This window comes from Psittacula echo (assembly GCF_963264785.1).
Source record: "Psittacula echo genome assembly, chromosome: 1".
Classification (NCBI taxonomy): Eukaryota; Metazoa; Chordata; class Aves; order Psittaciformes; family Psittacidae; genus Psittacula; species Psittacula echo.
Window position 1 is genome coordinate 46,891,047 of NC_137735.1, and position 72,089 is coordinate 46,963,135.

Sequence of the window (72,089 nt, forward strand, 5' to 3'; positions counted from 1 at the left end):
AATAACTTCTGAAGCTACTAAGCTTATCAAAAAATTTGCTTTTGTTAATCTTATGTATATGTTTGAGATGCCTGCCAAAAGAAGCACATCGGATGCACTGCATAAACAGATCTGTTAAAAGCCAGCTATTAAGCCCAACCTGCAGGGACAATTCAACAGCATCCTTTAAAACAATGGCCAAGACACCACAAGCATAGAAGGCAGGAGCTGATAATTTAATTGCATCTATCAGCTGGATTTTGGGTACCAAAAGGGTACCCAAGGGGAAAATTGCCACCCAACAAGAGTCCTTTTGGAAAATTAGGGATAAAGGGACACTTCATCTATCTCTGGCCCAGGAAGGGCCAACCTTGAGGATGGATGAGGCTCCAGGAGCTGCCTGAGCCTCAGATCTCAAAGACTTCTCTTTGATCATATTCACATTTCAGAGGAAATGAGCAGGAATGATTTCTCAACCTCACGCTCCTAGTTTCTCTCTTTTATATGGAATCCTCAGCTGGGGACAAAGTCTTAACTCCATTAAACATTAACAATATTTTCAAACTCAGTGTACATCTGATAGCACTAAATTCATATCACATTAGCCAAACCTTAGCAGAGGTTGCTATTATTGTATAAAATTGCTATTATTATTATTATTCATTTACACTGGATTTTTAAATCAACTGAATACTGCTCTGACAACTGTGAAATTATTATCTCTGTAAAATAAGGTGAAGATAACAGTAATCCCATGTCATGCCATACATACACTTTCAGGGATTAGAAAAGATTTCCTAACAGTCCTGTCCTTCTCTTACTTGGTCCTGAAACTGATTTCTTGTGCACAGTGGCAGGGCTAGAATTGTACCACTGCCTGTGTGGAGCAAATAAAACTGGGACAAGTTCATCATACTGTTCAGTCTACTTTAAACATGGATTTGTGACACTACCACAAGCAAGTAGTTAAACCACAAGAACACTCACCTGCATTGATTCTTGCAGGCTTTTTCCTTAGTAGTATTTTATTATTATTTATTATTATTGTTTATTTATTGCAAGAGGCAAGAAAACACTAATGTTTAAAAACAAATCAACAAAGACATTAAACCTTTAGGTGGTCTCACTCATTTTATGTGTGATACAAAGCTATACAGAAAAATTGTATGTATCAACCAGACTTATTAAACTCTGTAAAACCCCAGCAATACAATTTTCTGAGTTTTTAGTTTCTACATATTCCAGTATTTATTAGTCTGTGGCACCAGTAGCCTATAGGTTATATATAGCACTTCTTATCTTCAGAGAAAGAAGAAGTCTAAATTGTCAATTCACAGACATTTCTTTTCAAGTTTTACATACTTTTCTGACACATGATTATTCTGTGATATATTAAAATGTAAGTCCCTCCTCTTTTGCTTTTCTATAATTTAAATAATTACCTGAATAAAGCATGTGAATTATGGCTTTCACGTTTCCCAGTTCAATCATGCTAATTTATCTTCTGGCAGAGAACTTCAAACAAAATTACTGTCTCGTTGTGAGACATTACATTAATAAAAGATATTAATTACTTCTTAGAAGGCATTTTTCTTTATCCAGACCACAAATTTAAAAAAGGGGCTTGCCTGAAAAGAACAAACTCTGCTTTAGTTCTCCCTCCTGTGACAAGCATAGAATTTCTCTCAATCACTTATACAAAAAAAGCCCCTTTTTCTTGTTCTCGTTGAAAACCTTTCCACCTATTTCTTCTGTATTCTTACTGACCACTAGTGCCATCACTTTCTTTAATGTCATTTATGATACATTCACTTTGAAAACTCATCTTCCCAGCTTTGAAAATGTACATGAAGATCTCCAGTGTCTAATCAAAGCAAATGGAGAGTACAGACTATATTTTATGCTATTTTCCTCTCCACAAGAAAGGGTAGCCTATCTTGTTCAATTTTATATGCTGTACCCTGCTGATAAACCAGGCAATTTTAACTGAAATTTTTATAGAAAAAGGTCACAAAAGAAAAAACGAATGAGCAAAGGTGCTGAATGCATGTCAGAGGTTTTACACAGCATGAATTGTTCAGCATTTAGGAAGAAGATGTCTTAGATTTAGTTATCTGTTGATATGTCTGAGAAAACACGGCTGGATCAGTTTTGAAAAGTTAAATGTAAATACAAAACACTTGATGAGGTTTGCAAACCTGTTTCTTCTTTTCTATTGGGGGTGTGGAGGAGAGTTGTGATATTTTTAGGATTATTTAGCTTCGTGTCACAAAATTTTCTACATGTTAACTTGGAATCTTAATGTAAAACTGTCCTTTCACAACTTCTAAAGGGTGTTCACTGCAGGTACGGAAAAGAATTTTTGAAACTTGTAGATAGGAAATGCGTTTTCATTCGAGGCAAGCAAGTTTATGTTTCCATCAGTAATACTGTAATGACAGAAAAGGCACGTTAATGTTCCAGGTTTGGGACTACCCTCTCATAAGGAATTTGTGGGGGTATGTCCATTTAATAATGTGTATAATAATGTGTAGGAACATTATTTACTCTAACCAGAACTATTATAATCTTCATCTAAGGGATAAAGATAATTCCTTTTTTTTTTTATTCCACCACATGGAAAAAAAAAAAAAAAGAATAAAAAATGTAAGCTTTCAATGCTGCCCCAATGTTCTTCCCTAATTTTATAATGGAGACAAAAAATCTTTTTTTAAATTGATATTGAGACAATTGGCGGTGGAAGACACAGGGTTAACAGCTATTATTTTTTAACTCTCCATTCAGTGAGACATAAGCAATAGACTATTATGGATACAGAAACTGCAGCAATGCATGATGATTTATCATGGACTGGTTCTCTCACAATAAACCACAAAGACAGAAGGAAACTAATTTACCTTTTCAAATAACGTGGCCCAGAGATGCAAAGCAAGTAGCAGAGATAAATATGTTGTGTTTTCAATTTATGCCGGAGCAACTTATATTAGAAAAGAAATTAGAAGGACCAGATGCTAAAAATATGATGATCCCTCATTTTCTCTTCACTGTTACCCAACATTAAAGCATGATCTCTTGTCCTCTGGTTTGGTTGGGCACCATTTAATCTCTGCATTTCACTTATTCATACTCCTTCCAAGGAAAGCAGGCACTGGACAATACAGAAGCTTCCATTTATGTTGCCTGTATTTGTGCCAGTTTTACCTTTCTTCACAATCTATCACTGTACTTCTGCCCACAGGCAGCAAAAGTCGATGTGTTTCCTACATTGTCTTTCATCTTTGAGAAGAGTTTCACTTAACATTCTGTACTTAGGTTGAGTATGAATTCAAAGTATAAATGCTAATTGTGTTAGTATTCTACCAGCTTTGTGTATTAATTCTAGACATAACTTGCATTTCTCACAGAGTGAGAGCTGTCTTCTCCTGGCTGTGCCATGGACACTGCAATAAATGCACATTTCCTTCTAGACTAGGATCGTTAGGTCCTGGAACTTAACACTGGGCCTGTTCCTGCACTGAATAGTAAGACCAGAGTTAAGAAGAATTGGATAAAGTCATATTATCGTACTTTATCCTGAGATCAATCCAACTGAGGAAAATAGAAGCATGCAGAGTTCTTCTCCAGTGTAAGCTCATGTGAAGCTTATTTGATCTTCATGTTAATTATAATTTTCATTTAAATTCTTTAAGTTGATTTTAATTCCTTTCTACTTTCTGAATTCTTGTTCAAAAGTCACTTGTAACAGAAAGGTTACCCTGCATGTTTAATCAGTACATAGAAATAAAGGCCCATGCACCTATCTATATACAAGAAAACAGATGCCGAGAGGAAGGCAGAAGCAGACTTCACTAATACCATTTTGTGTTAACAAAATTTTAGTAACAGGAAAAGGGGAAATGGCTTTAAGCTGAAAGAGGGGAGATTTAAATTAGATACTAGGAAGTTCTTCACTATGAGGGTGGTGAGACACTGGCACAGGTTGCCCAGAGAAGTTGTGGCTGCCCCATCCCTGGAAGTGTTCAAGGCCAGGTTGGATGAGGATTGAAGCAACCTGGGTCTTGTGGAAGGTGTTCCATGGTTGGAACTAGATGATCTTTCAGGTCTCTTCCAGCCCAAACCATTCTATGATTTTGTGATTCTATGATTTTGGCAGAAACTTAAGATGAGGTTTTATTAAGCTCAAATCAACTAAAAATGTTTATTTTAGAGGGCTTGTAATCCAAAGGCTGAACTTGCATAAGTGAGAAATAATTTTCAAAAGGCCAAAATTTTGCTCAGATTTTTTTTTTTTTTTAAGACACCTCAGAATCATGCATAGGAACACTCAAAAAATGTGAGAGAATGATCCAGTGGAAGAACGTCATCCATTAATTGACCCAAGCATCACGTAACCAGGCAATGCAAGAGAAGATGTTAACAGCCTTAGGCAATCTCCAGAGAAGTGGAGTCAACACCTTATATGTACTAGAAAAGTAAGTATTTTAAAGTAAGGAATAACTTCCAATGATGAGTGTGCTGTGTGTTAGATGTGTCACTGGTGAAGATACAAACCTGTGAGATTAACACAAGATCACATAGCCTATAAAGTGAAATAGCCTTTTAAAACGAATCAGTGTTAGATCTATTTTAAATCTTCCTTCTGACCACATTTTGTAAATATGCTAAAAGACAGTACAGAGGAATGGAAGAAAAAAAAACCCAACCCTACACACAGCAGTGATCTAATCAGAAAAGATTCTGAATGATCCCCAAACCCCAGAGCAGGCTGAGAAAACAACTAACTATTCTAATCTTTAACTCACTAGCGTCTCCAGTGGGGCTGAGGCCAAAATTTAAAGACTTACTTAGTCCTTTTGGATCTCTGGGCTTTCACCTTTTTCTCCATGGAAGTCATTCCTCTTTATTCATCTGGTAACACATGGTACAGTGTTTTGATACCTCTTTTAGCTTTTTATTCCCATTCCTGTGTCTGGAGTGTCCATGTACTGTAAAACTCTAAGAAGTTTTTCATTTTTAATTCACATTCAGAATATTGCTCTACATTTCCTACAGAAGCACCTTTCTACCCCACAGTGCAAATTCCAAATGGGAAGCCATGTTAATATCATCCAAATATACCATTCTGCTTTCTTACTGCCAGGGCTTCCAGCATTATCATGGAAGTTAACCAAAAATTCAGCCTTTTATCCCCGGTACTGGGTACAAGCAGGTGTAGGTGCTAAGGACCAAATCAGTAAAAGCCTCATCCTGATATTATGTAAATATGGATTAACTCCATTGTTATGGATTTGCTCCATGGTTTGTATGGATTTGCTCCATTAGCATAACTGAAACAGTATATTCACAATAACTATTTTTTCATATATTCATTTCCATTTCCATTGTCGGTCATCAAGATGAAATGTTATAACTCTGAAATCAGCCTGTCACTTATATAATTTGAAAACCTACTTACTATAGAGCTTGCAAGCATACTACTCCCACACACATGCACTCCTAGTCAAATTAACCTTCAAGTCAATGAATATTTAATTTTTACATTATTTTCAGCATCTCATCTCTCCACAGTAAAAGTGTACTGGATAATAACATAGCTGATACAGTGCTAAATTCTTTGAGGCACAAAGATGAAGTAAAAAAGGCTGCAGACCAGCAACTACTGTTTTGAATTCAGAAAGCACAAGTGCAAAGATAAAAAGACTTTGTCAAGTGGTAAAATGCAGGCAGAAGGTAAGGACAGAGAATCTCAGCAAAGACATAAAACATTATTTCCTGCCTTGACAGCAGCACTAAAAGTGGGCTAGTAAAGAAATTAAAGCAGTGGAGGCCACTACGATACATTATAAACAGATCAATAGCATAAAATGCCACCTGTATCTTCTTTACGACATTTTAAATAACTAAACACTGACCTTTATAAAGAGGTACAGAGCTGTGAGAAATAATCTGATTCATTTTGGCTAATGCTATAAACCTAAAAGCAACAAAGGGAAAAGTCAAGCCAAGAGATATTACTTACATTTTAAATGAGCTAAAGGCTTTCCTTTACTAAAAACGCTGTCTTTTTAGAAGAGTATTAGACTCCTACATTCTACATTGAGCAGTTCAAAGTTTTAATACTATCTTTACTTTGAGGGAAAAAAAAACCAGAATCAACCCAAAATACCAAAACCAGACAGAAAAATGTCTGTGTCAAAATTACTGTTCCAGCAATATCAAAGCATTTTATGAAAGCCTATTAGCCTGATAAAAATTTCACTTGTACACTTCCTCACCTTACATTCAGGTTCAAGTTTTGACCAGAACATGTGCCAGCCCTTAGGCTAACCCAGAATGTTCCTATGAAGTTCAAATTATTTCTTTGTGTCAGGCAGAGGAGTGGTTTGAGACTATCTCATTTGTAAACTGACTGGCCCACCCATCTCGTTGTCATACTGAATTGGGGCTTAGTCCTCTTCCTCCATGACCTCCAAATTGAGCCCCCTCTTCCCCCCCCCCCCTCGTTTAAAAACCTCAGAATTTTTCCATGATCCAATGATTTTTATTTTCTATGCATCCCACTGCTACTGTAAGTTATAGGCTTGAGTACCATGAGTAAATTGCTAGTATAAATGCAAACCAGTGTTTCCACTAGTTTGATGTAAAAATATATAAGAGAAACTAAATCCACTGATAACTACAGCAAGGAGCAATAGGATGTTCCAGCAATGTTGGGATTAGTGGTGTCTCATATTAATTGCCATACTGACAGTATTCACTGTGTTTCTCTAAAAGACTACGAACCACAGTAGGCAAGTGAGAAGAAAAAAGAAGTACCTCTTTGTTTCTACCTGATTGCAATGGTTGACTCATGTAGCTCTTTAAGAAAAGCATGTCTTGCAAACAGCTGGCGTATTTAAAGGATTTCTAAAAGGATTTAGAAAACTAATTTGAATCAAGCACATTCCAGCTAGATTTTGCATTTGCTTTTATGTCTGCTTATGGAGGAGGGTTATTTATACTAGGTTTTTTTTTTAATCTATTATTCCTGTATTAGCTGTCCATGTAATGAATAGCATCCCAGGGAAGAGCTGATCCTGGGTCTAAAGAAGATGTACAAAGCTAGATATCCATCTGTGCAGAAATCTGATTGTTGAAATTTATCATCATAGCATCTTTACTAAATGCTTTCTGTCAGGCTCTAATTCCATATGTTATTGCAAAGGACACAAGAGAAAACCTTTAAAGTACAGAAATCAACATAGAGCAGCTGTGAAAAATAGCAGCAATTATAGCCAAAGCAGTAGCTGGCTCAAGGCAAACTGTTCTTTTGTGCATCCACACATAACCCAAGGCTGAAATCCAGCTTAATTATTTCTAGGAAAATTATTACAGGGAAAAAAAAAATAAAATTAAAGAACAGTAGAAGGAATGTGTCCTAAGAAGGCTGCAGTTTGCTCTCTGTTGTAATGCTTCAAATAGTTTTACTTTTCTTCAGAGATGTACATTGCCTACCCAGGAGGCAACAGTATATGCTGGACAGGTTATTATCTGATGTTATAGCTTACATAAAAGGAAAATGTTCTCTCTTTCCATTCCTCTTCTAGCTAGCCAGGACAGCCACATATTTTATGGGTGTCAAACAGGAATACTGAATGCGTGGTAGAGACACGCTTCTGAATTTCAACAGAAAATTTTCTGAACTGTGAAAGAGCTGTAGAGAGAAAGTAATACCCAATATTATCTTAAGATCAATATATTCCTTTCAGTGGGAAAATGGAAAGCCATCATTTTACATGAAATTCCCTAAATAGCCTTGCTGATGATGTTTTTTCCTGTATTTTTTTAAGTGGAATTTCAGTTCTATGTGCCAGAGGAGATGGTTTGCTGATTAGTTGTTTGATCACGCACCAGAAGACCAAAGACCTCCCACTGTCTGCTCTAACTGCTCTCTCACTTTCTCAAATGCATGTCTTTACTATTTTGACTTCATGTGTAGCCTTGTGTAATAAAGATGAAGTAATTTGTCTGGTATGTATTTATATCACTATGATACCAGCCCTCTGTTTTCACAAATTGATTTTCACTGTGTCATTTCCATGTATGTTACCCTATTGCACATTCCAAAGTTACCCCAAAATAATTACGATGAGATGCTCATCCTAATATAGAGCTGAAACTACATTCCTAAGATGAAGCTGCTTTTCAGCATGCATTCCATGACAACTTTCTTTGAAAACAGTAATAGTGTGATGTACTTGGCTGGTACTTTTCTAATACTACACACAACATCTGTCCAAAAGAAAAATTCATGTCAAAATAGTTAACAATACATGTCATAGCTCATTAGCATCAGCACATGAGACTATTGCTGCTGGCAACACAAGTGACACACACAAGCCAGCTAGTGGCAAAGGCGTGTCAATCTCTCTAATCACAGGAGAGGAGAACATGAGATCTCTGCTGATCACAACGTACGTTCTCAGTTTAAATTTAGTACTCATGTTGATTAAAAGGTTTTCCACTTTAATCTTACTTCATCAGATACAAAGACTTGGTGCCATATGTATGAGGCAGAATCTATGAGTCATGGTAAACTGCTGCTTAGCAGAATAATGGAGAATACTGTTGTTCTCACACAAAAGGGAGGAAATTATGTTTGTAACTACACCATTCCTTGAAAAACAGCAAGGTTCGTAATAAACTATGTAATGAAATGGTATCATATCTTTTTATTGTACATAATAAAGGTAGTGTGAACATGTGATATCTTTTAATAAATGACCACAGTGTTACTGAAGACAAAAACTGTCTCTCTCTTCAGGAGGCAAATTAAGAGAGATAAAAAGGTAAATGTATCTTCCTCCAAAATTGCAGAATACTGTGCAAGAAAGCATGATTATAATGCCTATAGTTTAATTATAGTTTATGCACAGTTCTCAGGACTGTATGAACAGTCAGCTCACCATCAGACTGGTTACTCAGCCTCACAGCAGTCATGCCTGTTATGGATGCAAGAGAGATGTTAAATGTTTGCATACATAGTTTTGTCGCACAAATATTAGCCTGGGTTTCTTGTTGTAGAGGACTGAGGTCATGTCTATACCAGAAAGTTTTTCTGGCAGGACTTTGGGTTGATTACAGCTTGTACACATTGCACTGGAAGGACAGTTACACACTTGCTGAACTGCCTTCACTATTGCCAAGTGTCCTTGCCTTACAAGTCCATTTTGGCAAAAGACACAGTATGCACACTTTCTATCAACCCTAGCAACTCTGCTGAGCACAGTTCCTCAGGGACATCATGAAGTATGTTGTGGGATACCAAAAGGAGCTCAGGTTCGAATTCTTGTAACTCCTTTCCTTCCAGCCCACTATGCTTTTGCCATTCTTCGACATTCACATTCCTAGTTCAGATTTTTCAGGATGCTTTTTCATCTTTCTGCTTAATCTCTTAATGAGAAAAAGGGCCCTAGAGAGACAAGTAGCATAGCAGAGCCTGCTCACGGACAAAATCTCCTGGCAGACTCTACTCCCAAGATGACTAATGGAGCTGTGGTAGACACCAGGTGGAGTGGCTGATGATAGCAGTGCATGAAAAGGGCAAAATGTAGTAGACTTTTGATGATCAGCACTGAACAACAGAGCAGCAGGAAAAAAGCATTAAAGAATGTGCCATGTTATACTGCAGTACAAACTTAGGAAAATCATCAGTGACCCTGAGTTTCACAAAGGTTAAAGCGTCCTCTGGCATAGAAGCAGTGGTGGCAACAGATGGAGATTGTTCATTTGCCAACTCTCAGCCCAGATGTCGATTCACTAGGGACAAGAAGGGCTAGGGAGCTTATGGTGGGTATAATCCCTCCCTTAGCACTGTCACATTGGCTCAATCTGCTCTGGCATAGCACAATATCCTCACAGCCGTATGGATGCACAACCCAATACCCTCACAGCTGTATGGATGCACAGCCTTCCTCTTTTTTCATATCCAGAATTTGGCCCTGTCTGGCCAAGATACTTACCAAAGATTAATGAGGCTCGGGCTGGAAAGCCCAGCATAGGAACAGATTGTCATTCAGGTGTGCCAGGACTGTGGCAGATTTGAAATCACAAGACACCTGGATTTTGGAAGATGCAAAAGTGTGGTGTGTAAGCCAGTTTGACTGACTGCATTGTGCCTCTGAGTATAAAGGGACAGATGAACAGCTACACTGGCTCACACAAAAGGTCTAACTAGCCTCCTGCTTCTACTCTCACAGTAGCCAGCAACAGATCCTGAGAGAAAAGAGGAGACCAGGCAAGCAGTGACACTTCTCCAGAACACCCTTCCAGCCTCAGGACTTCCTACGTCAGATGATTTCGCATTGCATTTCAGAGTCTTTGATTAATTCCTTTTACAGTAATTTGTGCTGTTGCTTTTTGAAACCCTATAAAATTCTAGTATCCACAACAAATTGTGGTAAGAAGTTCTACAAGTTTTTGGGAAGTTGCCTATGGAACTACATTGATGAGTTTGCTTTGAATGGGTATCTAATTTAGTCTGATGCTCACTATATTTTATACTGAAGGAGACACAAGAAATTGCTTATTATTTCCTATTTCATGGCCATGTAGGACGTCATAGTCTTCTACGATAGCAAACAGACTTATGCAATATGGATGTCTATGAACAGCATTCACTAAGTGGGGAAGGTATGTGATGCTGCAGACTTATAAAATCTTTTACAGCAAACCCAATAGGAATACAATGCTGGGACCTACATTTGTGTATGTAAAGATCCAGTGCTGATTTTAGATGGCCATTAGCTTCCTATTTCAACTGAGAACCGTTTGCTTTTTTTCTAAATGGGGACAACAAAACTGTTGAATGTGTACCAAACAGCCTGAAGAATCCTGGCAGTGACTCACAGCTAGCCTGAACTGTAATGGCTAAGTGTTCTTATTGCTGCTACTGTATGTTATGTTATATATGTTATAATATTTGTAGAGTGAAAACTAGCTGGATGGAGGAATGAAGTGTAAGGACTGATGATTTCGAATAACTTGGCATACTTAGAAGAGCTCAACAAGGCTGTAAAGATCCCTTTAACAGTCAGAATTGCATAGCATGATGCTTTTGTATAGTTGTTTGCATAGTTGGCTTGGATTTGGTTTTTCATAACTTGCAAATGCCTGTTATGAATAGGATACAGAGGATGTTAGAGCCTGTAAATACATATAAATAGGAATGTCATACTCATTCATGATTTGAAAACAAAGTCATATCAAATTGTGATAAACGATGTGCAAACAGCAATGCACTTCAGAGCTCATGAACTTGAACATTAATCCTTTGTCTTAGAAAAAACTTAGTCACACTAAGATGTATGTCAAGTGTTTCTGACACATGATGTATTGTTTCCCACAGCCCAGTGCTTGTTTCCTCCTAGCTATTTGTCTTATCCATGGAAGCCCTGTTACACACTTCCTAGACCTCCCACAGCTTTCACCATTCTTCTAATACTTGTTTTGTGCTTTCTGCTTTTCTTTAGCCACATTGTGCATTAACCCTTTGTGCTTCTGCATGGACTCAAGCATCCTCAGCCATTTTATCATGCACTCCCACTGATCCCTACTGACTTCGAAAAAAGCAAATCTGCACATTGAATAAAGTGTCAAGTGAGGAAAAATAAAGCTATCATGGTGAACATTTAAGAAGGGTTAGATTTGCTTCAGGACTGTTCCACAGTCTGAGTCATCACAAATATGAAGGCACTCTTGAGAGCCTTTGTGAGAGGTGCCTGTGGCAAAAGAGAGGACTCATACGGTTACCAGAGGCACACTGGCACCAGACTACTAAAACCGAACTGGGTGTTGATGAACACTGACTGCTGCCTCTGCCTCTTCATGGCTAGAGTGTGGGTTTTTGCCATGAATTCTCTGCTGCATTGTCCATCCGATCTAGTGTTTTGAATTCCTCCTGGTTATCTGAAGGGCTAATGTCCCCTTCCTCTCCTGAATAAATGCAATCATTACAGGGTGCTGCCAGGAATCCTTCCGGGAGGTCAGAAAGAGCGTGTTCTCTCACTTGTGGTAGCAAGGATCCAAATATGGCTGGAAGTTTTGTGGTAACCAGAAAGAGTAAGTTTTGAACAGAAGCACCAGATTATTCTTTGCCCTTCTTTATCTAACAGGGCAACTGAAACAGCTGTCGCTCTTGTCCTTGCTGGATAAAGAATTACATTGCTTGCTGAGGTAATTTTACTTTGGAGATGGAAAGCTGGTTTAACCAGCAAAAACCTTACAGTGGAAGCTAAGGCTGAGAAATTGTTATAAAAATTGCTGCGAAAAATCACAGTCTTGAAGTACAATCACAATATTGAACGATTTACCATGCTGCAGATCACAACTGATCCTCTAACGGTGTGCTTTGTATTAGAAAGGGATTTTGTGTTATGAACACATGAATATTTCAAGTGTTTCTTGATTTTGCTTTTGTGGAAACTGGGTACGATAGAAAAACAATCACATCAACACTGATCTCCCAAGGTTTAGAAGCTGTGCAGTAAATATTGTAAACAATTAGCAAATCAACATTTTTGTTTACCTGCTAATGCCCACAACTGAATGTGCCAGTTTGGGAATGTTGTTCAGAAAACACTTGAGGGAGGAATCCTGCCAATGATAGCTGTACCAACAAGCAGCAACAATAACATATGCTTTCACATAATTAAGGTAATTGGCTTTATTCCTTAAAACATAGTTTTGTTCTTATGGATTAATTGACAGAGTAAAAATTTGTGTTATGTTATATTACACAACCCTTATTAATCTGAATGCATCGTCTCAGTTTTCACCAACTATATAAATGTCTACCACAACCTCACTGAAGTAGGTGCCAAATTGAGCCTTTGTTAATCTGAGTCCTTTTCTTTTCAGCTTCTACAATCCTTTCGATTTCCTGGTGTACTCCATTGCCTTCTTGTGTTTTCAAATGCAGTGATCCACTGCTTGGCCTTCTGCTTCTGTTTTGGTTCCTGCTTGCTGATGCAGTGATTCACTGCCATGTATAATCTTTGTCTGCTCCCCTGTAGGGATTGGTGCATGGACGGGAAGCTGCTAGGAGGGACAGGAACCAGCTGACCCTGGGGAGGTGCTTGGGCGGCAAATATAAGGAATTCTAACTGCACAATAAATCGTTGTTGACCCGCATTCCGTGAATGCTCTATGTCTCAGCCCTAGTTCGGAGGGAACTAGTGCTTCCGTCCCTCACCACACGAGTAGCGAGAAACTACAAGTGGTGACCTCGACGTGATAGCGATGGATGTGAGCCACGTGGTACAGGTACTGGAGGCCCTCGTGCAGCAAGCTGGGTTGCCGAAGGCGATAAACTCGGAGCCAGCGGGCCACTGCATCCAATGGATGTGAGGCCGAGGGGCGGTGGAGGCCCCCGTGGACGTATTAGATACCTCCCGATGGGGACGGATCTGCCAAGAGCTTTTGGAAGCGGCCTTGGCGGGGGAAAAGAAAGCAGGAGATCTAGGGGAGACGTGGGGTGCCATCGAGAAAGTTATCTCCAGGAGAGGAGCTGCTGGAGCGGCTGTGGGACACGGAGGCGCTGCGGGTGGAGGAGCCGCGGGTGCAAGCGCGGGAGCTGTGGAGGAAAGTGCCCCGGGAGGCACGGCTGGAGCCCCCGGGCCGCGCGGCCGAGCGGGCAGCGCCGGAGCTGCAGCACAACTGCCAGAAACCGCGGCCACGGCAACAGCAAAAAACCGGGAAGCGGAGTGTTGTGAGCCCTGGCAACACTCCCCTTTGCGCGACAGGGCAGGGGACAGGGGGGTTCCCCACAACGAGCGACAACAACCCTCAAAGCCTACCCTGGGGGAATCCTCCCTACTAACAACATTGTCTTTACCCTTGGCTACCAGGCCGGAGTGTTCAGTTTGGTTTTGATTTTCTAAAAAAAAAAAAAAAAAAAAGAGGTACCCTTATAGCCTTTTGAACACGTTGTGTGAGTGCCGTGGTGGGCTGTGGACTTGAAACCCCCTATACAACTCGTTTGATAGTCTCTTTGTTATCCACATGTACTAGAAGTTGGCAAATATATATCCATGTATATCCATGTTTCTGTTAGCCCTTGGAGAATTTTTATGGATATTGCTGACCACTTCTTCCCATGTAGGCTGGCCACCTGCATCGGAATGAGCGTGCATTTTGGTCAGTGTAAAAGCCCAAGGCTCGTGCAATGTGGGGGGGGCAGAGCCTCTGCGGGGACGCCTGCTGAAGTTGAGCCTGCAGCCTCACACTGCAGTGATGCTGCTTGGAGCTGATTTTTGATTGTCTTCACAGGGTCCTTATGCTACGTTCTGTATGAGGGACCATATAGCGGGAATAATGATTGTCTAGGTTTTGTGTTTCAAATATTGTAATTGTATGGAGTGTGCTTGTGGGATCCCATGCGTGTGTGTGTGTGTGTGTGTGTGTTGAGGGCGGACAGTGCTCTATGTATTTTTTGTTGTTGGGTTTGTGTAAAAGTTTGAATGGGTAGCAGATTAACATTTTGGACAAGAAAGGGTTAATGCAAAGTGCCGTTGCTGGCAGGTATTTACTGCTGCTGATAAGCAGGCAGGCAGCTGTAGCTTCACATTTCTTTCCCATCAGAATGCCTTTGAATCACTTTAACGGGCCTCCTTCTCAAGAGCTGATCATGTGGGAGAGGGGGTATGTTTGTGTTCTCCTACCTACAGGTCCATGGCAGCTGCCTGCAAAGTTTGCAAAGCCTTGCCATGAGCTGGACAGACAAGTGGAGGAACCCAATGCCTCAGCTACAGGAGCTGACAGTGAATACCCCGAGCAGAATGAGATAGAGGAGAAGAAAAATAAATGATTGCAGGACATCACTTGAGGGCAACTGAAAAGTAACAACTTGAATATGTGTGCTTGTAATGTAGCTGTTATTAGAGGCTGTGATTTTGTGTATAAAACCCACTTGTATTTACTAGCCAGTTGCTAATGAGAAACTATACCTTGTATTGTGTGCATTTGTTACTTGTAAAAGATGTTAGACCATGCAAATTTGCAGCAGCTGCTAGAAAATGCTAAGACAAAAGCTAGAAAGATTCTAATACGATGGTAGTGTTATAAAGCAGGTAATGGAACAAATTAAGAGGGTGGAAGAACTCCACTGGTAAGAAAATTCTTTGGCTGGTTTCTTGCTGCCATCAGCATCTTCAACATACTGTTGTAACCTGTAGTAGTTACTCTGGTAATGTAAATCTGTGTGTGCTTTGCCACAATAGCAACTCGTTACTGGATGAAGCAGGTGAAACTCTGCATTGACAACGAGGTACAAGAACTGAGGTTGACCAAATGCCTGCTGCCACAGTCAAGGGCAAGGCTGGGTTGGCCTCTGTGTTTGCCACCAAGAAGAACCTTTAGCTCTGCTGTTGGCTGCAACCCGACAGGTGTGGAGCGGTGGGGACACATGCCATGCCAGACCTTGATGTGAGGGGATGGCCTCCCCTGTTATCAGAGAGCCATCCAGGAGAAAAAGGGCAGACCCAGCAGCCTGTGATTGGCCTATGTTGAAGAAATATGGAAACATGCTAAGATCTTACACATGGTGTACGAGGATGGGCAAGCCTTTTGGCTGAACAATTTGTTAGGTGAATGGGGACTGACAGGTTGGCTGGTTGCTCTAGTAAAAGGTGGACTAATGGTGTTTATTGTCATTTTAACGATTTTGATTTTGTTGCTGTGTATCTTTAATGTATCCAACGAATGATTATGAGTGCTACAGAGCGTGTTTGGCTTGTATACAAAGAAAAAGGCGGAGATGTGGATGACTTTCTGGCAAAGAACAGCCATGTACCCAGATCAGCAAGTGCCTACGTGGAGTCAGACATGAACCAAGGGACAACAAAAGCTGAAGGAATCCCAGCAAGATAAGAAGGAACTGACAGATGCTACTATGCTTGCACTAAGTGGGCTCTTGACTGGTGTTGATAGTGTTCGTCATGCCACCTTACAAATAGGGCAGCAATCGACTTTTTATTGTTGGCACAGGGGCATGGTTGTGCTGAATTTGAGGGGATGTGCTGCATGAATTTGTCAGATCATTTGGAATCCATTTATAAGAGTATACAACAATTGAGAGGGGGTTAAACGGCTAACGAAAGATGATGGATGGGGTAACTATATTATGTGTGTTAGTTTTATTTGTATTAGTAGCAAGTTATATGTTGTGGTGTGTGATATCTATGGTTAAGAAAAATGTAACATCCGTCTGGTTTGCTCAAAGCCAAAAAGAGAGAATTGTGGAGTGGCTGAGGGACGGTGGACATTTCGTGACCAACTCAGATGTCAGCTTTAGGAGATGATGGTTATGAAGAATACAGCTGAACAATGGACGTGAGCAATCCCAGCTGTTTGGTTTTAGCCAAACTCTGAATTAAGTTGCAAGGTCTGAATTCAAGTTACTCAGGCTGTGAGGCCTAGCCTTAGGTTACTAAAGGACAGTCATGTGCAGTAGAATAAGGAACTTGGCATTTGCTCAAGGCTAACAAGATGTGGGAGCAGGATGGTGAAACTGCAAGTTATGTGAGAAAGGTAGCGAATGGATAATTTTAGCTTGTTATCCGCTTCAAAATGTGTGGACTGCACTTCTGAGCCAATCACAATCTATATTGGTTACGTCTAGCCAATAGCAGTTCAATTTCTGGAAGCATATACTGTAGCTACTGTAGCTACTGTGCTACGACAGTGGTCTGTGGACCCCATTGGCCATTGAGGCTACGATGGAGTGTGCGCAAGTCCTTTTTCAGGCTTTGTCTGAGCAAGCTGCTGAAATTTGCCCGAAACACTGGTGATAGTCATTCGCACATCCCTGGACTCCTGACTGAAGGTAACAATAGTGCAGACCGTGTTGCACAAGGTCTGCCAGTCCCTGACTGTTGTGCTCCAGTTTTTATGCGCTATTTACATGTCACGGTTGATACCTGTAGCAGTGTCATTTTGGCTACGGCACAACGCAAGCAAGACGCCAAAGCAGCCATTTTGCATTGGCGCGACGTCATGGCGATTTTGGGAGTCCCTAGCCAGATCAAGACTGACAATGGCCCAGCATATTCAAGTCAACTGGTGGCTTTGTTTTACAACAGTGGGACATTGAACATAAGACCGGTTGTCCTCATAACAGCACTGGCCAAGCTATCGTCGAACGCACGCACCAGACTCTGAAAGCTCGCCTCGTGTGTCTTGAGGCGGGGGAGACCGTACCCAGAGGAGCTCCTGCAGTCCGTGTGCGCTGACTTTTACTTTCTGCTCTGACTAGTTTAAATCAATTCTCGCGTGGATCAAGTGAACAATCCCTGATGAGCTCGCACTTTGCTCCACCTCTAGACAAACCCCCGTATCCACAGGTACAGGTGAAAGATCTGGAAAAGGGCAAGATAGGTCCATTTGCCCTACATGCTCACAGGTGGGGCTATGCCTGTGTGGAGGGGGAGACTGGGCTAAGCTGGGCACCGGCAAAATGGTTATTGCTGTATTTGTAGTTGTGTCTGTAAGTTTGTATTTGAGCTATATTTCACAGGTGGTGATTGGCGCTCGGCTGTATCTGGGAGAGAGTGATGGAAAGAGGTGTGAAATGACATCCATGGTCCTTATGTGTCCAGATGACTTCGCTCACGGATCCAGTCACGATGTGCCTTACGAACTTTGTGGCCGGCTGTTGAATACGACATCACTCAGGCCGGAAACACCTGCGTCTAGGTCCCTTTAGGCTGACGCTCTGTGTTTATTAGTATTAGGATGTTTGTTTCCTTCTTGTTTGATTATGTAATGCGCACTGTGTTTGAATACTTAGTGGCACAAACCTTTCTTACTTAGTCAATAAGAGTTATAAGTTGCTTATCTGGAATAGCTGTTAAAACCCTGAGTTTTCTAGTCTTGAGGCGGGGGAGATGTAGGGATTGGTGCATGGACGGGAAGCTGCTAGGAGGGACAGGAACCAGCTGACCCTGGGGAGGTGCTTGGGCAGCAAATATAAGGAATTCTAACTGCGCAATAAATCGTTGATGACCCGCATTCCGTGAATGCTCTATGTCTCAGCCCTAGTTCGGAGGGAACTAGTGCTTCCGTCCCTCACCACACGAGTAGCGAGAAACTACACTCCCCCACAGCCAAGGAGATGAGGCAGTGAAAAGGACTTCACGGGGGAACTAACTGAACTTGGAATGTACCTATCTTTAGAAAATGGTGAAAAGTATCTTCATCTCTATCATCCCAAAGAGTTTTTATGGCAGTAGTTTATCCTTCTATGTGCCCTCCTACCTCTCTTAAGAAAAAGCCAACAAAACCAAATCAACTGTAAAAATGAATACAAGCAAAATTATGAAGTCAATAAACTTACCAGAAGAAGTCACCAGAAGAATATCACTTGACTTCAAGCAGAACTGGGCATTCCAAGAAAGAAGAGAAGCTCATTAAACTCATTAGGAATTTTGCAATTAAGAAGTGGTTTTACATGGAAGTTGCCCCTCAGTACACTACAAGATCCAAAGATATGATAGGTAGAGAGAGGGAGATGCATGGACATGAGATTTTAAAGCAGAACCAAGAAGCTGGCAGGCAGAAGAAAAAATGTCAAAGCTTTCTGTAAATATTCTGGGCCTGATATAGGTATCAGTATAAATCAGTCTTACTCCCTTGAATTTAGTGGAACTATATTATTTACAACAGTTTAGTGTGAGCCCATCTGCCCTTTTTGCTGTAACTGGATGGCTAAGAAAAGAATACGGGGGCTGTTTATTGATAAAATTAAACATGAGCTATATTTTCTAGGAAAAGTTATATGGGACAATATATGTGTCATTTCCCTGTGTGGCTGTATGTCCAGCCTTCCTTTGGATTGCAAGTGGCATGATTGTCTTTGCAAAGCTGCTTCTGCCAGTGCATGATGTAATGAGATTTAATCACAGGAAAAGGAAGACTTTTAATATCCTTCAGATGCACACAGGCATGCACACACATACAATTTTTAACAAAACATTGTACAATCTACTTTTGGATCAAAACATCTCTAGGTTTTCTAAAAAGTCTCTAACTACAAGGGCACCTACACTATTTTCATACCTATCACATACCTATGCTCTATTTTTTCATTCTTGTTAACCATTAGGCTGTGACAGGGAGCTACAGCAACTGACAGAGCTTGGTTTTTTTTTCTTTTCAGAATTTGTATTTGGAACTTATACTAAGAAGAGGGACTTGGTTTCACTTATTAGCTTTGTAATTTTGACTGACAAGTAGGGTGTCTTTATGATCCTCAGCACCTGCATGTATATCACCTATTATGCATCAGTACAGTTAAGTGATCATCAAAACTCAGCCATTTACAGTTCCTCCTTCTTCTCCATACAAAATACTACCTGTTTATATGTTCTCTGCCTTCCACAATGAGATAAAGCGGCTTAATCTCCTCCTGGGCTCTGGATGATCTTCTTTTATCTCCTTAGTTGTGTTCCATATAATGAAAGTGACATCACAGGGTGGCTTTTTTTGCTTCCTTCTGCATTACTTTAAAATTAATTAATGTCCTGAGTTTAGAATGTTTAGAAGGATTTTGTTATTTACTGAGCAATTTTAGTTTGCATACACCATTTTTATTTTTTTCTTGGGATGTATATTTTTAGATCAGTGACCTTTTGGATGCATGATTCATGCTGATTTAATTTTTTCCAGCTGGTACATTTTCACTTAAGCTGATGCGAATGCGGTGAAACTGATATTTTTGCAATGAAACCAGCTATCACACACCTGTGCTCTCAATTTTTTTTATTGGAAATAAATAGATATTCTTTCTTTTTTCCTTTCTCATATTTTCTATTTTTATTCACTATTTCTCATGTGTGCAATAACTTTCAGGAAAAAAAGGAATTAAAAAAAAAAAAGCAATACAAAAAAAAACCCCCTCAAGCACCTGTACGCTAATGCTACCTGTCACAGACCAGGAGCTATTCCAAATCAGATATCATTATTTAATTTATCATGGAACTATTAAAAGTTAAGCACACCTTCTCTTTCTTAATGCAAATAACTGAGCAGATTAAATATTTTGTGCATCCACCAGACTGCGAAAAGCTCTCCACAAAAGCTTTTGTGATTCCTTGGATTGTAATCTACACACATTGTGGTTCTTTGACACACTCTCAAGAAGCAAGTCCATCAGCAGCTGAGCATTCGAAAAAATAAATGTAGCATGTTATTTGTCCATCAAGGAGCAGACCTGAATTTTTAATGGGTTTCTTCCACAGATGCTATACATAGCATGTGGGAGCAAAGAGCACTTCCAGTATCTGAAGGGGGGCGATATGGATGCTGGGGGCGGACTCTTCATTAGGGACTGTAATGATAGGACAAGGGGTAATGGGTTAAAACTTAAACAGGGAAGTTTAGATTGGATATAAGGAAGAAATTCTTTACCGCAAGGGTGGTGAGGCACTGGAATGGGTTGCTCAAGGAAGTTGTGAATGCTCCATCCCTGGTGGTGTTCAAGGCCAGGCTGGACGAAGCCTTGGGTGACATGGTTTAGTGTGAGGTGTCCCTGCCCATGGCAGGGGGGTTGGAACTTGATGATCTTAAGGTCCTTTCCAACCCTAACTATTCTATGATTCTATTACATAGCCAGGCATGTTGTGTAAGCGTGTAAACATGAGTCCTTTCTGCAATCTTATTTTGTCATTAGCAAAGAGTAGCCTTACCAGCCTCCAGCCCTGTCCCCCCCCCCCCCCCCGAAATTCTCATCTTTCCCTACAAAAAAACCCACACAGGCACACATACTCACTCACAGTTTGAGAATTTGATTCGCCATTAACCTTCGGAGGAAGGACAGGCTTCACTTTCATATTACTTCTATACTCAGAAAGACACCTTTCTACTCCTACTTTTTCTGTATAAAAGGAGAAATATAAATAGTAGCCTGAAAATAAAATAAAAGAAAAGAAATAAAACTGTAACAGGACCCTGAAAATGAAGGCCTTGGAAAAAAAAACATGGGGCCTCCTGGTTCCAGTACAAAGGCAACATCAAATAATCATTTCACAGTCATATTGCATGCAAAATTGTAGGGGACAAAAGCAGATGAGAAAGATTTGAATCTTTGGCTCTCATTGCTGCCTTAGTGTAACCTGCAGTAAGTAGCAAAATTTGTAAGAAAGCAGCAAGTCAAGGTACAAGTCAAAAAAAGGCTCAGATACTGTTGATACAAACAGATCTTGGAAACTGGCACTTAAATGTTCTTTAAAAATGTTTCTTTGCAATTACATTAACAGTATTCTATACAATGGATATTTTTTTAATGCTCTTTCAAGTGAGTGCAATGTTCTTAGTTGTTTTGTGTTTCTCATAAACTGTTGCTGTCTGACATGCTTAGATTGATCCATTATTCTGTGTCATCCATAAACCAACAAAAAGATTTAAGTATGGGCACCCATTGCAGCCATGACATAAATTGTGTCTCTTTTCAGAGAACAACAGTGTTAAATAAAGAGTTCCAGATGTTGTACTCATTGGGCTGAGTCTAAATGCACAAAGAAGTGTTGATATTATTTTCTATGAAATGCTAGTGAGATTGCTTCAAGAGCAGGTCACACAAATCAAAAGGTAATCAGGAAACACTCCTGTAAATGAAAACAAAGCAATTAGTTAGTTATTGGGAAGACACTATTATTTGTGGTCGGTTGGTGAAATAATTCTGAAAATGTTACACACTGACTCAGATTTTACAAGTATTATCAGGATAATGTTAATTCTGGAAGTATTTAGTTACTTGTTAATATCTAACTTCCACCATTAGCTACAATAGTAGAGAATATATAAAGGCATTCTTCTTGGGAGCAGAATCCGTCCCCTCTTATTTGAGTGACGACCCACAGTGAGCATCCAACATGACTAGTTTGCTAACTGTCTACAGTCTGAATTTTTCTGAAAAACAAATCAATAAGTACTTACTAATAATGGTTACACATGTAGAAAACAGAATTAGTTTGCACATATTTATACATTAAAAAGAACTATAATTTCAAGAAGCCGTTGGGCCACATTCCCCTGTCATTCTTTTTTACGTTCGTGTTCATTTCTTCTACAGATTTTTTTTCTCACATCTGTGGGATCACCTTCAAAGTGAACAGATAAAAGAAATGGCTTCATTTTTTAGCAGAAAAGTTAGTGAAGAAAAAGGAGCAATCTTTTGTCGTGCTAATAATAATTGCTTCCAACTTTGACTTTGAGCTCACACTACTCTGCATCATGTAAAGCCTTAATGATATCAATGTCATCATATTAATGCAAAGTCAAAACAGGTAACAGAATACAATAATTTAGACTAGAAAGGACTTCCAGAGGTTATATAGTTGAAACACCTGCTCAAAACAGGATCCAACTTCAGAGTTAGGCTAGATTGATGCTGGATCAGGTCAGAATAGAAAATAACCTGGTGACCATAGTCGTGATTGTCTTCTGATACTTTGAAGTTATATCAATTACTAAACACTCTTCCAAATACTGTTTATAGCATATTACAGTGTTCATTTTAGTAATTTAAACTTTTGCAGCTTGCTTTTATCACATTTCTCATGACTGATCAATCATTGGCCATTCTCATGCAGGACAGATAATATTTCATGTTGGTTCTCAACTTTTAACACTTAAAAACCCCTCAAAGTTTAACTGCTAAATGTGTTCAAGAAGGCTTTGGTATAGACAAGGCCAAGCAACTTAACAGGAGCATTGCCTAATACAAGAGAAGGGCTTAAGCCTACAGTAAATACTACAGCTATGTCTTGGACTCTTAACACTAACCTTTCAGATTCATATCCTAGACACTTGTAAGCATTTCAGCAGTAACATTAAACTAAAATATTGGAGTGGATAGATATCACCACTGTGCAAACGTAGCATCATAGTAGTGGTAGCACCCTGACACTGGTGCTGACTAGAGCTATATTTGCTGTATAACTTCTTTATAAAAGAAAAATGGAAATGGAACTCTAGAAATAAGTGAACTACAGTAAAACACATCAGCCAACTAAAAAGTGATAACAACATCAGTATGAATGATACAGATTGTTGGTGAAACAGCTAACAAGAAAAACTTTCTAATATAACATTTTTAAGATAGTAATACAGACACCAGATATTTTATATTTGCATTTATATTCTCAAATTCCATGCATTTTATTAACTGATGCTCTCTGAATTATAAGATTAATTTTATAAATCAGAATCTCTGCCACAAATTCTAAGCTGGAGACTGAATTTTGCTGAGCTAGATCATTCCAAATTAATTAATCAGTAGCCCTACAATTAACGATTCTAATTAACAGATTAGACCACAAAGGGATTACTGCCTTACCAGCCACTTCCGCGATTGTTTGCTGCACATTGGGCAAAAGGGCTCTGCGGCATTGTTTCAGATCCCCTGCACAGATGGACAGGAGGAGGTGAAAGAGTTTGAGACTGAGTGCAAGGGAGCATTTTCCTCCTAGCAAAAGGTAGAAGAGCCTCCAGCAAGTGAAAATAAAATATCAGCATTTGTCACTACTGTGATTTAGTGATTTGCTTCTGATCAGGGATTAGAAATGCTCAGGCAGGCAGGATCTCACAGCCATTAGAGCTTCATCTCCCTTCATTCCATGTGAGATGGTTTAGATGCTATTATTCAGATATTAAAACAAAATATGTTCACAGATCACAGCTGAGGAAGAGAAATATGCAACTTCCTATAAGTGGAGTAAATAGAGGAATTTATGTCTGGAAAGAGAAACATTTCTGTTACTCATGTTTTATGCAATCTTATATTGCTCCCCTAAACCTTGCATCGTGGCTTCCTCCACTCCCAGTACTAATGGACTCTGTGTAAATAGCAACATTCAAAAGACCAATGAGGAGGTCTAGTGCAAAAGTCACCCCACAGATCACTAGAAGAACCCACTAAGGGCTATTAAATATAAAGAGCCACTAGCCATAACTCCGGAATCTTCTGACCTACACACTGCTATAAAGTGAGAAAATTTTCTGAAGAAATACCACTAAATGCTTGCCATGTTCTTTTGGTGTTATCAGTGACTGAGAATGGATGTTGAAGTAGATGGACCTTTGCTATACTCTGATATTCATACAATTTTATAACCTCAAGTGAAGTAAATGGTACGTAGAGTGGCAGAATGGGCAACTAGTGAAATACTAGAATTTACAAGAGTACCTGGATCACAGTAGAAGTCTGTTGCCCCTTACCGTACAAGCCTACTGCAAAGACCAAAATTGAAAAACAGTCCAAGATCCAATATTTAGGTTTGCCAGTATTAATAGATTGGAGTTAAACAATATTCACATTGTTAAAGAGACAGAACAAGTGGTTCTATTCCTCACACTCTAAATTCAGAAAGATAGGGGGTTTTCCCTATAAGGATGTTTTTGAAATACTGATGTGCTTCTTCCTTCAAAGCCCAGAATGTATTTCTCAAGAAGGACATTCTGGAGAGAAATAGAGGTTATAAATATACTGCATGGTGATTACCTGAGTAACAGGTGGACAGAAAACCAATTACCATATGAAAAGGGTTTTTTTTTGTGCGTGTTTCATTAATAGAAGAGCTGTAAAAAGTGCTGAGGGTTTTGATTTTTTTTAAAACCAAATACCAGTTAAAAAACTTATCACGAATTTGGAAAGGCAGCAGTGTCTAGTCAAACGTCTGATTAATTCTACAAATGCGTAACCTCTGTAACCTCTCTCTGAAGTTCAGTTCCAAGCAGAAAAGCAGAACTCCACAGCAAAATCTTTGTAATCTTTGTAAGAAAAAAATGGCTGGCTGAAAGACCTAAAGCCCTGAGTGGAAAGTGTTGCTTGCAGAGGCAAATGCTCTGCTCTCAGGTTCACATGATCTCAGGCATCTGCTCCTATAGCTCACTCTGACTTCATGAGCTATAGGAGCAGATGCCTAAACTTGCCAAAAGGAAGCATGACAACACATTTCCAGTCCTTGCTGATTAATAAGAACTGTCTTATTTAATGTAGGTAAAGTTCCTGTGCATCAGCTGCACTTCCTCTTCCAGAGGGATTGCAGTTCTGATCCACAGTCCCTATTTAAAACAGAAAACCCTGAAGCAATTATAACTTGCATAAACATGGTTTCTCCATAGACCACAGCCAATTGCCAGTAATGTTATAGTCAGCAGAGAGGATGTACCTGTCAGTGCCTTCTTTTACTACAAGTCATTTGAAAAACTGATTAAAAGATCCCTCTATTTTGTTTTAAGTGCTCACCACTCTCATAACTTCATTGTCTTAAGAAATGTGACAAAACACTGCTCAGTGCTCAGGGGTTTCTTCCAGTAACTGAGAACTTGGCTTTCTGGGAGTACCTTTAGAAACACTCTGTTGTCATGGTCAGTGAACAAAAGAATGTTTGCCCATAACCTGGGTATGTTTTTATAGTAGTTGTATAACACTAAATGGTCCTTCTCATGCACAGGACCAAGGTTTTATGGTTTAGTTCTTTCCCTAATTTAAATGCCACCTTCGACCTAGAAAACAGAAGTATTATACTTTATTCAAAGATTTCATCCTGGATGCAATCAGAGTGTTTATCTGGGCATTTTCATAAGATTAAGGATACCAGGATCCACATAATTTAAAATTGATTCTTTTCAGCCTATGACAGTATTTATGTCTGCCAAAAACTTGAATCTTAGAAGTGTGTATATTTGACCAGTCATCCTTAATAGTCTGTACATTTCATCATTGCCTCAATATAACTTTAGAGACTGCAGAAATCACAAGAACCTTTGGCACATTATCCTATCTTTTCTCACTCCATTAAAAGAAAGGAGAAAGAATCTGCATATCTGAAACCTGGTTTCTAAGTACAAATCTCTACCCTTAAAAAATGCATTCTACCACTGCAAATCTTTTTAAGTAAGTGAGAATTACAAAGAAATAAAGGGCATATGAGAAAAATGAAATTAAAAGGGATTTAAGTACTACATCTGAGTTCAACACACTTGGATGATTCCCCATGGAACATGTTATGGTTTTTGTCCCATGTGAAAGGAAGCCAAAGCTTATTATAGAACATAGCACTGGGCAAGCAAATAAATCAAGCTTTGCACTGCTGCATGCTCACATCTGCAGATTAACAACTATGGGTCTGTTAGTAGACTCTAACAACAAAATGATACCAAATCTAAGCATAATTGCTTATCTTAGGACAAGCAGATGTAACTCAAAAAGTCCACTTCACAGAATTCATAACTGTGGGCTAAATCAGCACACATCAAAGTCTACCTTAGAAGGAGAGCATCAGCTCAGTATATAACACTGCAAAAGCCAACTTGCAGTATCTGTGTAGAATTTGTGCATGCAGTATATGATTTTAGCACCAGAAATAAAATCTCAAATACTGAGGCTGACTTATTATTACATCCTCTGTATTATACATGTAGTATAATATACATACATATGGATCATATAAAAAATGATATATAAGGATACATATGATTAAATTTGTGCATATGTGTGTGGGAGAGAGAAAGAAACAAAGATGGGGGAAAAACATGCAAATAGTCTTCCAAACAGAAACTCCACAGAAGTTAACATTAAAATTCCCATGTAATTGAAACTGTGAAAAGAGCCTATACACCTATTGCACACTTAAGAACCTGTAGCACAGAAATGGTGCAGTCCCCTCCATATCTGCAAGCCAAGCTGAACATTCAAATTAAAAGATTAGTTTAAGCAATCACACTGGTTGTGAGCTTGCATGGTTCACTCACTTGGAAAAATTGGTGTCAAATTAAATTCTTGCCTTTTTGCCAGCAGTAAGAATTTTTGGGAAGAAATGGGAAAACACTACTACAACATAAAAAAACCCCAAACATTCAAACCTGCATGGAGACTGTTTTTGAGGCTAAGTATTGTGCTATGCAGTATATATTTAAATGTTCATTGCAGGAGTCTGCTGTAAGGTTAATTTTCCCTAAATTAAAAGGCAGGTAATATTTACTTGCTGCTAATTCACTTGGCTGTTTGTATCATTCATGAATGGCAATATAACACTTTGAATCATGTGAAACCCTCTATAATGTTACCAGCACCATTATTACAGGGAGGAAGAACCACTTCCTTAAATAAAATTGGGTCCAGTTGCTTTTTCTCTCCCCTCTTTGAAGAACTGGAGCTCCTATATAATTTCAACTCCTTCTATTTTCTTCTATAGCTTTGTTTCTGCCTACCTGGCTATCATCTCTTGGATGTAAGTAGGGTGGCATCATAACCTTGAGAGATGATTCTCATTACAGGACATTGCAGGATTACTCCAACTTTTTTCAAACCAGTGCATTTAGCCCCAAGCCATAAGAAAAAACACAACCACCCTACCCTGTCAGTCACAATCATACTCAGGTGCTTTGCTCCATTGATTTAAATGTCTAAATACCTTTCCAGAGTTTTTTTTTTCCTACATGTTGCATTTGACCTCCAAGAAAGATAGCTTTCTCTAGCCAGCTAGCTTTTAGCAAAGCAGAGATGAATTGCTAAATACATATGCAGAGTTATCAACAGGATTTGTATAACACATAGGGAAGTCTCTGCAGTCCTGATTCAATCAGTCTTTTTATCCGTATTAGGCAAGATTAAAGCTAGCTAAGATAGCTAGCAGAGGAGGTGTTGAGTCGTGTAAGGGCACCATTTGACTTGGGAGAGCCTTTCTGTGCTCACTTCACAACGGCTAAAGCCATTCATTACACAACACTAAGCCACAGATAAATGACACGAACTCAATACCTGAAGAGTGTGTTCTCGCTGACATAATACAGCCATAAAGAATTACAAAAACCCTCAGCATTGCCCAAGCTCTGCCCCTTCACAGATTATTCTAGTCCTCCTACTAAAACCAGCAGCGCAGAATTAGGTCACCACTGAACACTTCAAATATCTCAAATGCACGGATTAGCATATATGAAAGCCACTGCCTTTTATTGCTCTGAATCCAGATTGCTTAAACATGTATCATGAACATTGTATCTCTGGAGATCTTCCTCTCTTTTTCTATGAGCTACACACTGACTGGATTGTATCAAAAAGAGGAAAAAATCCCAGGAGTTTATTTTCAGCAGCTGGCCACACAAATTGGAACAAGAACTTAGAAGTAAATAGGTTGGTTTGGTAGATCTCCACTGATTTCCAAGGATCCCTTGGTGATTTTGGAGAGAAAATTGGAAACCAAAAGTAAGTAGATAGTACTAAAGAAAATCCCCTTAGATCTGTAATAGGTACTCTTGTGCATTAAGCCATCAGCATCTGTCAAGGCTGCTGTTGCTCAAAAGTGGGAAGTGAACTGTGCTTCCTATTAGCAATGCCTGAGTTGCATGGTATTTCCCTAGATGACGTGGAAATAAAGTTGACATATTTTATTTGAATTATGAGGTAAATAACTGTGTTTGGAAAAAACAAACATAAGAGAAAAAGAACCACCAATCTTGTATAAGAAAAGCACTGCACAATGCATTTTAGCAATTACTGCATTGTAAATGGATCTCACATTATTAGCAAAAAGAGGTTTTATGAAATGTTTCAACTTTGAAACACTGCATGAAAAGATCAGCATGAGATCAGTAGCTCATCCTGATCTGCTTTCCATTATTCTTCTACAGGAAAAAAGATGTTTTGAAACAAGACAAAATGCAGTTCCCAGCTGTATTTTGTCATCAAATGGCTTTCATAGCTCACAGCTCTCAGCAGCTGGGTAAATACATTCTGCTTTATGGATGCTGCCTGTTAATTTCGCATCTAAAGCTTGTCAATGTAATAGAACTATAAAGCTTCAGAAAATACCATTGGTGGGAAGTTCAGTTGCTATACTATGGATAATTCATAGCTGACAGATGAAAAGGATCATGCTGGCTCCTCTCATGAAGTATCCCAGGATCTGTTCTCAACACAGAGAGCCCATTGATGAAGTAGTTAGGTAGGTAGTCAGATGCTTAGACTGTTATTGTACTATAAATGTGAGTGCATATATATATAGACTTACTGCCAGTTTTCAAGTATGTTTTAAACCGTTTGTTTTAAATAAGTTTTAACCTCAGGAAAGAGTAGCTTTAGCATCAGCTTCCACCCCCTAAAAAGGCACCAGTATTGAAACTAAAAAAGAAATTAAAATTTATAATGGAACTTCATGTTACAAATGTTCTTACAGATATGGTTTTAAAATATGATTTTCAAGTATTAATCTTTGTAAAGCTACAGTGCATTGGGTTTATACCTGGAAATGTTTCCATGCATCTCAAACATTTAGAACATATCTTCATGGCGTAAGGTGTTGCTGGCAAGTGATACCAGCATTACTGCTCACTGAATTTACTTCAGGTATGGAAACAGTGCAGCTGTTAGCATGATCCTGCAGTACTGAAGCTAAACAGCTCTCCTTCCCACTTTCCCAAACAGCCTGGGTGGACCTATGTAACTGAAAATGCAACTTACATCAGCTAATCTGAATCTATGCATACATGAAAATATACTTAGAGGAGGCACCATCCCTTTCCTGAAGTGCACACAGTCAAAAATACTCTGATACAAAGAGCTCAGTTATCCCTTTCCACCTCTTCGTGCTGTGTCCTCCCCACTATGTCCGGTCCAGCTCCCTTTTGTACTAAGATACCACTTCTTTCTCCCTTAGTCCCTTGCAAGAGAGGTTTGGCACTCTGATCTTCTCCCACACTCCATGGGTTTCTGGCATACCCATTAGCTTCCATTCAGGATTTTCCTCTGACAAAAAAAGGCTGAAGAGCCCTGGCACAAAGAACCAGTCTTGGGGCAGCTTTAGATAATCTCCTGAACTAATGACTAATAACTGATGACTAATCAGTTTGAAAAAGAAATAGTAAATGGAAAGAAAGATCACCTGCAGCACAGATTTGGACTGATGCCATTTGCTGTCAAACCTAAACTAAGTAATCCTAGCATCTGCAAAATTTCAAACCAGTTGCAGGGGCTATAAACTAAGTCACAGGACGGAAGGAAGGAAACATAGAGAACAAGGCAAGATGAACTGTTAAGCTTCTTTTGCAAACACAGAGTTTGATTTAATGTTCCACATTACTAACTTGGATTATTTGATATCAAGTGCTGGGGTTAATCAGCGTTTTCTCTTAACAAGTTTGAATGAAATGTTCTTTCCATAGCCCTTGTAGAGATGACATAAAAGTACACAACAATACTAATAATAGTGAAAGTCAATATAATTCTTCATCCACAAGAAAAATATCATAAAGTAGTTTGGTCTCTACAGGAACTACACAAAATCTGAAGCTTGTATTTTGCAGTTCTCTCTGGTATTGCCATTGCAGAGCTCAGCCTGCAGCCACAGACATGACCAATGGACATGTATTGGTTGGCCTAGAGAAGGGAAAAGGGTATGTAAGTGTCCTCCCTTGAAATGGCTTTATTTTAAAGGAGCAGTTGAGTACAGTGCCTCTGAAGCTAAGGGAAACCAGGGTTCCAATCTACTAGAAAATCAGTGACGTACCGATTTATATGCTAAATAGAAAATAGGAAATTACTTATTTGCTATTATCTATTTCTTCAGAAGCAGGTCTGATGTAGTTTTCTCTACTATGTTATCATAGATACATGCCTTGTCTGTTGTATATGCAGAAAAATGCCATTCAACAGCTTTTCTACTAAAAAAAATAAAACCACCACAAAGGGCAGCTGGTAGCAAGTGCTTAAAATTTTTATCAAGCACTGAAATACCATGTATGTTCTTCATCAAATCCTTCTGTTTCTTGTGCAGCACTGCCCCTGATGGGTACCAGCTCTCATGATATCCGAATTTTCTTCACTGGTTAAAGGCATAAATTAATGAAAGACAGGCATATTAGAAATCCTCCAAAGTTACAACATCACAGAATTTTTGCATGCTTTTGTGTTACTAGCACAGCTTCTAAGTGTTATCTCGACATATTCTAAATAGAAATAATAATTCCTTCTCTCAGCAGTGTGGCAGGGAAAACTGATAACTCCCTTGCAGACTAGGAAGTCTTCAGATATTGTAGCAGCAAGGATCTTATAGGCATACTGATAGACAAACCAACACATTTAAAAAAGACAAAAAATACCACCTTATAAGGGTCAATTATAAATTAAAAAAGATTCATTAATATAGTCAGTGTGCTTTCAACAGGCTTTAGTTTTGCTACACTTACTCGAGCAAAGTAATCATACATCTTCACTTGCTGAGGCTACTTGCACTGTAAAGTTCTATCTTCATAAGGGTAACGATAGCAAAACTGGACCTGGCAGCTCTATTTTCCTTTAAATCTTCCTGCCCTATCATAACTAGAATAGCACTGAAAATTAAAAGGAGACAAGGGAGGAATACAGACGTAAAGAGCAGGAGCAAACATTATTATTGTCAGTGAGAATTAGCCAATCAATCTTTCTGACCACAAAGCAATTTAATTTGGCCTTTTACTGCATCCATTTTCTCTGATTAATTTTAATGATGTCAGACTTCTTGTCCCTTGGGGCTGGAAGTCTGTGGGACATTGTCCAAGTCTTTAACCCAGCTCCTGTGTCTGCGTCTCTGGTGATCCTGCAGGTGGAAGCAGCTGGAGTCCTGACACTTCTCAAACACCCAGGTGATAATCTGACAAGCCTCTTCCTCTCTCTGTGAAATGTGCCATAGCATTAAAGGTCTGAGTTACTGCTCAGCATTCAACAGCTGCTGGCTCTTCCTGACAGCATTAATACAAGATTAGACATAGAGATGTTCTGCAAGTGATACATGTTTAATGAAACTGCAAGTCTGTGAGGTTTCTATCAAAGGAAATTTCTATTCAACCAGAGCTCATATCTGCAAGAATTTAAAAGAAGAATTTATCTATATATAAAGATACCAGTAGCTTGAGTCATTTGCACACAAAATGACTCCACTTGATGTGAAAATGTTTGCATTTTCTGACTCCTCTTATGGGCAGTCTAATCTGCTGTCATCAACATATAACAAGCTTTGTCTGCTTGAAAAGTTCATTGTCTGTTACTATGACCAAGCACAACAGCTGTGCCTCATTCCTGTGTGTTCCAATGCTTTTCCTTAAAATCACATCAAGAACTATTAACAAAAAAGAAAAAAAAGAAAAAAAGCAGCTTAAAAAAACAAAGTTTAAAATAAATTTAAAAAATAAAGGAACCTCGTGTTTGACCCTTTGATTTTTTCCTTTTTCTTTTTGGATATCTACCTCCCCCTGCTGCTTCTAAGTCTAATGCTCAGGACTAAATTAATGAGACAATAACACGTGTATTCTTCATAAACTGCCACATAAATTAAATAGTTGTGAATTTATTCATCTTAGCTACTCCCTTCGTTTGCCCCAGTATTCCAGCCTGTTCCTTCAACATATATGTTTACTTCTATATATATATATATTAGTTTTATCTAATTCAAGTTCTCTGGTAATATGCCTGAGAGCAAGAATTCACTATGTGAAGCTTGCACACCTCCTTATCCTGACATCTTCTTTAACTACTGGCAAATCAGGGTCCATATGTAAAAGTGAGAGGACAAATTTAATAGCAACATGGATCTCTATTGGTTTTCCATGACACCAAATTTTAAGAATATTGCTATGTTCAATGCACTTAAAACCACGTTATCACAAACTTAGCTGCTCTATTCTGGAAGCATGGTAGGAAACCACTGAATACAGTTCCAGTAAAATAAGAAATGTTTTGTTTTCATATCATTAGACTTTCTACAGGAATGAATGATGATGAAAAGGTTAAGCTAAATTTTCATCTGACACTTAAATCTGGCAGCTTGTGGTTGCAGATGTGGTTAAAAACATAGTTATTTTGTTATTAATGTACTGGAATATAGCCCTTTTTCACTATGTAGTGGGGACAATGCTGCTGTGTTAATCACTGAATAATGAGTTTCTTTTAATAAAAACTGAAAAGATATATTTTTATCCAAAAAATGGGGTTTCCATGTAAACAAATTCAATAAATTATTCAGTCTATTAATGACTGTATCATAGTAAAAATGCAAAAGGAAAAGCAGGAAAGATACATTAGCACCCTTAGTTTTGGTATTTCCTGACTTATCTGCTTAGCTGCTCTAACTGAACATTAGTTTAACCATTGTTTTTGTTTAGGAAAAAAAACAAAGGGAATCAGATGGTCAAGAAATATATCTAAATCTGTCTTTCCAGAAATGACTGAGATGTTCAGAAAGATATTTTGAGAAGGAGCAACCCAAGTCCTTCAGCTCTTGCAGGAGCAGCTGTGGAATAATCCACGGATACTGGTAGAGGACTGCCAATATGAATTAAGTTAGTTGAGTTGTCAAATCCTTCCCAGTTAGACTGGCAGTGTCATGGTTTGAACAGCTTGTTCTCTAAGAAAGAATGTAATTTACTTAAAATAACATTGGTGAGGAGAACAAAAGGCTCAAGTCCTATTGTATACTTCTCTGCAGAGGTGGGTGGCTGTTTTTTTCAGTTACTCAGAAATGGATTTTAAGCTGGTTCAGGCACCTTTGGGCCTCTGAGTAGCTGAGGTGGAGCAGCATCTATTCCAGGCTACGAGCTCAGAGAGGAACCCAGCTTCTTCTGTGCATACACTATGCTGAATGTTTTCCCAACACAGCAACGCTGCTCTCATCATCTGAGACAGCAAAGGTCAAACCCAGTGCAGACATGCCTATACTGGATGAGTTACAGTGAAGGAATGTGGCTTCCCTGGCATATCTAATCCTATGGACATAAAGTTGATTGTATTTCTGGCTTTATTTACAGACAAGCGAAAAGAGAACAGTATATTTTGGTAGGACAGGTATAGCCCTGCAAAATATGGTATATTGTATAATTTCATATGAACTGGGAAGAAAATGTGAAAAGATTAATACTTGTACTTAAAAATGTCTGGGAGAATGACCCACAGGTAGAAGATCTCATTGCTGTCTAAAACCAAAGAAGCTACTTGACTCATTAACTATGTTACTCTGCTAAACAGCTGTGTATGCAAAATCCAAGTCAGGTGCACTTGGAGCTAGATGTTTAATTCCTACTCATGTTAAGAACAGAAATAGTCATTTATGTGTGGAGACCCTTGCAACAAACACCAAAAACCACTTTCTACAGGAATGTGCACCAACTTGGGCATTGTGTCATGCTGTTAAATCTCCTTCAAGTACAACTTTTGACTTTGGGAAAGAATACCAAAGCAAGCAGAACACCATTTCTCTCCAGTAAGGGGTTTTATCTATTTTGACTTCAGATGATTTATGGTATATGATTTTGGATTTTTTAATTCGTGTGTCATTTGTTCAGAAGAATCCAATCCTAGAAACTCTAGCCACATGAATAAAATAAACTACTTCTGGAAGTTGTTTATATGCATATGAGCTAACCAAGCAAAATACTCATCATAGCTGACTGCTTTCTGAATGTAACATCGTTCTTGCAGATTGGAATTACATTGCACGGTACTGCTTGTTCTAAAAAGCTATTTTTTAAGGTTCTGGCCATTGCAGAGAACATACACTTGGGCAGCAGAATGAAATGTTACTTCTAAGTTTATTTTAGCCAAATGAATATAGTTGCTGGGATTATTTAGATTATTTTCCCCAATGCTCCATGTATACTTGAAAGAGTAATTTTACCTTTAAACATACATTTCCTTGTCCAATTAATACTTGTCATATACTCAACAATTACTAATTAAAGAGCAGATAATAATACTCATTTTGATACAATAAAACCTTATCACAGAATACCAGCTTGGAAGGGACCTCAGAGATCATCTGGTCCAAACTTTCTTGGCAAAGCATGACCTAGATTAGATGTCCCAGCACTCTGTCCTACCTGTCTTCTGCTTTTTATCCTTAATAAGCCTCCTTTTTTTTTTTTTTTTTTTTTCCTTTTAGTTAAGCAAGACTCTTAAAAACCTTTATATTTATACTCAGAGCTCTACATCCATATTTAGGCATAAATCCTATTCATGTCAGTGGGTCTCAATGGGATTTTTGCCTGAGGTAAGTCTAGAAGATGTTGATCTGATGTTCATGCATTTTGACAAAAACACATTTTGAGTTCTTCAGTGCTGACAGTATTGGTCTTGTTTCCTTCACATCCTACCAACTCAGTGCATTGAATATTTAACAATACAGGTGATACGAGGTCCCATTGTCTGACTCATATAAATAGCCAAAAAATTGAAACCAAATCTTCTTCCATCTTTATAGTATATGTAAGGCTGGAAAACTGATCTAAAATAACATATACACCAGTGGTAATGAAAAAGAAGCTAGGATAAAGGAGATTTACCAAAAAAAAAATGAACTGATTTTAAAATTTTAAAATATTTTGCTGCCACCTTCTGGAATTTAATAAAATGTGTAGCTCATGTTTTTGTGGCATGGACATAATTTAACCTGTAATAATGTTAGTAATTGCTAACATTATTAATAACAATATTAATGTTAGCAATCGCTAACATTATTACAGAGAAAGAACATACACATTTATTTTTTCTTATTTTTAAATTCTAAACAAGTACGTCCAATTTCCACAGAGAGATGGAATTGCACAAAGATGGAATAGCATAGATTCAAAATTAAGGCTGAATAAAGGACAAAAAATTGTGCAGCAAGCATAACTCTCAACAAATGCCATGAAAAATCAGCAGATCAAGCATTAGTTGGTCATAAAGAAATATAAGTAAACAAAGCAGCCAGCTACTCATGGATGATACATAAATATCAATTAATCATTCACAGTTGTTTAAATCCAAGGTTATGTGTTAAAACTTGGGTCCTCTTTCCCCCTAAGTGTGTTGAGGCCTTTGCATAACTGCACTGTTTTTACAATATAACTCTAGATAAATAAACAAGAGGCAAACAAGTCCTAAGGCTCTGTCCTCTGTCCTACATATTTTCTCCATGTTTCTGTCAGAGAGATTTTCTTCTGCACAACATGTGAAAATGTAATGCATTTGGAGGAAGATTAATACATGCAAATATAACACCAGTACAGAAAGGATGTTCGAAGTCCTTTATTATCACTAAAACAACTGGACCACATCTTATTTTAGTAAAGGAGCAATCAGAAGAATTTAAACTGGAGGAAGAATAGAAGTCTGTATTTGTATGTGGTCCTGATGTCAATGGTTTTCTTTTGATGCATGAGATCAATATTCCCAGATCATTCTGGAGTTTGGTCGCCCCATCACTGCTTATATGAAGGACAGACAAGCTTGGGGACAGCCAAGGATACATGCTGCTTGCTGAGGTGTCTGGCCAGCCAGGGGCTAGTGAGTTTGACACATGTGTTGCTCAACCACCATTGGGGGAAATATAAACTGGAGTACTAGGAGGTACAAGCACCAGGTGAAATACATCCACACCACTGTCACTCCTTAATCTCTAAAATTTAAAATTTTAATCTAAGATTTAAATCCAAGGAAGGACATTTTGGACAGTTACTCAACTGGAAGAGTGGCGTTGATGAACCCCTGTCTTCTGCCACAGCGATATGCCTGTGGTGGCACACAGGTATGTCTGTACCTTGCAGGAGCAGGTATGTGGGCTGTTATGTTGGGTATGGGCAGAAATAATAAATCCTGTGGACCACAGCTGGTTTCTCCAAAGCACGGGTGAGGTCTGACTTGGGCCCAGGTAAGAAAGTTGCCCAGTGGTGGCAGAAGGCCTCAGTTCTGATGCACAGACATTTGTCCTCCACTATCCTTAAAGCCTGCGCCGGCGGTCACGGAGAACGGAGGCCCCGAAGGCCTGGGCCGGCCGCTCAGCGGTCTCAACGTGGCAGTTATAAGACCGCTGGTGCCACCCCACCTGCAGCCCCGGCGCGAAGCCGGCCGGTCCCGGGACGCCGCTGGCCCGCCCCTTGTCCGGTCACTTGGCGCCGTTGCTAGGCGACAGGCAATGCTGCCGGGGGCAGCGCCGGCGGGCCGGCGGAGACGCCGCCATGTCGAGAGCGGGAAGCGGTCCGCGGTCGGCGGGCAGCTGCGCGGTGCAGGTGAGCGGAAGGTTGGCGGTGGCAGGCTGTGGGCGGGGAGCGCGGCCTGTGGGGCCGGGAAGCGGCGGCGGTGGCGTTTGGCTGCGAGCGGGTTTCTGCGACTGCGAATACAGCAGTTCGCTATTAAAGAGAACACACAGAGAAAAGCCATTTTAGCAAATCAAAATTAAAACTGGGCAGCTGGTGTCCTTATGTGCAGACACCAGAAGCTGCTCCCTGTGCATGACCTGGGAACCAGTAGCTATAGGATGTGGACAGCTTGACTTCGCTGTTCTTCGTGGTCCTGCAAACATGTCTCTGGCTAAAGGACCGGCAGCGGCTGACAGCAGGTGCCTCAGGAGCAGCGTAAGAGGCATGTCAAAAAACCTGCCCTACGGCCTTCAGTGGTGTGTGACTCAGTTTAGAATCAGCTCAGATTCCTTTCTTAATGTATTTTTAAACTGTAAAGCTAGTTGCATTTGTAACCCGTGTATATGTGCTGTGTCTGCAGTGACTTACAACAGGGAGTCTAGAATACCAGTGGTTCTTCCATTGTTTTGGACCTGCCACCTGCTTAAGGTTTTTGTACTGCAACACTGAACAAAGAGCTCCCTAATCACCCTCCCTGTCACTGGTGGCTGTGCAGGCATTTTTGTTTGTGCTGCTCTTGCCCAGCCAATGAAAGCGGGAAGAATTGTCAAATGATGGTACGTCATTATTGCCAAAAATGGAAAAGGGATCTGCAAGATACATTTCTTATGACAAAGAAATATAAATTTAATACATGGATTTTATACACACACACATATATATGTATATATATAAAACAAAGAAAAGTTTGGGGCATGATGATAGATTGAAAATAGTGTATTTTACTTAGCCTTCACAATAACTTACAGTTAAATACATTAACCTTATGTATGTGTGGGAGAGAGGAATTGATGCTGATCTTAAAGAAGTGACTTTTCCCTTCTATGTAAGAGTTATTTGTGAAACCATTTCAGGATGAGCTACAAAAAGCAATTACTGCGCATGCAGCAAGAGAGCAAGCAGCTGAATACTCAGATGACTTTGAGAGTGACAAAGATAACATGCTAAATGGTAAGACAAAATTAAATATACTTTCTTGTTTTTCTTCCCTTTCTTAACTCATTACGAGATCACAGACAATCTTTGTGAGACAGTAGATTTCATTGTCCAAGATTTTGTGTTCTAACAACTTCTAAATCATTTAGTCCTTCTCTTCCAAGTTAGGAGCAGAACTCCTAGTGGAATCAGTGGTGGTGCCAACCTCCTAGACCAGAAGCTGTTTCCCACAGTTGCGATGGTTAGTTTTACTTCCTAGCCATACTGTTCACAGCTGGATGGGACAGTAGCACACAGCACTGTGAATGAAAGTGTACATGGGCAGAGAGAAAGCTGTGTTGTCTTACTGTTTTCCTAATGTGGACAATCAGCAAATAAGGGCTGCAGGACACACTACAGAGCATGCCAGTATGCTTGCCTGGCAGTGTGCACTAACCAGGAACAGGTTTGATCTGGCTGTTTTTCTTGGGACAGCATGCATTTGATATTTGATAATATTTATGTTTAGTCTAAGGAGGTTGGTCAAATGTCTCTTCTTCCTCCTCATATGGTGGAGCATATTAAGGGAAATACGAGTCTTAAATACCATAATATATTTTTCATAGGATCATAGAATAGTTTGGATTGGAAGGGACCTCAAAGATCATGTAGTTCCAAACCCCCTACCATGGGCAGGGACACCTTCCACTAGGCCAGGTTGCTCAGAGCCCCATCCAGCCTGGCCTTGAGCACTTCCAGAGATGAGGCATCCACAGCTTCCCTGGACAATGTGTTCCAGTGCCTCATCACCCGCACAGTAAAGAATTTCTTCCTAATATCTAATTTAAATCTGCCCTCTTTTATTTTAAAGTCATTTCCCTTAGTCCTATCACTACATGCCCTTGTAAAAAGCCCCTCTCCAGATTTTTTGCAGGCCCCCTTTAGTTATTAGAAGGCTGCTCTAAGGTGTCCCTGGAACCTTCTCTTCCCCAGGCTGAACATGCCAAACTGTCCTAGCCTGTCCTTTTTCAAAGGTCTTCCTCTGTGTCTCATTTTTCATTCATGTCTGAAACATCTTTTAAAAGTTTGTGAGATGCTTTGATTTGCCTTTGCTAACAAGATTTAGAAAAAAGCTCCTCCTGCATTAACTATGTTACTCAGCTATCATGACACTTTTTGTTGTCTTCCTCAAGCATTTGAACTCTGAAATCAAGTCACTTAAAAATGGCAGGCTACACAAAGATAAAAATATTTTTGTCAAACACATTGGAGCAGATACCTCCTTTGAGTATCTTCTAGTAGATTTCAGATGGGACAGAAGTGAAAAGAATAGAATTCTTTCTATTAGAAAGAATAGAATTAGAAAGAATATAATTTTTTCTATTAGAAAGAATTGCTTTTCTTTCAATAGAAGTGGGTTGAACGGAGGTTGGATTCTGCTAACCAAACATGCCTAGTTTTGTGGTTGCTGACTTGCTTCCACTTACGGCATTGGAGACCTAGTGTTTTAGAAAGGATTTGAACTGCATAACAGATAAGAATTAACCAGTGAATATTTGAAGTATTTTATTTGGATTGGGTCCATGGAAGTAGATGACAGGAAAGGAAGTAGAATAAGTATCTAGCTTGGTGCCTGTGCAGAGATCAGAGGTACAGAAACAGAAATGCTCAGAAACTTAAGTCAGGAGAATATTATATGAAAAATACTTTTCAGTTATAGAAGGTACAGTTTGTGTCCCATTTTTTACACTTGTCTCAAGTGGAAGTTGATAATGTGTTGTTTTCAGGTGTTGGGGAAGAACTTAATGAAAGTTATTCAAGTGATGAAAGCACTAAGAAATCAGTTGCTGTTGAGAGTCCTCTCTCAGATGATGATGCTTCACAAAAAGCAGCAGATTTGGAAAACGAAGCTGTTGATGACTTGTCCTTATCCTTTCATGAAAAGAAGCTTCAGCAAATAACACTTTTAGAAAGTGAAAACATACAGGATGACAGAAAAGATGGTGAAGAAGAATGTTTAAAAAGTCAAAATGAGGGTGATGACAGAAAAAGTAATGAAGAGTGTTCAGCTGCTGAAGAAGTACGGTGTGATAATAATGAAAGTGACCACTGCAATGACTTGCCTATTCATAAACTACAGAAGAAAAGAAATCAGGAGAGAAAAATACCAATACCAAAGCCCCGGGTGCACAAACCAAGAAATGCCTCAGCATCAGGTGAATAGAAACATTTAAATGTTGTTGCTGTTATTTGCTTAGCCATATTACAATTTTTTTTAAAGTGTTGTAACTTGGCTTATTTTCTGTGTTAAGTATCAGCTGCTTTGGCTTGCAGGAAATTTATTCAATATTCTTCTAAAAATACATGTTTTGCTATCCTCCAGCTGCCAGAGGCTAAGCTGAACCAACGTGGGCCAAATAGCAGGCGGTTCTTATTTCCCTTTTCCTTTCAGGAGATGAAAAACAGTTGTTTTGGGTGCTACTTTGGGTCCAGCTCTTCATCAGTGTATGTCCATGGAAGGTATGGGAGGGCTATAGAGTTGCCTTCTCTGTGTGTGCATAACACAGATGCACACAGTATCCACCGCATATATATACCCTTTAATGGAAAGGTCCTTAAACAGGCTTCCTTTCTCTATGGCCAGTGAAGTTGGACTGCAGTGTTCACAAATGTTGAAATTGTGATGCTGAGACATCACAGTGCTGTAATGTAACAGAATCCAGAAAATGAGCTGCAACCAACCAAAACATTTATGAATGATAGACTTCTCATTGTCACAAAATTAAAACTTCAAATGATCTTTTATTTTGAGGTTACTGAGCCACTTTTGATATACAGTCAAATATATAAAAAAACTGAACTTTAATGTTTCATTATAAGAACAGCTAATTAATTTTTAATATGAAAACAAAAGCTTTCTGATAACTGACTATATATACTTTTACAAATTTAAAATATCAAAGGACTTCATATTTTTTATCTACTTCCTAACATCAGAAGAATTCATTCTGTTTGATGAGAAAATTTTATGACTGGTCATTACCTGTGATGGAAGATTACAACTTTGAAATTGATAGAGCATGATTAGTGATGTCAGCTCCTTTTTTTCATTCCACATGATGGCACCAAAGGGCTGGATATGTGAATGTGCAACTAGGCAGATGACTCTTGCCTTACCGGTATGCTTGTGTAGTTTTAGACTGGCAGAAGAAGTAATCCTTTTCTTCATGTGAATCTTAAGTAATACAGTGATACTAGCATATTATCATCAGTAGTCAACCATTGCAAATTTTCTTGTAAATTGATCTCAGTCCAACAGAGGAGGTGATTATCCAGAGATTAATCAGCTTTTTCTGCTGCTTTGATTTTTCTTGTGATTTACTGTATGGAAAAACTGTTGGTGCACTTGCAGGATTACTGTGACTTCTTAGCTCTCTTAACTTTACACTAATTACATAGACATTACTCAGATGAGTGTGCTGGATGGGTCTGGTGATTCTCTCGTTTCCTGTGATAGAATTGCGTGAACCAGGACTTAGTAAGAAATGCTTAGGTGGCAATGTGTAGAATTAGGTAAGTGTTTCTATGTGGATCAGCATGCATAAAGAAAAAGGCAGGTAGAAAGGTTATATGGCCTGTTTTTGTTGGTAGCAGAGCAGGGGGAAGAAAACGTGAAAAAGGTAGGCTTACTAAGCAGGAGGAAGGTGAGAAGCCAGAGAACAGAAATCTGTGAGAAATGTTTGCATGGTGGTTCTGCTGCCCAGTGACTGACTGCCTTAGGCAGGGAGCAGAGATGTCATTGAAGAATCTAGAAACACAATGCAAGCCCTCCTCTTCAACTGCTTTTCTTATGATGTCTCCTCCTACCTAGGTAACAACCTATTTTGTTCTGCACCGTGCAGAACAAATGAAGCAGTCTTCCCATTGTACCTTTGCTAGTAGATAACTGGACAAGCAGAATTGCAGAATGGTTTTCTTACAACAGAGCTGTATTAAATATGCTCTCTTCTAGATTTATGAAAACTCTGTCTCTCTAAGTCTTTCTGTCTAATTGCAGATAAGCCCTTAAGTGCAGTTTCAATATGTACAGAGGTAATGATAAACGGAAAAAATAAGTTCATAAATTGTCTATGTAGAGATTATATTAAAAGCTGTAAAAATTTTATTAAACTTTGTGAAAAAGTGGCAGTAACTCTCTCTATAGATGTTTGTGTATGGCCTCACTGTGTTAAGAAAGCTGTGCTATTATTTAAATAGCTCATTTAACTGAAAATAGTTGAATCTGTCTTAACAAAATAGTGTTCCAGACTAAAATGTCTTTAACTAGACATAACTGAAACTGTAATGTTTATTTTCAGCTGAGAATGTCAGCATTCCTTCATTAGATACCTGTTCTAGACCATCACCTCAACGAAGAAGTATGTTGAGAAAAAGTAGTCCCATGGAAAATAGGTCAGAAAGAAAAATAACTTCTAGAAAGGAATTTTCTTTGTTTCTGGCATCATCCTCCCTAACTGCTAAGAATGCCCAAGCCACAGCCAAGAAAAAACTGCCTGCCGAAAGCCCTGATGCTGAAGTAAGAAAGTATATATGTTGATTTTTTGCCATCTGCATTGAAAACTTGAGAAACTAACTTTCATTTAGGGGACAAAACTTTCAGGGAGAAAAATAGGACATAAAAAAGGAGTGGGAAAAAATGTCTTTGCCAGTAGCATTCTTTTGAGGGTCAGATAAGAGAACATCATTATTTTTCTTTCTAACTAGAAACAGGATTTTGTGATGGTTTGCAGCTGTATGTGCTGATTGTGCATTTATTTCTACAAATATAAAATAAGATTTATACTTCTCCTAGAGAGTTCTGACAAGCATTCTGTCAAAGTACTGTAAGGTCAAGTTAAATTATACTGATGTGCTATGATTTGGTCACTTATATGTCTGTCACTTTCTGATCTCAGGGTCCATGCCTAGAAAGTATTTTGCCATCATATTCCATTAATTTTACTTCCCCAAATGAAAGATTTGGAGACTCCAATTTACTGATGTGTGGAGAAGCACCACCTGTAAAAGGTAGAGCCTAGATATGTACAAACAGATAATTGTTGCCATTTATACCTTAGTAATATCTAATGGTACAATACAAGTAATCTTAAAATCAGCATCATTCTTAATTTCCGTTCTACTCCCTTGCAGTATCTTTCTCATGCCCTTGTGTCTTCTTCTGTTCTGATTTTGAGAATGGCCTAGCCTCCTTGCAGATATGTTCAAATACAGTATCATGCCAGGTACTGAGAGATTTGGTCTTAGAGGCATCCCAGGAATGGAAGGAAGAGACTAAAGTTGGAGAATTTAGATTTTGTACTTTGATGTATGTCAAGGGTATGCATCATTGTCTATAAGCATCTTTGAGACTTAAGTCATTTAATTTCCTCTTTTGCAGTCAACATGACTAGGGTAGACCTTTCACTTCTTCCTGCACTTTTCCCACAAAGTTTAATATAAACTGAGTTGTGGGATTTTTTGCCTTTTTTTTTTTTTTGATTTGTGAATCGCTAACAGTTCTTAGGGGATGTGCAGACCCTTTAAGAAATACCAGATCTGTAGGCTTCTCAGCAGTATCCATTGACTTTACCTTTCGTAGTCCCCTTTTTTTCAGACTGGTTACAAAAAAATCTGTGGTCCCCAGGTTGAAAACCACTGGAATGGGCTTTTAGAAACCTTTTTACACATAAGTGTACTGGAATGGATAGATTCTCCACATGCAGGAACAGCATAAGAGAAGGAGAATAATAAAGGTGGTAGTGTCAGGACAAAGGAGGACATAGAAACAACAATGATACAGAGACTTTAACAAAGGTAGAGGAAAAGGGATTGGAAAAAATTGTTTAAGTATGATGCCTAAGTGTTCAGGTGTAAGAATTTCCAGAAGACTGATCAAAGTTGTATTGCATGAACTGTCAAGAAAGTAACTACAATAATAATACTTGCAAGTTTCATGGCATTTCTCAGCTAACCAAGGGAAGGTTGGTATTTTGTATCCATTTTGCAAACAAAGCCAAGCTGACTTGTGTGTGAAGTTCATCCTATATAGTGCTCATAGTAAATCTGCTGTCACCAGTGCCCTGTGTGCTACATGTTGCAGCTTAATTAGAGTTGTACAGTTTCTGATGCCAACAGTTTACTTACAGTTTTACTATCTAGTAAGTGTAAAGTAAATGAAAGTTTACATATCAACACATAATAGAAAATGATTCATATAAATTCAGAATCCTGCTTGTCACCTAGAACTTACCCTCATCATTGTAAATCTAGGTTAATTTTTTTAGATTGTCAGCACTGATACTCCTTTCTTCAGGTAACTTGGAATTAATCTCTTAATCCACGATTTATATTTCTTTTGAGAATTCCATCTAAAGATCGTAGAAGACTGTAATTTGGAGTTTACCATGGCCTTTTCTGGTTTGTGTCTGAATTGTTTTACAAATTTAGATCTTTGCATTGATACAGGTCTGATAAAAAAGGGAGGTTTAAGTATTATTAATAAAATGTTTCATAAATGACAAGTTCACCACTTAGGCATACATTTAATTTGAAGTGATGTTTTGTTTAAATCCCCACCACAGGATCTTTCCATTGTTTCCCTGTGTGTCCCATACCCCTGAAAAACACTACACAATGAAAGCTGTTTTTGTGGCCCAAATTGTTGTAGAAACTTCATTAGTAGTTTGTTAGATGTCAGAAGAGCTCTTGCTGTGGTTGCAATGGCTCTTGCTTTTGTTTTTTCCACTAGAACCATGTTTGGGTAGTAAGGCAGATGGGAAGTTTTGCCTTTGACATGCTCTCACATTCCAGAATGTTTGTTAAAACTTCAGTTGCTACTCCAGTCTTACATGTAAATACAACACAAATGAATACGCTTCTTAACAGTCCATATAGTTCTTAGAAAGAAGTATACAGAGAAAAAATATTGTATCAAATTTTGTAATATGTTTCAGAAAGAGATGGGTTTAGTACAGAAATAACAATACTTGGAAACAATGACATTCTTGTTAATGTGTCTTTTCAATATTTTTTTCCTGTTAGATCAAGATCAGATCAACACCAGTGACTTGAAACTGGAAGACAATAATAGAAAATCTTCTGCTGTGACAGAAGCAATGATGAGCACAGTAGATGAGGAAACAAAGAAATTAGAGAAGTCAGCAGAAGATAGTTCAGATGAAATAGTGAAACCAGTGGAAGGGCAAGTAATAACTGATACAATACAGGAGGTATCGGTAAATGCTCAATCTGAGCATCGAGAGGCAAAGAACACTTCAGAGGACTGTATCAAGGTATTATTCATATGCATTTTTACCATTGTTTAGAACAATGCCCTAGAAGCACAGTGAAAAGTTTTGTAAAGTTACTGTTGGTGCCTTAAACGTGCAGACCTCTGTAAAGCTGATAATTTATCTCTGGCTTCTAGAACTGAGGCTCTGAGAAATTCTGTGTAGTTTTAAGGAAGATGTAGGAAATATCTTTTATACAAATAATTTAAATCAAATAAATGTGTGTTTTCCAGTCTTAAGAAATAACCTTATCCAAGTGAAAACATCAAATTGCTGTTGTGAGGTTAGAAGAATTGGAATGGGCAGTGTATGTTGGCAGAGAATGGAATCCATGGCGTGACTTGAATAATGGATAAGATGCAAAGCACTTTGTGCTTTATCATAAGAAAGAAAATATGTAGATATACTTAACTGTTAAAGCTAAGTATTAAAAATAGTTAAAAGAGTGTTGATATAATAACAAGGAAACTTCTTTTTTTTTTTTTTTTTTTTTTTGTTTCTTACCCTGTACTGTACCCTTTCTATATTAAAGTGGCTTTCTTGCCTATTTTTCTGACATGATCACAGAATGTCTCGAGTTGGAAGGGATGCATAGGGATCATTGAGTCTAATTCCCTCCCAACATTGTTGTTAGATTGTAGAAATCTGTTTAATCCTGGTCTGGTTTTGTTACATAACTCTATAATTTTACTTTTCCTCTGTGTTTCTTAGAAACTAAGTAAAACAAAAGAGAGTGTTCTACAAGTCAGGAAAGCTTCTTTATCTGACAGGTAAGAGAAAGATGCTACCATGTATCAGACTCTGCAGAGTGTGAGATGCATGTAACTGCCCTGACAATGCTGCCTTATTCTTATTTTCTGTCAGCAGTGTCTTCACTGCTGACAACTAAACAGGAAAAAGGTTTAGTAGATGTAGCATGCTATTCTAACCCTTGCTCAGGGTTGTACCAGATCAGATTCCAAGTCTTTTGCCAGTGTCTGTAATGAGTGTGGTCTATTAGCTCCACCAATGCATCTAGTTCGTGATGTCTTTACAGGTTTTAAGCGGTTTGTAGATAAATAGGCAAGGGATTTTTAAACTTTCTTTGGTTGGATATGTTGAGTAGTGGCTTATTTTGGCAATAATAAAGCCCTCAGGAGAAAATGGGCTTCTTCCTATTTCCCCTATGCCCAGCCAAGTACATGTAAAGACAATCACAGTAACTTTTAATATACACTGAGATAAAAGGAAGACGCCTTGGTATCAGCTACAGTAAATGGAAAAGTTGTTAATATGTTTGTGTCTTGGTATTTTTATAGGTGTCTGTTTTCTGCATACTTAAAGAAAAATGTGAAAGCTGTTCCATCAGCTACAACTGTTTCATCTCAGTATATGGGAACATTAAAGGTGTTGGAGGATAAACACGTACAGAAGAACAGTACTGAATTTAACAAAGCAGATAGCTTACGAGCAGCTGTTTTCCAGGTAGATCATAAAACCAAACAAATAAAAAATGAACAGAACAACCAACAAACAAAACTATGTGTATAAAGGCCCTGTTACAGGAGTTGACACCTCCTATTTCCTGGAGATCAGTATTTCTCAGTATATTCTTTGCATATGCTTACAGGTATAATAATCCTTTTATTCTATTGGCTATGCCTTCTTTTCAAATATGGACTAAAAAGCTAGATATGAAGGACATACCATGTTTCACAATCTATTGTGTCAGACTATTTCTAGGCATATATGTTATTCTTCTCTATTTCTACTTCTTCCTAAACATAGGTAAGTGTGTAGCTTCAAGTTTCTTTTCCTGCTATGTTCTATTAAGTTGGCATTCAGGAAAAATGTCTAGTCTAGTATTCTCACCAAAAGGATTAATCTATGTGTATTCTGTGTAGAATTTCATAAAGATTAGTTTGTGGGTTCCAACAGATTTTTGCTACTAATTTATGTGAGAAAAACTTTTATTTACAGATGCTGTTCATATTTGTATGTGTTTAGAATACTGGTTATTGTTCTAGAACAAAATTTCAAACCTCAAATCCGTACTCACATTGTCTCCATTGTTTTTAAAGGTAAAATAGGCTTCATTTAGGACACTTGCATCTCTAAGTAGCCTACCAAATATTTAGTTAAACCTTGAAAATTTAAGCCTGATGGCTCATAACACTTTATGGATACTTGAAGTGTCTCTTTTCACAGTTGGATTTTATTCTCTTAATTATAGGTACACAATTATAGTGACAATAAATGTAAACAATGTTCTATATACCAAGTGATAAGAATCCTTTTTCCATTCTTTCTCTTTTTTTAATGCTTACATTTTTTGTAGGTTTTTTTAAAGATGTTTTTAAGGGTTCTTTCTTAAAGATCCTTAAGCTTTTTTGTATTTTATAGCTATAAGTTTAGAACCTTAGACTTTTTTGATCACAATGTTTATATGATCACAGCTTGGTCTTCCAAATGGAGTAGTTATTTAAGTAGCACATGGAAGAATTTAGAGTAATTTTGGTGGCCATTATATTGGTGCTACTGTAATAATATTTGGTTGTTTTAAGAGAACTTTTTTAGTTATAGCTTAAAAAGATTTCAAAAGTATGAAACTCTTCTAACGATTCTCACAGAATTGGTTGGAAATGAAAAATCACTTCCTTCGGGAATCAAAGAGGATTGAAAAGGAGAAAGCTGAAAATCTAAGGAACAATATTGAAAAGGTTTGTTTATGTTCTTGTTTAAGAAGTTGACAAACTATAGTTCTTTGAAGTATGCTTACCTGTGCTTTATGCCTAATTACATCACTGCTATTCTAAGGCATCCTGTTTTTAGTAAATAGCATGAGGTGAGTTGAAACAGTAAATGGTGTGTCCTACTTCTTATGGTTGCTGTAAAGTGTGTGTAGCTGATGCTTCCCTACACATTTTCATAAGATATGTTAAAAGTGTGCTTTGTAGAGTAATTTTCAGGTTTGTTTACAAAGACCTTGGGAGGTACAACCCTTGAGGTGTTAAGTTTTAATTTGTCATTAAATTTGTCCCATGTTAGAAAATCAGTGGACTCCCTATCTCAACAGGTGATTATCTATGGAAGACTCTATTTTGATTATTACCATACAAAATTCTTAGATTTGGCTTTTAAGTATTTATGATGTTTCACTTCTAAGCATTTAACATGTATTTCATATTCTTCTACACATATTTTGCAGGAGTAGTTTGTCTCACTCGATTAAGTTAAGTTAAAAATGAGCATAGAAATAAACCGCTCTATATAGTTAACTTTTAATATTGAGTATTACTTGGAATGTTGTCTGCAAATCATTTTCCATTTCTGTATCACTCCATCTCATCCTGCATTTGATAATGAGTTTAAAGCATACTATTTCAATTATAGTTTTATATTTAACTGTATTTAAATGTACACTTATTTTCATTCTAGAAAGAAGCTGTTAAAAGAGAGGAAGCAATTGCATCTTTTGAAGCATGGAAAAGAAAGAAAGTAAGAGAAGCAAAGGAGTTAAGGGAAAAAAAGAAACTTGAGGAACTTAAGAAAAATGAAGCGGCAGAACAGAATAAGGATAAAAGTGAAGCAGCACAGAAGGTGATGTGAAATATGTACATGAATGTGTATCGGATATGATTCAGGAGATTGTTGAGAATAATTTTGACTAATCCAGCAAGAGATAGAAACAAACTAGATTCTAAAATCCAAACATAGTAGTATTTTAAGAAAGCTTGTATTAGATTCTGTTCTGTTGGAAGTATGTAATGTTAACATTTGCACCCAAACAGGCATTTTTCCATATTTCTGTTCAACTAATTGAACATAAAATAAACTCCATATGAACACACTGGCAATAAACTGGGAAAAAATAATTTATTCTTTTAGGTACAGTGATACCTATTTCTGAGCAATGCTACAAACAAATATTCCAAAATTGGAATATGCAGAAATTAGAAAAAAATAATAATACAGAAAAAGCAAGTGAAGTACTGACAAAAAGGTGAGGGGTAAGATTTCTAATGAATCTGTAGTTTTCTTCAGGCATTTGAAAAATGGAAAGAAAAAAAAATGGAATATTTAAGAGAGCAAAGCAGAAAAGAAAAACAGTCTGAATCAAGAAAGAAGAAGAAAGAAGAGGAACTGATTGCAGAGAAGAAGAAAGACAGCAAGTCAGCAGTTGAAAAATGGTACTACTGCACTGGGGTTTGGAATATCATAGTTTCCACATCTTTGCTTATAAATGCAACAGCTCTTCCGTGAGTGCTTGATGTGCTTTTAATTGGGAGTCAATGACGCTTGGGATCACAATCTTTAGTCCCAGTGGAGAACAAATGTAACAATGAGAACAGGCTTCTTTCAGTTTAGTAACTTAAGTGCTTTCCTCCCCAGAAGGCTACTGACTAAGCAGAGATACTGCAACTGAGAAGTAATATTCATTGAGTGGTTGATGAGAAGCTCAGCATGAGCTGGCACTGTGTGCTCAAAGCCCAGACAGTCAATACTGTCCTGGGCTGTTTCAAAGGAAGCATGACCAGCAGGTGATTCTCCCCCTTTGCTCTCGTGAGACCACAGGGGGAGTACTGCGTCCAGCTCTGGGGCCCCCAAAAAAAGAGGAAAGTGGATCTGCTCGAGGGAGTCCAGAGGAGGCCACAAAGATGATTGGGGGGCTGGAGTACCTTTCTTATGGAGACAGGCTGAGATAGTTGGTCTTGTTCAGTCTGGAGTAGAGAAGGCTTTGAGGAGACCTTAGAGCAGCCTTCTAATACCTAAAGGGTGCCTACAGGAAAGCTGGAGAGGGACTTTTTAAAAAGACATGGAGTGATAGGACAAGGGAGAATGGTTTTAAACTGAAAGAGGGTAGATTTAGATTAGATATTAGGAAAAAATTCTTTACTATGAGGGGGGTGAGACACTGGAACAGGTTTCCCAGAAAAGTTGTGGATGCCCCATCCCTGGCAGTGTTCAAGGCCAGGCTGGGTGGGTGGAACTGCATGACCTTTGAGGTCCCTTATAACCCAAACCATTCTATGATTCTGTGATTCTATAATTTGTCATCTGATTAGTCTCATGCTTCATTACTAAGCCATAGGAAGGAAGGTAAATCTTTATGTAAGAGTTCTGTGGAATACAAAGTGTGAATGTAGATGTATTCAGAAGCAAATGAGATGTGTTTCCTGGAGCAATTCTTTGTTAGTTTTACAAAGACAAAGAGTTTTCATAGAATATGTGCAGCTCACTATTGCTCACAGAAGTTTTAAGTCTGTTTTTTTATATGATACCAAATAAGTACAGAAAAGCTGATGGCACGCTAGAATAGTAGGCTCATGTATACCTTGGTAATATATAAAGATGTACTTTGAAGATTGTAAATGTATATTCTTGATCTTTTATCAAATGTGTAAAATATCTCTTTTGACTTAATTTAGCTAATCAGTCACAGATGCAGCATTTATTCTGTTACATGATGATCTCCTGTTCTTCCGTCTCATTATACAGGAATGAAAAAAAGGAAGAATATATAAAGCAGAAGAAAGCAGAAAAAATCCGAGAGAAAAGAAAGCAGGAAATTCAACAGGCGAAGAAGGAAGAAAAAAACAAAAGGGCTATAGAGGAATATGAAAAATGGCTGGTATATTTTTTTCTTTTCACTTTGTCAAAACTAGAAAGATTAATGCATTAATGAGTGTGAACACTGAAGTATTGCTATACTGTTTTTTCGTGCTGTTATGAGAGAGGCCAGAAGATGGCAGCATTACATAGCTAGTTCCCCAAATTTCTGACGCAAATTGGTAAAATATGATGGGCTTGATATTTAGCGTGCAAGAAAACATATTCTGCCTACCTACATGTCATAGCGCTTTGCATTTTACAATTAGTCTTAATTTTTTGACATTCCGTGTCAGGAGCAACCATCTCTGAAGGGCCAGCCATCCCTGCAAAGCCAAGCAGCATCACCAGCAGCAACAGTGTGCATATATATTCAAAGAAGCATTTAAAGTGGAGACTTGTACACCTTAAAATTGATGAAGGCACTTGTAATGAGCATATCCATTTACTAGAAAGGGTGGAATTCTGATGCTCCCAACTATATTTTTCCTGCAGCAGCGTACTGTGGTGGCAGGTCTTAAGCAGAAAACTAACCTAGTACTCGAGTCCTAACAACGTAGTTGTGTTATTTTTCTCCTTGCTACAGAAAGACAAACTAGAAGAGAGCATACATTGTTTTCTTAAAGATGTGTGACTTGTTAGTTAAAGGAAAACTTGGGGGTTTCATACTCACCCTGTGACACATTCTTCATGGTGACTTTCAAGGTGCTTCTGTTGTCTCTCTGTTGTGATTTTTGGTATGCATCCTGTACATACGGTCTCTGTTGCAATTTATAAGAATGGGATCGTGCAACTCAGCTTGTTTAAGGTCCTTAACATTCAGTTACATAAAACAGCAAGAACCTGTATGTTTTCCCTTCTATTTTCAAACCTTTTTAGTCTTAGGTTTAAGTCTTTTAAGATCTTATTTGACCTGTTTCCCTGTTAGAATACCTCTGATATCTGTAATCATTGGAAAGATGTGTTTTCTTTGGTCTTCTTTGTCAAGTGATTTCCAGCTCAGTTTTGACAAATAATTAATGTCCCATCTTAGTTTATTTCTTCCTGGTTTCCAAGAAGGAATTACTATCCTTTGAGTAGCTAACGCTCTGTCCCAGTATGCACCACTTACTCAGACTATCCTCAATTAGTGTAGTTGTACCAAAGCATGAAGTTACCTCTCACTGTACATTTGACTTCTTTGCAGTCTTGGACTCTGTATGAAGGTTAAAAAGAATTATCCCTTTTTTGGGAAATGTAATGTGCTGCCTAGCACATGCTCCCCTGTGCAAATAGTGTATAAATTCATGAGGTCATCACTTCCATGAGATTATTAATAAAAGTTTATGTACTAGAGGATGTACAGGTGCCTACGTAAGACATAGAGTTCAAAAAATAAACAGGTGTTGGAGGATATGATAGGTACTGAATTGGTTGGCAGAGGAACCTCTAAAATTGTCTCATTTTCAGTGTCTATGTGCAAGTGTTGACTTGATGTGTCTCATTCGTGGTCTTCACATTTTTGCTTTCAGAAATTGTGCTGGCTTTTGCAGCTAAAACACTTTTATTTGAGAAAGCATATCAGACAATAGGTCTGTATCGTGTTTGGCCAGAATATTATCTCACGTTGTATAGTAATAGAGAAAATGCACACCTTCAGTGAACTGCAGGAGAGAAATGCCCATGATGTCACAATGTATTATCAAGGGAGCTAGGATGATATCTGCCTACAGGTAGATAAACAAGCATCAAATCTGAGAGGGCAGAATTGTGGAAGCCTTTTAAGTGTATTACTTCAAATAAGAGGATTTTGTTTGAAGGGAAATAGAATAGGGGTAATATAATGGGAAGTATTCTACTATGTTTTCATTAACATGCAACAGAAATACATGTGTAAATTCATCCTCAGCTTTCCTGAACAATGTGTTGACTGTAATGCATGGGTAAAACTGACATAAAAATCTCCTTGTAGTTTTTCTAAAATATAAGTAACATTCTGCTTTTATGTTAATGGAAATTTTGTTACTTACACTTTTAGAGGTCATTTTGTGAATGTTTGATAACATAAGTGCATAGAGAAGATTACTTTTTAAGCATGAAAATAAATGCCCTGAAAAAGGATATTAACACTTGTTAAATACTAACATAAAAAGGATAATCTTGAGCTGAGATACTTTGGTACTGCGGAGGAAATTTAAGCTTCTGATTTATTTGTTTCTTTCATAGTATTTGCCTCTTGCTTCTCACCAAGTAGTCTTCAAGCTAATTTAGATATTTTGCTTGATAAATGATCATTTCTTACTTAATGCGTAATACCAGCGTCCACTCCTGTTCTGAGGAGTAGAACGTGGAGAGGAACATGTAGGAAGTTTATAATGACAGATCAGTTTAGTTTCCATTATTCCTGAGACAGTAATCTTGATACCTGTTTTCTGTAGAGAAGAACGAGTATCCTAGATGTAATATGTTCTCCATTCAACATAAAAAGGACATGGAACTGTTGGAACAAGTTCAGAGGAGGGCCACGAGGATGATCAGGGGACTGGAACACCTCCCGTATGAATATAGGCTGAGAAAGTTGGGGCTGTTCAGCCCGGAGAAGAGAAGGCTGCGTGGAGACCTCCTAGCAGTCTTCCAGTATCTGAAGGGGGCCTACAAGGATGCTGGGGATGGACTATTCATTAGGGACTGTAGTGACAGGACAAGGGGTAACAGGTTCAAACTTAAACAGGGGGAGTTTAGATTGGATATGAAGAGGAAGTTCTTTACTGTTAAAGGGTGGTGAGGCACTGGAATGGGTTGCCCAGGGAAGTTGTGAATGCTCCATCCCTGGTGGTGTTCAAGGCTAGGTTGGACGAAGCCTTGGATGGCATGGTTTAGTGTGAGGTGTCCCTGCCCATGGCAGGGGGGTTGGAACTAGATGATCTTAAGGTGCTTTCCAACCCTAATTATTCTATGATTCTATGATTTCATGTGGTAGACATTAACCTAGTATGAGTTGATGAAAAGTGAGGCTGCTTTCAAATAATTCTTGAAGATCAACGTAGTAAGTTTAAGTGCCCTAGAAGTTTGAAATTTTACCTTGAGGTTGAGCATGCTCAACACCTATTTTTGGCATTCTAAAGCTGCTTAAAAACATCATGAAATGATGTACTAGGTGAATCTTATGGATTTGTTGCTTTTCTGGGTTAGAAACAGCTGACGTGCATTATTCATTTCATGTGATTTAATAAGATGTATCTGAAAATACTTTATATATTGGAATTTTAATCTCCTGGCATTGCAGTATGTTAGAAATAAGGCTGTTATTGCTACTCCTTTTAAACATTGTAAAGCTTCTGTGCTATCTAAAATTCAGTTATTACTTGGGAGTCATACTGCTAAAGAATGTGATCTTCCCAGAATTTTGTAAGTGAAAAATGTGTTCATCTTACTAGGCTATTGAGTAGGAAACTTCCACAGAGAAATCAAGCCATACGATGAAATTGATCTAGTGTATGACAAGCTATAGTTATTGATTTAATCTTTTATCATTCCTTCTCCTTTTAGTTCAAATAACATTTATTATTTTAGGGAAGATTTTATCAGTTATGTCTTGTGAGAGACTAGAACATAACGTTTTGTTTGTGTTGAAGGCAGAGAATAAGCCCAGGGAATAAGGGCTAGGATCATGAGTTATGTGAGACTGCCATTTATCTTACTGCTATCTTGAAGGAGCAGGACTTACACTGCAATACATTTTCATATGTGTGTAAATGCGAAACTTTTAGAATGCTTCAAAATACTGGCTGATAGGCTGCAAAAGAGGAAGGGATCAAGGTTGGATTTGGTACAGTTAATGATCTTTATGTCCACATTACATCTTTACTACCAATAATGTGTATGCCAGTTCTTGGTCCTAGGAATGAATGCACTGTTCATGTGCCAGAAAGCCAGCTGCTCAAGGGCCTTTTATCCACATGTCAAATGGGGCACTGTGCTCTGGTCCATAATGTCAACCTTGGTTCCACCAAGAGAAAAATTGCTTTAAGTCAGTTAAGTGGTCTGCTCAAGCATGCATCACAAACCTGCAGGTGCAATACAAAAAAAACTTGCACCCATGAAGAACTAACTCTCCAGTGCAGATGCACCTTAGATGCTGTCCTCACAATGATGAAATCGCAGTCATCTATGTAAAATAAACATAAGAAGAATGCTTATTTTATAAAGAACAGAACAATATAAAAATTCAAAAATAATATAAATAATTGCTATTTATTTTTTGAATGGCATGTCTCTTGAAAATCATTAGTCATTCAGTCACAAAAAGAATATTGCAAGTATCTTGCCAACCCTTCATCACACTAATTGCCCATCACTGGAACAATAGAAAATATCATCACAACCTTGAAGTTTATAGGTTAGACAGATACTTGCTTATAATTAAATTGTTTAATTCCCAATTTGTTCTAGTACATAGGAAGCGTGATTTAATAAGTACAGAATGTTACAAAGATGTATCAATGTTCTCATTACATGAGAACAACATATTTAGCATTGTGATTTAGGTATCCTCTTAGCAAAAATAGGTGATTAAGATGAGACTAATTATATACAAGACAAATACAGTACCTAATCCACTAGGCCTTCTGTTGGGCTTTTTGCTTAGAGAGTGCTCAAAATCAGCCCATCCTTGAGGCAGGAACCTTAATCATAAATGACATTGAACGTGCAGCCTCTTGTGTTGCATTTTGAATGTGTGACTGAATCCCTGGAAGGGGTGCACTAAGCTCCAAAAGATAAATCTGCATTGCATGTTAACTTTTCTCACAAGAAAGGTATAACAATAATTGTAACTTTTCTGTTGGCTTTTTTTGGTGGGGACTTTGCTTGGGTTTGGTTTGTGGTTTTTTGACACTTTTTTTTGTTCTCAGGAAAAGGTAGAGATGAGAGAGCAGCTTGAGAAGAAGCAAAAGAAGTTGCAGGCTCTTCGTGGGTGCGAAGTGTCTTCTCCCTGGAATCCACCTGGCAAAGTCACATATTAAAAGAATTACTGAGCTGTCTATTGCCTTCTATGAGAAAAGATGATCCACAATGTTCTGACAATGGTAGTCATTATTTCAATAAGAGCTCATTTTCACTGAATCCATTATAGATGTTGCATCCTTTCTTTTTAGATTGTTACATTGTGAAATATAAATTAAAACTGCATCAAGCAGAAACAGGATTTCATGGGGACAAATCCAGTCAGCCATGTGATGCTACAAAAGAATTAAACTGGAATGCATGTAATGTAAAATGATCCAGGACTAAGACTGTAGCTGTTAATACCATAGAATCATAGAATAGTAAGGGTTGGAAAGGACCTTAAGATCACCTAGTTCCAAACCCCCTGCCAATTCAGATCTTCCATAGCTTTTCTGATTCCTACAGGAAACAGCAGTTTCAGAGGCATGTTTTGCAATTCATGCAAAACCTTACATAAGAACTGCAAGGGCAGAACAGTGGTACTCTCATGTGGCAACCTTAGACACTGAATTTTTTTCCTTTGGAACTTAATTTAAAGGCTTCTGTGGTTGTTTATACATGATCAAGCAAAACCTTCCTAAACACATTTTCATCATTGCTAATGAGCTAGTTGCTGTAGTAAATTATATAAATTCCTTCTTTTTTTATTTTATTTTTTCGTGGCTATTTGCCTCACTATTTTGGAAAAAAAGGCAAGGCTACGTGTCTTTAGAGATCTTCAGATCTCTGGATTGCCTACTGTCTAAACTCAAGCTGTTACTTACATTTGTATTTTCTATTTGAATTTTAATAATCACTCCAGATCAGATTTGCTCTTCAAATGTGTATTCCTAAAAAAAACCAAAACAAAACAAAACCCACAAACCAACAAACAAAACAAAACCAACATCACCAACCAAGAAGAAAACTTAGTCTATAAATTATAAATGTATTTTCTCAAATGAGGATCTTGCTCCTGTTTAGACTGACAGCCTCCTCAGGAAGTCAAAGGAACATTTGAGAAGTACACTTTTTCACTCAAGGCCTGTGCTGTTCATAAATCACTGAGATAGTCATTAATTCTGCATTTCATGTAACCCTGGGGCATCTCTTCAGAAAAGGAAAACCACAGGACCAGCAACCAGATGAATTTCTTTAGTTTCCTGATGTTTTTTAAGTTTTAGTGAGAGCTACTGAGGATTTAGATGTGTTTGTTTTTGTTATAATTGTTTCTGTTGTGAGAATGCTGAACAGGTGAAATTTATTGTTAGAATGTACATAAAGGTGAAATCAGAAGGATATCTATTCTATCTCATTTTTGAATATGGGCCTGTTCATTAATTTTAGTATGACCTCTAGTTTTGTGAATTCCTAATTCAGACTTTTTTGAAGTTTATGACAGGAAGAAGCTGGTGCTAAAATGCCAAAAGGTAAGATATATTTGTTAGAACGGTAGGTAACGGAGTAGTTACCATCATTAACCTAGTTTTATCAATAAACAGTATAGAGGAAGGCTTGTAAAATGTACAGTGTTTCTGTTGCATATAATCTATCAATTGGCAGTTTCAAGATGAATCTGCTAATCTTGACAATAATGGAGAGGTTTCACTAGTAGTTGTGCTGGATTTGGGTACAGCCACATCATCTGACAATCAGATTTGATCCACTGTGAGGAGGGGTTGCAGATTTGATATAGCTTCTAGATTATGAAGTATTTTTATTCAGGTTCAGGTTTTAATATATTGCCTAGTATTTTATATTGTGGCTGCCTTTCACACACCTTGTTCGTGATAGCCCTGTTGGGTATTGGGGTTTTTGAGCAGGTCTGTGCTGGTCCTGCGTCTTGCTTTCAGTTCTGTTTGTTCCTCAAAAGAAAACTGAGCTGGACCTGCCTTTTATTATTTTATTTGTTTCTCACTTTCTGCCACTGGGCTGCACATGCAGAAATGTTGTGGCTGGAAGAGTTTTTGTTCCATTGAGGAGTCTGTAGAGAAGCTAGAGACCTTAGTGACACCCATCCTTTGATTATATTCAGTCTGCAGGTAATGTATACTTGAGTCTTCTGGACCTTATTGACAATAGTGACCTTTATGCCTCTTCTGTGAGACTCAGGTTTGTGCCAAGAGTCATCACTTGAATGCTGAACTTCTAGGTAGGGCAGCATTCACATGGGTCCATGATAAGTTCATGTTTTTTCATATGGGAGGAGGAAGACATTTGTCAAGAAGGGGAGCGGGCAGGAAAGAGGCTGGAGCTTTGGCTATCTTCCTAGGCCATTTGTATTTTTTCTTGTAGGCTCTCTTCACAGTCATTCCCATGCTGGTCATCTTGCACTGCAGTGTTGCAGTGCGCTGCATTACCACAGAAGTTCCCAGTTAGAGAATCCTGCACATCAGTTTTTTTGCCGAGATCCAGCAAATACAGATTTTTATCTGGCTTAAGCCAGTCTGTAGCACAGGTACTGCAGAGAAATTAATACAGGGCTTTCATAAACTCAGGGTCTGGATCTGGCTGTTACCTCATGGTAGGTCAGGCATTTCTTCCAGTAGTAGTGATGTCACAATGACAGTATTGGCATCCAAAGAGAAAGAATCCACTGCCAACAGAAACTTTCAAGAAGTTGAGAAGACGTCCAGCCAGAGCAGCTTCAGTGGGCAGCAGCAGAAGTAGGGAAAAATTACAGATACCAGCAGGAGAGGTAGCAGAATTACAGCACGGGCGGAATGCCACAGAACTGCCAACTCCAAATTGATCCACGCAAATTCTATGGAAAAGTACTGAACAAATTCAGGCATTCAGGCTGGAGCAGTGATGTGCGTCATTGGTCCTCTAGGCTTCTAGCACTTGGAGCCTTGAACACATGGTTAGTACATTAAGAAATTATAGCTATAATATCATGGGAAGATGTAGCAGACAGCAGAGTTTGTTGTATGGCTATCATGATCAGATCAGGAGAGTCTGAGGCAATGCAGTCAGCCTGTGAGAAACAAATTGCATCTTCATTTTTACGTTGTCTAGCTAGAGCAAGTAAGGCAGGTCTCTGTGCTTACAGGCCTCTGGTTGAGGGATGCACATGAAAAGTAGGGTAGGGATAGTGGCAGAGCTAGAAAAGGGTTTGTCACATGCCTGCACCTAAACTGAATACTGCACCTTACTGGCTTTAAGCTTTTACATGATTGGATGGAAGATTTTTGACAGAAGATAGGAGTGGGAAGATGTTGGTGACATCTTTCAGAGGAGTGATATACTCAGCACTCACATAAATTCACAGCTTTTAAATTAGAAGATGCTGAAGATGTGTAGACATGGAAAAACAGTTGATACAACTGCATGTTTAACTTCTATAATAAGATTTTGGGAGCTTTGTCCAATTTTACATTGTAAAAACTTGGACCTGTTACAGCATGATGCAAACGTCGTAGAAAAAATAGAGCCGAGAAATAATAACATATGTAGATTAATTTATATAAATTTTAAATGTATCTGTATAAACCCTGTTAATATGTTTATTGATGGCAGAAGGAAAATATGTGTTTAATAAAGTATATTTTAGTATAATGTCCTCAATATTTTCATGAGATCCTAGGATACAAATCTTTATTTAAAGCTTTGATGCATGTAAATGAGCTAGGCGATGTCCCTAAGCAGAACCTATCCTTTTGTCATTGCTAATACAAGAAGTAGAAAGGGAACTGGAGTTCTGGCACTACAGCTGTCTCTTCCAGGTCACTGACACGTTTGCTTGCTGCCACACCAATGCAAACAAGCATTTAATGAACATAGGGGTTTTCAAGTAAGAACCTGAAAGTTGATCAGTATCTCTCTTTTTTTTTTCTGAAGTATTTCATTCAGGCATTAAGTTGTTGCATTGGAGCACTGAAGGGGCAGGTAGATAAATCATTTCCTATTCCAGTTCTCTCATCCTGGATAAGAAAATTTGTACTTTGTTCTCCATCGTATAATTTTTCTTCCATATCTGCAAAGTATTAGATCCTCTTACCTGGTCTGTGTCATGGGCTACTGTGTTTTACTCAGTTAATGTGTGTGTTGAAGAGAGTTACTTGATTCTGACTAACAGGATGAACTAGTTTGAGTTGCGAACACTGATGGCACCCTTGGCTGCAAGTCAAGAGCTAGACTTGCTCCAGAATGTCTATATCTTTCTTTCACTGGGGAGCCCCAAACTGAATATGGTGCTCCATATGCAGCCTCGCACCAAGATGCTGTCTTACGCATGCCAAACAGAGGGGACCAGTTGCTTCAATCAACCTGCTGAATGCACTTGCTGTTACAGCCCACAATGTCGTTGGCATTCATTGCTGTGAGAGCCCCTGGCTGACATGTTCCACTTCTTGTGCTCTGGTACCCCTAGGTCCTTTCCTGCAAAGCTGCTTGCTATCCTGTTGAGGCTGAGCCTGTACTGTTGCATGGGGTTATTTGGCCCTCGATGCAGGACTTACTTTGCCTGGATAGAGCTTAAAGGTCCCCATCAGCCTGCTTCTCCAGCTCTGTCTGAAACACCCTACCACTAAGTCACCTAACCCCTGAGCAGCAGGACATTTTTTTTCACTGTCAGTGCACTTACAGAAGCCCCTCTTCTTGCATTTCAAATCCTGTATGAGCTTTAACTCCTCCCGAGCTTTGGCTTTGTTAAATCCTTCCATGTTCACTCAAGTAGTGTTTCTATATTGCTTGTGGGTCGCAAGTACTCTCCACCATCTATGTGCTTGCTTACTGGCTGAACTCAGGCAGGAGAGCCCTGTTCAGGCATGCTGGCTGCCTGCCTGCCACATTTGTTCTTGTGCTCTGATGAGGATGTTCTTGAAGGTCAACCAACTCTCCTGGGTCCCCTTCTCCTGTGAGATCCTGACAAACAGATCCCTGAACAAGCCATCATCTTCTCTCATGAAAACCAAGGTTGTGGTTCCACTGTTTATCTCACTTATTCCTTACAGGATTGAAAGCTTCACAGTCTCAATGGCCATCAGTTTTCATAACTCAGACTACTTCATCCCTGTAACCATGCAATAACTAAGCACAATTCCCAAGCACCTCTTGTTCATCAGCACTTCCACCTTCAGATTCCCACTGAAACATTGGCTTTTAAAGTATAATTTTTAAAAATTTGATAACATTTATGGGTTAGATTTTCCCTAATGGGTAATAAAGTAATTGCAAAATCCTTCACTTTCAGCCTGGGGCATGGGAAAGTCTGCTCATATTAGCAGACTGCATTCAGACAGATATGCTATGTTTACAATATAGCACATAATTTTAGCACTTACACTCAAAACAGAAGAAAAGTGCTAATAAAAGCTGTTGGCATTGCAAGGTATTTTTCTTTTTACTACTATTTCATTTATGAATAGTCTTTTCTGTGATGCTTTCATTTCTGGGTAGATTCAGGGTAGAACAGTTGAAAGATTTTTCATTAATCCGTCATTTAAAGAAGAACCAAGAACTCCCATTATAGGTTAATAATATTTCATGCATAGAAATATAAAATGAATATATATTAATTTTCATGAATATAAAGAGGGATATCCAGTCATTGATGATAACAAGTGGTTGGAGGAAAACACTATTTTACAAGCATCATTAACTCTCAACAAGGGAAGTAGGATGTTCCACCATTTTAACTCTTTTAATACCCAGGTGTAGCATAGATGTTAAAAATAATACCCTGGTTGACTTACATTTTTCTTTGCTCCTTTTAGCATGGTGTAATACACTGTAATACATCCCCATATGCTGGTTTCTAACAAAATAATTAAGGAAAAGCAACAGGAAAAAAAATTAGAGGAAGGGAAAATGTTGAAGCTGTCCTTGATATATTTCCTTTTATTGAAGAAGCATCTGCAGAATTATGGAGAATAAATAACATTTGGGAACGAGATTCTGTTAGCTACATTTCTTAACATGTTAAATATTGAAGTATAATGAGGATGTGCAGAGGCAATTTAGCACCAAGTCTAGGAGGCTGGTCATGAAACCTTGCAGGTGGGCAGGATAACTGTTCCCATCCTAAAGGCCTTGTGGGACACCTGGGGATTGCAAGTTGTGTTCCCTGACACAGGCAGGGTGGTATCCACTCTTCCTCTCCCATACGAGAAATATCTTCTCACTGACAGCTGTAGGCAAAATATGAGCAGCAGTTAATTCAGCCAACAGTTAACCACTGCAGGAACTTTCTAAACTTCCCAGATTTGATTTTTGTCTAAGTAGACCCTTCTTGATATGATTTCTATTGCTTCGATCATCCCACTGAAGGAGAATGTTGTCCTTGATTGATATGGGAGCAGGAAAAATTTATATTGTAAAAGCTCAGGAAGCAAAAGGAAGACATTCAGGCTTTAATTTGTTTTTGGTCATGATGAAAGAGGATACCAGTGAGAAAATAAAAGCAATCAGTACTGTTGTTATTAAATTTATCATTTGTAGAAATATTAGTGGTTATGAACATGGTGCTGGATACTGCACAAGCAAGATGGAAAAATTACTTAACACAGAGGTTCCCCATCCCAGAAAATATGCAATAGTAATTTAGTCAAAAGCACAAGCAGAATGAGAGTGGTCTTGGGAAGGCAGCAGGAGTTTCAGAACAGCAGCTGTGGTACAGTTGTATCAAAAGCTCAGTTTTGTTTCACAGTCCACCAGCTATTGTCCTTGCTTGCTATCTTGCCTTCAGCAGACAAAGCCAATGTGCTCTTATTCCCCTTGACTCTTCTGCTGTGTTGTCAAGTGTCCTTTGCTTTCCTTTCTTCTACTGTACCAAATTTCCGGTCTTTCTTGCTTAAGATACCAGATAATTCTGTCCATTCTTGTTGTCATATAGCACCTCCAAAAGAGATCAATCTACTCAGAGAATGAGTCCACCATCAGTATTGCTGTGCAATTTGAAGTATTATTATAGCCTTAAACCCTAACATCAGCTTGATGCTTATTTTCCCTCAAACAGATGGTAGTGCATCAAGCTGTTAAATTTCACTGCAGCAAAGATGACATTCTGCTAAAAGTTTCTACTCCTCATGTGAATCAAAATGTAGGAACACTGCATTGGAGAAATGTTCTTTGCAAACAGCTATACATTTGTAACCCATACAAAGCAAGGGCTCATGATAACAACTCCTTATCTTCAAGGGCAAATTATGGGGTTTTTTGGCTTACTTAGTATAACTAGGAAGAGAGGTTATATGCAAATAATATCAGGGAAAAGATAGGTGGGAACAACAGGATTAATAGCTCAATGTAGCAAGTGCAGGTTAAGCATTTCACTAAGCCTGTCTACTGATTTCCAAGTCAAATATCCTTTACACTATTCCCTTTATGATTCATTTTCACCTTTTCTCATGCAGATACTTGCTTTAAATAATCATGTGCACTGGTTAAAACACTCATAAAAGAAAGAGCAGGGAGTTTTACCTGTATATGCAATCTGTGCTGTCAGTCTATGAGCTCCATGTAGAAGTAAGATTATAAAATGGGCATGGATGCAAAAGATAAATTGCTAAAAAAAATTTAACTGGTAATACCCAATTACTTAAAATTACTGCCACAAGAGAGGGATATGAAGTCTGCAAGCCTGCAGCCCAGGCTCAGAGCCTCTGCATCAGGTGCCACTGGACCCAATTTCTAACATACATTTGCCACTGGGTTAGTACAAAGGTGTCTCAAGGGGCAATGCCACAGAGCTGCGATGATATCCCAAGCTTTTGCAGTGTCTCACCACTGACATGGTAGAACAGAGCAAGGACAAGACTGGCTAGTGAGGGTTTATATATGTTTCATTCCTCGTTACAGGCTGAATGTCTCTTTTCTGACCTGCTAAAGTTTGGGAGAATGCCTCTGAACAAACCTCTGCCAACACGTTCCAGAACAGGATCTACAGTGGGCATGGTATATTATAGTTATGGCTGGCAGGGCACAGTTTTCATCAATTTACACATTTATTCCTTTAAAAAAATGGATTGTCTGTTGCCACAGTAAAACACTCCGTGGAAAATAAGTGAGTCTTACTCATCTTTAGCAAAACAGGCAGCCAGGAATTATCACACACAGCTTCGTTGCTTTTGTATGAGGCCTAGATTGCTCTTGAATACCATTAAGAATACTTCAAGGAAAAAGTAAGGATTGTTGTTATGGCCATACTTAAAAGCTTAGCATCTCAAAGGCGGATGCATCTGCCTTATGAATCCTGAACTCCAGCTGTGTAAAACAAAGCAAGATTTTCAGGTGTTGAGCATCTGAACTTCCTGAAGATCTCACTTGTATTCATGTCTAGCCACACCTGGAATAAATTAAGACACTTACTGTTCATGGATAGTTTGACACATTTGATGCACGAGGTAATCATTAAAAAGATTCTCCCATTGTTCTATGGGAATTGTTAGTTGTTATCCTGCATGTTAGACAAATGTAGTTTCTTAACCTTGAGACACAACAAAATCAGAGGTCAGAAAACATGACTTCTTAATTCCCAGACCTGCATTGTCTCCTGCAGATGTTGCTGCTTTTCTCATAAAATCTTTACTGTGCAGAGATCACCATAAAGGCTTCAGGAGCTTTGGGTTCTGCCGAGTTAATTTACTGTGGCATTCTCTCCACACATAGTCTTTGATTATTGAGGAGATGGCAACTTTTATTTCAGATATTTATACTGCGAGTTATTGAAGAGATAGATAGAGGCATTGAACAAAGTTCAGCAACCACCCTGGTGTAACCTGAAAGATGCTCTAAGCCCCAAATTCTGGAAGCATTGCAAGTAGCCAATATGGCCCATCTCTAGGAGAAAATTCAGTAGTTGATCATCAGTGCTTAGTGTGCTGCAGATTCATCAGGCAAAGGTGACACTAATAGTATCATGCTCTATTATGGCTCACAAGATCAGTTCATGGGAAATTCCATGGAAAATGTGTGCTGGAGACAAACATTGAACAAGGCAAGCAGAGAAAACCCAGAACTGTTCATTTCAATGAACTGTTATTACCAGTGTGGATGGCTAGATAGAGGCATTATCTAGACTTAAGGTGAAAGTCAAGAAATAGACAGTACCTGAATGTACCCTGAGGAGATTGTTGAACCATCTGAATATGTGTTTGAGTAAAGTATTTATTAAAATGTGTTTTGGAAACAGGAAACCAGCTACAGACCAGGAGTCATATGCTGTATTTCCCCTCCACCTAAACACAGTAACACACCGCCTTTTAAAGATGGTGATTCATGAAGTCAAGAAGCATGAAGTCCTACTGCGCTTGTAGCATGGATGTCAGGGTACCTCTTGAGACCAGCACCTGACATCCAGAGTTGCACATCCATCACCAGCAAAAGCTCTGGCAAAAATTTACATTTTCACATTTTCTATAGTGTTTAAGTTCCAGATGAAGTAGACACTTTCAGCCTCCTGCTTTTGCAGTTTGGGCTGCTGGATGCCCTGCCACCACTGTGCCACCAGCCTTGCTCCTATGAGACAAGGGGTGCACCAAATCACAAAATGAAATATATAAACCTTTAGAATCAGTTTTAAGTAGTGTTGAGTTTGATGGCTTTGTAACAGTAGCAATGGAAAATTACTGAGGTGCATGATTCACAGAGAGAAAAAATAGAGTACAGCTAGAGAACATACTGAGAATTCTTGTATAAGATGAACCGTCATAGTTGATGTAGTTTTAGGTCCTTATGACATTAGTACAAAATGGATGTAAGAAAAACAGAATAGAAAAACAGGACGAAGGGATAAGGAGTATCTGGTAATAGCAGGTGTCCAGGATCAGCTGCAGTTAAACTAACTGATAAGTAGGACAGGATGATTATTGTGTCTGTGGTGTTAACGAACCAATTAAGCTGATATAAACATCTACTGGGCATGCTTCAAAGGCTGCCAGAAGTGATGAAGATTGTTGGAAGAAGTGAACGACCCTCAGAGGCCACCACCACATTTTTGTACGCAGGCGGGGAACTTTCTGGAAAATGATGTAATCTATACGTAGCCTCATGAATAGGTATGTATGTCCAGTGGCTATATAAGGACGGCTTGTGTAGCAATACGGGGACACATGTTAGGAGGAGCTATCCCCCGTGTCTCCCGGTGCCGCAATAAAGAATACCTGCTTGTCAGCTTGAAAACTTTGTTGGCGAGTTTGTTCCTGGAGTTTTCTCCAAATCGCCTACTTGCCCCTGCCCCCAACATCACCCCATTCCCACCCCCCGCAGCGCTTTTCTCTCTCCATTAGTCTAATGGCATCTTGCCTTGGACGTAACATCACTGCACGGGCTCGCAAACAGCATGCACCCTGCCTGCCAGGGACCTGTAAAAGCATTCATTAAACATTTATAACTGCCCTCCCCCTGCTGTCTCAATGAACTGACAGCATGCAGCTTCGGGGATGGGGATGGAGCAAACAAGATGGCAGCAGGCAGTGGTGGCAGAGGGCTTGACGTAGACTGCTGCAAATAGGCTTTCTGCTGGTGAGCATTGCTTCTACTCAGTCACTTTTTTCCCTGACTCTCACTAGGAATGTTTGGGTATTTCTTGTGGCTAGTGACCCCAGCAAATCGGGTTTTTTTGTCTGGCTCCACACTTACTGAATGCAGTCAGAAATACCCCAACACGCTACACTACACTTTGATATGACATTCAGGCTTTCAGTCTCTCCTGGGAGCCAGACCCCTTGTAAATATCATTATGGTAAATATTTCACATGTATTGCATGTGGTCCATTACACAAAACCTTGCGTGACCAGAGACCCAGACTGACAGGCAGTTGGGGTCATCAGCTTTCCCAGGCGACTGCTCCAACAGAGCTAAGTGCTACTGCCGGCTGGTGCTCAACTAGTGACGACCAAAGCACTTTGAGCAGTTCAGTAAACCCAAAGCCCATATTCAATTATGGATGGAGAACATACGTTTTGACTGAGACTCTCAAAAGAGCTTAGCTTACTTCTTCTGGGAGGGAAAGCTTTGGAAATAAGTATTTCTGAATTATTTTTATTGCCATAGAGCCCAGAGTAAATGCTACTGCCCTCCATTCACTGCCTGTGGGAAGCTGCATTTTAGCTGAAATTCACTTTGCCAGCTAGTGAGGGAGGCTGTATTAAATGGCAGTAGCAAGGATGGGCCACGGACTGTCCATTACCACCCCCCTGAGAGCAGCCCAGAGAGGTCCCACTCAGATGTGCCTGTAACCAGGATGAAAAGAATCACTCTTTGCCCTGGAGATCCCGCCCTCGGGCTTGACAGTTGTAACACACAAAGCAGTTAGCATTAATGTTTTACTGAAGGAGGGTTGATACAGCTACACATTGGAAACTGGAACTCCCTTGAACATGATTGCAGAGGTATACTTGCTAATGAGTCTGTGTAGGACGCCAGCAACTGTTTATTTTTTTTCATTAATGCTTTATGTTGATTCACTGGAAAAAAGGGGTTGCTGTAGTCTTATAGCAAAGAAACTTGCTGAAAACAGTAGGGAAACTAGAGACCAATCTCTATACTGAAAATATTTTAGATGTGTCCAAAACATTGATTCTTGCATCTGACAGGGTTGTGATATAGGATAAAGCATCTCTTGTGTTAATGTCGCTTGTATAGTGCACTTACTAAAATGCCAGCAAATGTAAAGCTGGTTGAAATTGCTTCTCTAAGTGGGGGAGAGGGAGAGGGTTTCCCAAGCCTATATGTGATTTACAATGCATCATTTGGAAAGTCTAAATCTGAATTCAGTGTGCTGCTAAGAAAGCCTGGTGAAAGAGCCAGCATGCTGGTGTTCAGCATCACCCTGGTGAATCCCTTTGGCCGAGCTTAAATGTGCTCTGCCAGCTGCTTGGCCTCTGCAGAACCCTTACATCCTGGCAATGGCACAGATGGGTAAGCAAGATTACCTGGACTTGATTTATAGGGTCGTTTGCATTTAGTAGCAGCTGGAGAAGTCACCATGTAAATGAGGGCCAGGAAGCTAGGGAGAAGGCTGTGTCTAGAAAGTACCTTCAGATGATGGGGAACAGTTGTGGCAGCTCCCTGAGCTGTGGAACTGAGGAATGGCAAGACCTTTTTTTGCTGTGTGTTCAGGTACAGCCTAACTCCAAGTTTCTTTCTTCCTGCTGAGAGTTTTTGGGGTCTGGATTCTGATCACTCCTGACCTGCCTCTTTCTGAGCTGCTTTTGTCTGGGCTTAAGACACAGGTATTTTGTCTCATGTGAATGGTACGGAAGTTCCAGGAACAGGAGGAGATCTTGAACGGGTGACGTTCAGGAAACGTGGATGCTGCCAGTGCTGCGTCAGGGGATGAGAAAGGGAGGCTAATAGGAGGGGCTGTTGAGAAGCGCGGTAGGCAGCAGCAGTGAAAAGGGTGGAGTAGAAGTCGCAAATCCTTTCTATTCATTCCCATCTGTATTCCTCTCTGCTAGACACTTCTGGCAGCATTAGGGCTGTATATTTGGCCGTTGTAATTAGCAACAGCCTTGTATTTCCACATGAGTTTTTATATTTATGGAAAGTGTTGCATATTATTTATATATTTTTGTATATTATTGCAGTTGATGTATTATTGCAGAGAGGCAATGAGTCTAGGATTCCTGTCATGTTTGTGCTGAATACACGTTATTATTATTCAGTCCAGTGCACTTCCAGTGTGATTCCTATATTTCAAAAAGCAGATAGATGGGAAAGGGACAGACAATCCATAGTAGAAACCTGGGAAGTGCTAGGAAGGAAATATGGTGAAGTAAATCTTCCAGTTTTGCCAGAGGGAGTCCTTGCCATGAAAATACACAAGTTAGAAAAATAAATGCAACAACAAAGGAACCTTTAATGAAATGAAATTATAGAAAAAGTAAGAGAAAAGCTGAATTCCAGTACCTAAACAAAAGCATGAAGATTAAGATAAAAATGCTGGTATAATTTAAAGGGTGGGTGACAGAACATGGATTAAACAGCTAAGAAAGGATTGGTTGGAGCTATCACTCAACAGCAAAAAGCCTCAGGATAAACTTGGCTTGCCTATGCTTGCTGTGGAAGCTATATAGATAGTGGCTCAGAATGTTTATATCTCCTCTCCAAAAACAGTATTATTGTAAGATTATTTCTGCTAATCATATGACATTCCATAATCTATTTTTGCTAGACATGATACAGCAACTGTGATGATATCAGATGGTCGTGATTTGGATGTGATGTTTAAATGTTCTTAAAAGCGTGGTTCTTTGACTGTGTAACAGCAAGCTCAGAGCATCTGTAGTGAAATAGTCTTCTGGAAAATGCAGTTCAAACTGCTAAAAGCATGCTTTAAAATGCAAGTTAGTACTTGGCACTATTAAATTACAGTACAGCACCCTGGAAAATGGCACTGCCACTTGAAAGTAGGATTCCCACTTGCTGAAGTGTTGTTTAATAGAAAGCTTTAAAACCAGAAAGGTTAGAAAATCTTCACAGCCAGGGAAAGTTGTGTGCGTCTGGGTAAAGTGTTTGGTAAAACACGGCCCAAGAGACAATGGTCTCTTTTGAAGTGATTTTTCACTCTGAAGTGTAACTTACAAAGCAGGTGTATCCTGTGAGGAAATAGAAGTCTCAGGATCTTCGCTGGAGTTGTGTCCTGGGTCTCAGTTCCAAAATGGACTTGAAAAGGACTGAGCTGAGTATTGTGGAGAATAGCCCTTATGGTAGTCTTTTCTTCATCCTTTAGCATTTCAAAGCAATTTGGAAGCTGCAGACTAATCTTTAAATGTTTCATCTTGTCAGTCATAATTGATTGGGCAGTTTTCTCTGTGAAGTCCGCATAGTGTTGCCACATAAAGACACTTTGGATGGGAGCAACAGTAGACATGATGCTTTGTAGATGCTGGGATCCAAACTGAGAATCTGCACTTTGCCAGCTGCCCCTCTCCCTCCTGCCCTGCATATTATTACATCTATTCAGTGGCATATATTGAGCAGGCCAGATTTCAGGTGGAAAACAGCAAGACTCTGTGCACCTTAGCACATCCCTTTCTGACATTAAAGGTGTTGATTTATGTGATGCTTTTCATTTAGAGCAGTTGAAGCAAATTATCTGCCAGCATCTTCAAGTCAGCTATATTCGTGTCATTCAAATCATCATCTTCCCTGCCTGTCACCCTACCGCCTCCAGCTGAACACAGTTACATGCAGGTCACAGGTCCCAGTGCTCAGCATAAAATAACATGTATCTATTTGAATATGGCTGCACAACAACTTCTCAATGCCTGCATTATCTATGTTAAAGCAGCAGGAAGCCAAATTAATACAAATATCAATTTTCAACACAACACTGGTGGATACGTGATGTCACTGTCCAAGGGCACAAAGGTGTGCTTCTGACACCTTTCTGCTCGTTATGCTTCTTGTCCTGTTGAAATTAAAGACACCAGTAATGTCCTAGGTATTTTTAATCTGATCAAACTGGAGGCAATTATTATACAAGGTCATAGGAGAGCCCGGGGCACCTGACTTAGTGCTTTCTCTGTTCCAGTTGACCTGTAGAAGCTATTAACCTCTAAATGCTATGAAAACAGCTACATTTTCAAAGCTATTCCAGGGAAATGAGGACATCAGGAGGAAATTTCAAGCAGCTAGGTTCCAAAATGTGTTATATTCTTTCAAATAAAATACAAATTAGTTACAATACCATTCTGAATGTTTCATTATGACTCTGTAGTAGAGAAAAACAGATATGAATGGGACTTTTAAAACAAATACCAAATACTGGAACATCTGCAGTTACAAAACCAAAATTTCTACACATATGAAAGTGCAATAAAAGGGTTGCTCTGGTTAGCTTCACTAGTCAGACTATATGAGATGTTAGCTGTTGTTTACCTGCCATATTTTCGCTCTTAGTTGTAGTCTTAGAAGTAACAGTAGTATTTTATTCTACTTAGTGTCACATAAACTTCAAAACATACATATTTGTAGTCATTTATAACTAAAATAACTACTAGTGGTCACCTGGGTGACCTAATAGGAGAAAACCAAGAGTCTAGAATAGGAAAAACCAAGAATCTAGTAATCTGTACCACCCGGGTGTATGCAGGTGTCTTATTTATTTGTGTGATCATTCCTCCAAGAAAATCCTGTCAGAACATGCACATTACAAAAATGTAAGAGGGGTAATTGTGTCCAATTTTCTGACAGAGATCTGCCCAGGTATTTCTATACAGTGTAAGCAAATAATTGAATTACTGGACCGATTTAACAGTTAAATGATCCAGAACAGGAATTTTGTCCAAACATGTCTCTTCCCCTCAATTCTCTTTTAGGGAGACTTAGATGTGACTGCCTGGAAAATATTTATAGACCAGCAAGTTTGTGGTTTGAAGTTTGAGAATAACAAGCCTTCTGTCAGCTGACGAAGAGCAAAGATTCTTCCTTTGTGGCTCATGCTCTGTTTGTTTCTAATCAGTCAAACAAAGCAAGATTAAAGGGGTGGAGTACAGTAATTAATTTAATGGAAAGATCTTTAAACTGCAGTAGTAGAAATAGTAAAGAATTTGAATCTAGGGGAGGAAGTAAGAATATCGGGAAAAAAAAAAAAGGTAAGCTTTTTCTACAGGACAACTTCGAATTTTCTACCCTTGAAAATATTATCTACATTATTAGGGTTGTTTGAAGAGGAATAAATCAGAATCTGAGATGCTGGAGTCTAGCTGGTTAAGTATGTATCATTCAAATGTAGGTGCCAATTCTACCACAAAGCTGCCTTTTTAATTGCTGTAGAGTGTTTAAAAGCTACTCGGGATCTTCGGACTGATTGAGGGTAATAATGGTGAGCTTGTGCTTACTGCAAGGAATAGTCCCTAATTTTTCTACCCTGCTGTTTCTTACTAGTCAATTTCTGGAGGTGGAGAGACTCTTGAATCCGGTTTTAAATCAGTGGGGAACTGGGCTCTTTAAATTTATCTGTAGATTAGAGCTCATTGCTCTTAGGTTTAGGTCATTTGATATCCTGGTTCTTGTACATAAGCACTCAGCAGTGCTGATCAGCACTGACAAGCAATCCATAGAGCAGGCTGCATCTCAGAGCTTTCACAGACTTTGCATAAAGGCCCTATGGCACAGAATTATTGCCAGATATATATATATATGCAGTTAATTCAGATTGCACTCACAGTTGTTAATGCTGTGGT

At 38.8% G+C, this 72,089-nt stretch overlaps 1 protein-coding gene across 1 annotated transcript; it reads left to right on the top strand.

Moving 5' to 3' along the window:
* Positions 1 to 37,251: 37,251 nt before the first annotated feature.
* MAP9 (microtubule associated protein 9) lies at positions 37,252 to 55,993 on the top strand (the record flags this gene model as incomplete). The annotated part of the gene is made up of 13 exons (XM_080633898.1): positions 37,252 to 37,374; positions 38,013 to 38,109; positions 39,861 to 40,289; positions 42,432 to 42,649; positions 43,029 to 43,140; positions 45,154 to 45,404; positions 46,113 to 46,171; positions 46,700 to 46,865; positions 48,011 to 48,100; positions 48,819 to 48,980; positions 49,425 to 49,570; positions 50,880 to 51,012; positions 55,883 to 55,993. The coding sequence occupies 13 exons, from the start codon at positions 37,252 to 37,254 to the stop codon at positions 55,991 to 55,993; spliced, it is 2,097 nt and encodes a 698-aa protein (XP_080490024.1).
* Between the last annotated feature and the right edge of the window lie 16,096 nt (positions 55,994 to 72,089).